This window comes from Magnolia sinica, chromosome 11, assembly GCF_029962835.1.
Source record: "Magnolia sinica isolate HGM2019 chromosome 11, MsV1, whole genome shotgun sequence".
In the NCBI taxonomy this organism is placed as follows: domain Eukaryota; kingdom Viridiplantae; phylum Streptophyta; class Magnoliopsida; order Magnoliales; family Magnoliaceae; genus Magnolia; species Magnolia sinica.
The window spans coordinates 1,885,712-1,957,800 of NC_080583.1; the positions used below are offsets into that span (position 1 = coordinate 1,885,712).

A 72,089-nucleotide genomic window follows, 5' to 3' on the forward strand; every position below is an offset into this window, starting at 1 on the left:
TACAGCTGTGTTGATGTGTTGTGCACGGCGTGCAGCTGTGACGTGCTGTGCACAAAAGTATCATGCATTGCTGTATTGACGTTAGCAAGTTTTGTGGGTCTTATCATGGGTATGTGTTATATCCAAACCATTCATCCATTTGGTGAGCTCATTTTAAGGCTTGAGACAAAAAAATAAGACAGATCTAACTATCAAGTGGACCACACTGAAAAAAGCAGTGAGGATTGAACGTCTGTCATTGAAACCATTTTTGGGGTCACAGTCTCACAGAAGTTTTGGATCAAATTTGTTTTTCCTCTTAATTTAGGTCTTTGTGACCTTATGAACAGATTGGATGGAAAATAAACGTTATGGTGGGCCCTATGAATTGTTTAACAGTGAAAATCATTCTCTGCTGCTATTTGTGGTGCGGTCCAGATGATTTTTGGATATGATTCATTTTTTGGATAATGCTCTATAATGATCTCTAAAAATATATGAACGGTGTAGATATAATAAATACATCACTGTGGGGCCCATATAACTTTGATCTCCTTTGAACCGTTCGTACAACTCGGAGCTCGAGGAGCGTTAGTGCTCGTCTTCGCATGACACGTACCTACAGCTACAGCCTACAACAGCTATATAGCTATGTGTGGTACACCAGCAAATCTTCTTCTTATCGTACTAAGTAAACTCTGTTGGGGCCCACCGTGAATGCATGTGGTTTATCCACGCCGTCCATTCGTTTTTCCAGATCATTTTAGTGGTTGAACCCAAAATTGATGCATATCCAAAGCTCAAGTGGACCATACCACAGGAAAAAGTAGAAGTATTGATAAGAACCACTCCGGATTGGGTCGAATCGGATCGGTCCGGATCCATTCGGATCAGGTTTTCGGATCGAATCGGTTCGGATTGACCACGACCCGATCTCGATCTGAGAAACTGTCAGATCTGAATGACCAGCAAATCTTCTTTCAACTGTTCGTATAACTAGGAGCTCAAGGAGCGTCAATGCTCATCTTCGGATGACACGTACCTACAGCTACAACCTACAGTAGCAATATAGCTGTGTGTGGTACACCAGCAAATCTTCTTTTTATCGTACTGAGTAAACTCTGTTGGGGCACATCGTGAATGCATGTGGTTTATCCATGCTATCCATTTGTTTTTCCAGATCATTTTAGTGGTTGAACCCAAAATTGATGCATATCCAAAGCTCAAGTGGACCATACCACAGGAAAAAGTAGAAGTATTGATAAGAACCACTCTGGATTGGGTCGGATCGGATTGGTCCAAATCCATTTGGATAGGGTTTTCGGATCAGATCAATTCAGATTGACCACGACCCGATCTTGATCTGAAAAACTGTCGAATCTGAATGACCCTACTCGATCCGCACTGATCCAAGTCATCGGTTCGGTTCGGAACGGGTTGAATTGGGTTTGATCGGGTCGAATCCACCGGATTGGGTCGGATATGCCCAGCTTTATTTATATGTCATCCAAACCGTCTATAAGGTCTTTCCCATTGGCATGAACTAGAGCTGCACACAAGCCAAATCGAGTCAATCTTGGCCCAGCTCGACTTGGCTTAGTCAACAGCTTGGGCCAGCTCGAGCCGAGCTTGAGCTCGATCTTTCGAATCGAGTTCTAGTTCGAACCTACAAGCTGAGTTCGAGTTTAGATGTTAGGGTTTTTAATGTATATAATATATAAAATATATTATAATATACAATATATATTATAATAATATATAATATATTTAAGTATAGATATTTACTAACTATTTATATTAAGTGAACCCGATCCGAGTCGAATCGATTTGAACCGAGTCAATTTCTGAGTCCAGTCGAGTCAAGCTTGGTCTACTTCGAACTTTGCTCAAAAAATTTTTTAGCTAAAAAAATTAGCTCAGCTCGGCTCAAACCCAATTCAAGACTAGTCGAATCGAGCTCTTTTTCGAGTCGAGTCGAGCGAGTTAACCAAGCTAACTCGGTTCATGTATAGCTCTACATTGAACTGCAAACACAAAATTCTTAACGAGTCGAGTCCAGCGAGTTAACCTAGCTAACTCGGTTCTTGTACAGCTCGAGTCAAGCGAGTTAACCAGCAAACTTGGTTAATTGGAGCTTCTTTTTTTTCTTTTTCTTTTTTTATCCTTTTGTATATGGTTATGTTATGGGGTCTTGTGTTGAGATCCTATGATAGGCTAGGCCCATTATCTTTGTGATGCCCCGCAAATATTTGTAAAGCAAAATTTGAATTCATCGTGATCAAAGGGATATTTGCGAAGCAAAATTTGAATTCATCGCGATCAAAGGGATGCTGACTGCATTTTGCCTGGTTCCGCTCTAACCATCGAAAGGGCAGATCTATGGGAGGCCCATGGTGTATCTGTTTATCCATGTTATTCATCTATTTTCAAGTATGGCCCAAAAATGAGGTAAATCCAACGCTTCAAGTGAACCACACCAAATAATAAAGCTTGGATTGCATTAAATGCACAAAGCATTAAAGCAAGTTGCACTAAATGCAGAAGCCAATTGTGGTCCACTTGACCATTGGATCTGCCTTATTTCTAGGCTCATAACTTAAAATAATATGATAAAAGGGATGAAAGGCTGGTATAAACATAGACATCACGGTGCCCCCAACAGATCTGCACGTTCGTGGCTAGAGCCGGATGGGTAGGATGCAATCGGCGTCCCACGGGCCCAGATAGAGACGGATGGTCCTACAAGGTCTACTGTAATGTATATGTTTTACCTGGTCTGTCCATCTACTTTCACGAATCATTTTAGGTGATGATTAAATGAGGAAGATCGTGTGCTCAAGTGGACGCTAGGAAACAACAGGAGTTGAATGCCTACCATTACAAGCCTCTTGGGTCACAAAACTAGCTGATATTTATTTTTTTTACCTTTATTCAAACCTACGTGACTATGTGACCTTAGGAGTCCGATTGAATTGCAAATAAGCATCACAGTGAGCCCAAGTAAGGTTTGAACGGTAGGAGTTCATTGTCACCTCTGGTGGATGTGGATTTCCTGCTATAGCCTGTGGTGGGGCTCACCGCCATTTTTGTAGGAAATCTACTCCGCTCATCAGTTTTATGAGCTCATTTTAAGAGATTTGACCAAAAATGGAGTGGATCCAAAACTAAACTGGGCCACACTAGAGGAAACAGTCGGAATTCAGTGAGAACCGTTGAAATATTATTATGGCCATAAAAGTTTTGTTTTAGGCTAAAGTTTTTGTATTTTCACTTCATACCAGTGTTAATGACCTTATAAACTGTTTGGATGGCATATAAACATCAAGGTAGAGCCTAGGAAGGTTTCAACGGTAGGTATTTATTTTCCCTTTTGTGTGGCCGACTTGAGTTTTGGATCCATCTCATTTTTAGTTGTTTGTTTTAAAATGATTGCTTCAGGGGATGAACGGGGTAGATTTTCCAAAAACATGGCGGCGGACCCTAGCCAGCATCCTTGCACAAGAACTTCCTGCTAAAGGCTTTGGTAGGAAATCCGCGTCCATTTGTCACTAGCCAAGTGTGCCTGTTTGTTAACGCCAAATTTTTGCGCTTAACGTGGAATTGGAAAAATGTTTTGTGTTTAGTGGTGTTTGTTAATGAGTCGTTAATGCGGAAGAAGGAAAGCGCTAAGTGCTTTTTCACGGAATGGGTCCTTACTCTTACTCCGGTGGTAGACTCTCAGGAGTTTCAACACCTGGTTAAGGGTTCTGAGTACCCATAGGTGGTGAAATTCCACTATTGCGTGAGTGTGTGGTGGTGTGTGAGTGTGTGTTTAAAAAAAAAAAAACAAGGTTTTTCATGGAATTCTTTCCATGATAGAAGTCTGGCTTAATGGGGAACGCGGAATGCGCTCAGTGAACTTTTCATTAAACAAAAATTTTTGCTTTTCAAATTACTATAGCAATTTTTTCTCTTTAACTCGTTTGTGTAATACAAAATCAACTTTTAACCTGTGAAACTTCATTATGCCCCACCATAATGTATGTGTTTCATCTATTCCATTCATCCATTTTTAAAGATCATTTTAGGGCTTGATACCAAAAATGAGAGGAATATAAATCTCAGGTGGAACATACCACAGGAAAACAATAGTGATTGGATATCCACCATTAAAATTCTCCTAAGGCCCAATGTATTATTTATTTGACATCCAGTCTGTTGATTAGGTCATATAGACCTAGATGAATGGAAAAACAAAGATCAGCTTGATCCAAAATTTTTATGGCCCCCAAAAAGTTTTTAATGGTCAACGTTCATTCAACACTATTTTCCTGTAATGTGGTCCACTTGAGATTGGGATATACCTCATTTTTGGTCTCATATCATAAAATGATCTATAAACATAGATGGACGGCATGCATGGATGAAACACACATCATGGTGGGGCCCACATAGCACCAACCATCAGCCATTAGCTGGTGGCAGGGGAGTAGCCAATCTGTTTCCGCAGACACGGATTGGATACTGACAAGAGTTGAGTAGTGAGACTCACCAAGTTATGTGGGCCCCATCATGATGTATGTTTTGTACTCATGCCGTCCATTCATTTGGAAATATAATTTTAGGTAAAGATCCAAAGAATGAGTCAAATCCAAACCTCCAGTGGACCTCACCACAAAAAACAGTGGGGAGAGTGATACCCACCATTAAAAACTTAAATAGGCTACAAAAGTTTTTGATCAAGCTGATATTTGTTTTTTCCCTTCTTTCATGTCCGTGTTAACTTGTGAACAGGTTGGATTTGGATTTCAAATAAAAATCACGGTGAGCCTTAGGAAGGGTTTCAATGGTAGGCATCAATTTGGCCACTGTTTTTTTGTGGGAGGTCAACTGGATGCGGATTGGTTGGTGTACCTCACACCAGCTATATAGCTGCTGTATTGACATCAGCAAGTTCTGTGGGTCCCATCATGAGGTATGTGTTTTATCCAAACCATTCATCCATTTGGTGAGCTCGTACAAATTACAGCTTGAGACGAAAAATAAGTTGTAAAAAGCGGTGGAGGATTGAACGTCTACCATTGAAATCCTTTTTGGGGTCACAGAAGTGGGATTGAACATCTACCATTGAAACCCTTTTTGGGGTCATAGAAGTTTTAGATCAATTTAGTTTTTTTTTTCCCTCTTCATACAAGTATTTGTGACCTTATGAACATATTGGATGGAAAATAAACTTAAATAGGCCACAGAAGTTTTGGATCAATATGTTTTCACTTCATCCAATTGGGAATGGCCTTATAAACGGTTTGGATAGCATATAAATATAAGGTGGGCTTATTTGAAGGTTTTGTTGCTACTGGTGTTCAATCCTATACAACACATAGTGACAATCTTCCCGCTAAGAGGAATTGAGGGCCTTATGATGATATTTTAGTTTTTTATTAAGTATTTTAATTTATTTAAATTAAATATAATGATTTTATTTTCTTTTAATAAAAAATAATTTCTTTATAATGTAAAACATTTCCAAATGAGATATAGGGACAAATGTGCCAAATTAACATATTTTAAACATTTAAAATGTTTGTTAACAAACAGTTTATTTAAGATTTAGTACTTAATTTTTAGACATCGGCCATAATTATCAAATAAGTTTTTTTTTTACTTCAAATTTCAAATTTAGGCTTTAGATTTCACATTCAAGCTTCAGATTTTAGATTCAGTCTTTAGACTCCAGATTTAACAAACGGGGCCTAAGTCAGCATTCATGTTAGGGCTAAAAGTCAGGCGGATTGGGTCGAGTTGGTGGTCAACCCTAGCCCAACCCAAGGTTTCTGTACCTCAACCCTAACCCAACCCAACCCAACCCAATCTCGGGTTTGAGAATTCTCAACCTAAGCCCAACCCAAGCGGGCTCAGTCGGGTTGGCCGGGTTGGTCAGGTAGATATATGCTCATACTTTCATTATTACATTAGTCTATTATATTTTCAATACATGTTGTATTTTTTGTACCTATAATTTTATTAATTATATATATATAGTTATTTATTGTAAAGAAGTTCATTTTTTTCTAAACAAATAAGTTAAAATATAGGATAATACTCCTTTCAAAGTCGTATTGTGTATCAAGCAATCTATTTGGGAGAGAGAAATCTGGCATACCTTGTTAGCTTGAGTAATCAGAAATGAGTGGAGTAATGAAACACGACGGCATTGGAATTTCACGTGCCTTCAACATAGACGATCTGCACTCAACTATAATTAATTTATAAAGAATTTATATATTCAATGGGTTCGGATTGGATCAGGCAACCCAAGACCTCAACCTGAACCCAACCTAAGTTTTATTGGGTTGGTATTTGTATGGCCCAAGCCCGAGACCAAACCCGATACATCCTGCCCAAGCCCAACCCAATGTCGGGTCGGTCACGGGTTGAACCCGCCCAACTTTCAGCCCTAGCCGATGTGTTAGTACCCAATCAGACACGGATTGGATTGCGTACTGACAGAGTGAGTATCAAGGTGGTTACTCACAATTCTATGTGGGCCGGCCATAATGTCTGTGTCCTATCCACGCTATCCTTTCGTTTTTTCCATGTCATTATAAAGCATGATCTCCAAAATGAGGGTGATCAAAATCTGAAGTACTGGACCACACCATAAGAAAATAGTGGAGATTGAATGGCCACCATTAAAAACTTCCTAGAGCTCGCTGTAATGTTTAGTTGTCATCCGACCTGTTAGGCAACGCACACCTAAATGAAGAGAAAACACAAATATAAGCTTAATCCAAAACTTTCGTAGCCTTAAGAAGTTTTTAATGGTGATTGTTCAATCACCACTTTATCTTGTGGTGTGTTCTATATGAGTTTTGGATCTTCATCGTTTTTAGTTTCATGCCATAATATTGACTGGAAAAATGGATGGATGGCATGGATAGGACACATAAATCATTTGAGACCACAGAAAGCTTTCATTATCCACACTTGTACTACCGAGGACGGTGAAGCACTTCCTATGGGGCTCACTTGATGAATATATTCTATATCCACACTTTCCATGCGTTTTTACATATCAGTTTAAGGCATGAGCCTAAAAATGAAGCAGATCAAATTCTCATGTAGAAACATTTGGTCATTGACAATTAATGGACAATAAAGGTTTGTATCAAGCTGATATTTATTTATTTATTCTTTAATCCATGTTTTTTGACCTTATCAACAGGTTGGATGGAAAATAGAGATTATATAAATATTACGGTGGACATTAGAAAGTTTTTAATGATAAAGAGTTCAATCACCACTGTTTCTTATAATATGGTACACGTGAGATTTGGATTTTCTTAAATTTTTTATTCATGGCATAAGTTATCTGGAAAAACGGATGAACGGAGTGGATATAAAATAAATACATCAAGGTGGGCCCCACTCTAAGGGCCTTACATAATCCGCTCCCATATGGAGAATGAACGTAATCTCAAAAGGTCGTTGTCTCACTGACGCAGTGACGCTGTTAAACAGGGGTGTCAATGGCATGGGCCAGGGTAGGCCCGGTACGGAGGCCCGCAATTGTTGAACTAAAAAGATAACTAGTGTTGAACTAAAAAGAATTGTGTTGACTACGTTGGCGTTAGGCCCTGCGCTCTTCTTTCTACAGTTCTATAGGTTTGGATAAGGTGATAGCCGTGTGTAAAACTCTGTAGGTTCTGCCAGTCGTCTTTCAACTGACAGTGGGTGCAGTCCACTAATCTAAAGACAATCCAGGAAGCTTTGTTAATGGGATTGCATCACTCTCAAGAGGGGAAAAAACAGAACATGTGAAAGAAAAGAAAGGAATAGAAGGAAGAAAAAAAAAGGGACATGTAAAGCAGCTAAAGCGATGCTAGTGTGGGACCTTAATGAAAATTTGATATTAGTTCTGTTAGTAGTAGTGGTGATAATAATAATAATAATAATATGATGATGATGATGATCATAATAATGATGATAATAATAATAATAATAATAGGTGAAGCTCCATGATTCTTATGAAGGTAGATGTTTAGTACCTAATCTGTAGATGTGGCATCAGTGATTGGTTTGTCCATTTCAATGGAAAATAAGATAAGAGATTGGACATGGGAATCTTGTAATTTGGTAGATTTTGGGGCATGATCTACCCATGATGAGAGCCCTCAAATCAACAGCTCGGTTCCCAATCATGGGCTAACATTTCATGGGTTAGTGCAAAAATCACACTGATCAGATGATCAGACCCATCCAGTACTAGTCGGCCTTTTTTTGGTAACCATCCATTTACCAGGCCACAGATAAGATGATTAGTGGACTGACTCAACTAGCAAAACTGTAACCTACATACAGTGGTCAAAGAGCAATGGATCACTCATTGTTCTCACCCAAGTATAGGGTTGTGACGTAGTAATAAACTCGGTAAGACCGAGGTCGAATCCACAAGGACTGTACCTTATATGCAATCTGAAAATAACTTGAACTAGAACTATGAGAAGATGTGATCTAAATCAGGTTAAACTTATAGAGTAATTGTGAATGGATTAATTAAAAGCTAATAAATTAAAGGTGGTAACTAGGGTGCCAAGAATCATTTGTAGCAATTCAACTCGTCGTTCATCTTGCATTTTCTGACGATTCACGTGTGTACATTTGCAAGGGGCCAAAGGGACACTTAGGAGAGGGTCATGCCCCCCCTCTGGACACAATGGACGGTCCTGATCATCGAAATGGATGATGGGTGAGGCCCACTGTCAAAACCTAATCGGAAGTCCATCATTGGACGTTTTGCACGAGAAGGGCGCTATTTGGATGTTTTGTTAAAAAAAATAGGTGAGGCCCACTTCTGATGACATTCTCGGAGATCTATTCCGCTCATCATCTTCTTAGTAACGTGTAAACTAATGGGTCAAAGTATGAAGTAGATCCGAACTCTAGGTGGGCCACACCATCCACCTGTGATAAGGCAATACCCACCATTGAAGCAAACCTCTTCTCTCTTACGTGCATGCATATAGAGTTCCTTATATTTACAGATTTGCCATCATTCTAGCCACCGTCCGAAGTGCGTTATGTTTGAATGCACCATCTGATTTCCTTGAAATTGATCAGGTATTTCTCATTTTTCGTACTCTTTTCATTGGTCAAGTTTGGGCCCTAATCTCTCAAGGATGACTAAGATGCTCTTTTAATGGTTATTGTCTGATCTTACCCATCGGGTCACTTATACATTGATACAAGGGCTAAATTTTGATGTGCATGGTTAATTTATGGTCCTCAGGCCAGATATAAAGTTTCGAGCAGAACGAATGGTAGGAACCCTGTGATCTTACATTCTGAACGACTTTCAAGCTCGTTTAAACCCAATCACTTGATCTTCTTGGATCTTTAACTTGTAAATTTCTCAATCTTGGTCCCCTGGGGTCCGTCCTTTGCCTTGGGGATTTTAGAGCATTAAATCCATGTTTTTAATACCTTTTTCAGTCCAAGCTTTTTAAATTCACATTGCAACCAAAAATACGATTAAAATAAGACATTAAACATTATCATGTTCGTAAAATCGGGTAATAATTGGGGTCTAATATGCAATATTTGACCTTGAACACAACTCCCAACCAGCATTTTCCTAGTCCCGAGCAAAGTATACAAAAAATAAGTTGAGAATTACAGGACAATTCCTACAACTTCGAGTGATTTTTGAAAAACAATTCAGATACTAAAATTCTAAGATTCATGAATGTTGGGCATTGCTTTCTCCTGGACTCAAGCGCATGGTAAACTTCATAATCAAGTTCAAAGTATTAATCCATCAATTAGAAAAATTCTAAACATTGAGTTCCATGGGTGTATAGTGTAATCTCGGCTTATCATCATTAAGAGATCCAATCGTCAATTTCATGATAACATTGATGATCAGAAGGGCATTCAGGATAACCATACCTAAACCAAGACTTGCCTCACAGATCATCCTTTCATTCTACCAACTTTTGATTTTTCCATTAAAAATAACGCCAAGGAGGGGAATTAAATCTTCACCTATAGGTAGTAAACCTATAGTGAAGACCATTCACGTAGCCCTTTCTGAATATCAATCTTGGGGAATCAGACCTTCACCTATAGGGAGCAAACCTATGGTGAAGACCATTCGCCCAATCCTTTCAATTTTCTCTGGTTGGTTCCTTTTATGCTTAGTGATTACCAAGTTAATCCTTTAATATTGAACTGAAACCTCAATGTGTAAGTGAGATGTGACATATGAAATTATGACTCAATCAATGTTTACAACTTCTAATCATGGATTAATAATTTGAACATAACTGTGAAATCTAACAGATAACTAAATCCAAGAGTCGTAAATCACCAACATTCCGTATCTTATACTTCTTAAATCACGACTATCCTTTGAAATCACTTCGAATTCACAAGAAAGTCCAAAAAAATTTTAAAATTTTTCACAATTTTTGCTCAAAACTAAGAAAGCACTGATTGGGTAACCTAATCTCTCATCCCCAACCTAAAATTTACATTGTCCTCAATGTAAATGAATAAGCATGCAATGCATATGGGACAACGAAAGTAAAAGAGAAATGATGGAAAGATAGTACCTAACGAGGAAATTGAACGGCCTTTCTAAAGAGATATCAGCGTGAGAGCGGGTCAGCACAAGAGTGAAACCAACAAAAGCAAACTATCATAATACAACTTAGAAAGCAAACTAACCTAACAGCATAAAGCCGATTATCCTAGAACGACATAAAGAAAACTACCCTAGTCCTATAAAAACAGGGAAAAAGCTACTCAGTCATGTCGCAAGGTTCCTCTTCCGGCCAATATCTAGGTAAATTTCTCAGTAGGTTTCTCAAAAGGATCATCCAAAAGCCCTTTTTCGCAATAGGCTTGGATGCCTTCAAGCAAGAATTTTCAGAGAAACTTATGTACCTCATCAAAGATTTGTCGTTGATTCGCTTGAGGTATCCAAAGTATATATGATTCACCTATGTCAGAAAAAGTTTTAAAGTTAGTATCTCATGGTGAATCAGAGACTACAGGTAGATAAAATTTAAAAAAAATTTCAGGAAGTGATGTAGTTTCAACACATTCCGCAGTTCCAGACTTCAGTTCCATTGTCAGCTCCTCCTCCTTTAATGGTAAACATTCCAGATCTGGGGAAGGAGGGGCTTCAAAATACGGGTTTTCTCAGTCCATGACAACTACCGAGATATTGTCTTGCACGGAATCCACTTTTGCTTTTATCATAGGATCATCGGGATCCGCAAAGTGTGTCAAGCATTCATTCAAAGAGTTAAAAAATTCGGCTGAGAGTGACTTATTTTTCACATTGAAACTTGTGATGATCTACCCAAGGAATCCATTGTCCTTGAAAGTAGATGGACGCATGCTCTCTTGCTCTTGCCCTGCATAGTCAGATTGAAAATAAAAAAGACAAGAATTGATGTGAAGACTCTGGTCATTGAAGCTTCTCAGTGGAGGCATTGAATCGTCTAAAGAGTGTGTAGCTCAGATTGTGGCCTCAACTGGGTGGTTTCAAATTCCAGAGTCATATCGAGCAAATCGTCCATCTCTCGAATCATATCATCATTCAATTCAGGAGAGTGGTCCAAACATGCATCACAAAGGTTGGAAGGGTTAGTTGAAAGTGGTTCATCCTCCATATTTAAATCAGTCATATTAAACAGGTGAAGTAGATCACTATGGTTGGCATATTCCTGCACCTCTTGATCATTAGCAGGGGCCACACTTGAGATTGAATCCCAATACTCATTATCGTCCAATTCAGTGCAGTATGCAATTGGGATGGGATCACATTCCTTACATTCTATACCTAAAATGAGTTGAGGTTCGAATAAACTAACCTCTTCCTCATCATTGAAATCAAGTGTGTCATATGAGTGAATTGTGTCATTATCATTGTATTTAAAAGATACCCACGTCTCATGATTATTCCTTTGGACGATCATCAAGATTGACTTATCGAGAAATTGAACCATATGCTCATTAATGGAATCCAACTCCTCATTCGTAATTTCAATTTCTTCCATAAGTGAGTTATGATCACTTTCTTCACATTGTGCTTCTAAATTGGGATGAGGCTGGGGTAACCTAGCCTCTTCCTTCTCCATAAGGTGTGACTGAATTATTGGAATTGAGGATTTGAGCAATTCACATGATTGTATGACAAATTGATTGAACTGCTCTTGTGCTTTCATGAGTTTCTAAAGTGAATCCTTTTGGATTGTTTCTGATTGGTTTTCAAAGGTAGAAGACCCAAGAGAATTATCATTATGATATATTGTTGGTTCATCTTCCCAACATTGATGTTTCCACTGATTATAGTCATACGGATCATAGGTGGGAGAATCTGATGGTTGGTAATACTTATTATCACTCATAATATAATCACGCATTGTTTTCTTTTTATCGAATGAGTAATAATAATTCTCACTCTCATAGTTATGATAACCCCAACACTTACGTACTGTCCGTGGGGTGTAATTATTTTTCCATATATGATCGGGTAAGGACTTCTTAATCGATGGAGGGCTATACTCTAGTTGGTTCTCGATGATTGTTTCAGGAAAATTCTGAGACATAGGTTGATTTCTATCATAATCATCATACATCCCTTCACACTTTTTCGTATGCTCAAAAGCTATCTCAGCATATTGACGTTCCTACTCATGCATATACATGGTGAGACCCCTAACTTTGAATATAATCCTAAGAAAAATAAAAGAAAAAGTCCTACAGCAGTATGGAAAGTAAGAGGAGGAGAAGTTGGAAGGAAGTTACCAAATTAGAAGTTCCTATATTAAAATCCTGCAAAAGAAAACAAAAAAGATTAATTTCTAAAAGTCTAAAGTCAGAAAGTTCTTAAAATAGAAATAGAAAGTTAGTTTCTAAAAAGGAAAGTTTCCTAAACCTAGAAGCTAATTTAGTTTTTAAAATTAAAAGAAATTCTAGAATTAGAAAATTTCTAAAAATAGAAAATAATAGAAAGATGAGTTAGTTTCTAAAAATAAATTAGAAAAGTTCTAAACCTAGAATTAGAAAGTAATGTTAGTTTCTAAAAAGGAAAAATTTTCTAAAACTAGAAAATAGAAAGTTACTTAAAGGAAGAATCTAAATCTAAAATTAGAAAATAGAAAATTTCTAAAAAAGAAAGCCTAGAATTAGAAAAATTTTAAAACTAAAACCCTAATTCTAAAAATAGAAAAAGTAGAGAAATTAGAAAGAAATTACCGAATTAGAAGTGTATGTCAGGATCCTACAAAATAGGAAAACAGGTTAGTTTGTAAAAATCAAACAGAAAAAATTTTAACTTAAAATTAGAAAAATCCTAATCTTAAACTAATATAAACTAGTTAATTTCAGAAAACGTAACCGTCAATCTCCGGAAACAGTGCCAAGAACTTATTCACACCCCAAGTATAGGGTTGTGATGTAGTAATAAACTCGGTAAGACTGAGGTCGAATCCACTGAGACTGTACCTTGTATGTAATCTGAAAATAACTTGAACTAGAACTAGGCGAAGATGTGATCTAAATCAGGTAAAACTTATAGAGTAATTGTGAATGGATTAATTAAAAACTAATAAATTAAAGGTGGTAACTAGGGTGCCAAGGATCACATGTAGCAATTCAACTCGCCGTCCATCTTGCGCTTTCTAGCAATCCACGTGTATACATTTGCAAAAGGCCAAAGGGACACCTAGGAGCGAGTCATGCCCCCCCTCCCCTCTGGACACAATAGACAGTCCCGATCATCGAAATGGATGATGGGTGGGGCCCACTGTCAAAACCCAATCGGAAGCACGTCCGTCACTGGACGTTTTGAGCAAAAGGGCGCTATTTGGATGTTTTGTTCCAAAACTAGGTGAAGCTTACTTCTGATGACATTCTCAGAGATCTATTCCACTCATCATCTTCTCAATAACATGTAAGCCCATGGGTCAAAGTTTGAAATAGATCCGAACTCTGGGTGGGCCACACCATCCACCTGTGATGAGGCAATACCCACCGTTAAAGCAAACCTCCTATCACTTAAGTGTATGCATATGGACACTTACGTGCATGCATATTGAGTTCCTTATATTTACAGATTTTCCATCATTCTAGCCACCGTCCGAAGTGCGTTATGTTTGAATGCACCATCCGATTTCCTTGATATTGATCAGGTATTCCTCATTTTTTGTGCTCTTTTCATCGGTCAAGTTTGGGCCCCAATCTCTCAAGGATGACTAAGATGCTCTTTTAATAGTTATTATTTGATCTTGTCTATCAGGTCACTTATACACTGATCCAAGGGCTGAATTTTGACGTGTATAGTTAATTTATGGTCTTCAGGCCAGATATAAAGTTTCGAGCTGAATGAATGGTGGGAACCCTGTGATCTTGAATTCTGAATAACTTTCAGGCCTGTTTAAACCCAATCACTTGATCTTCTAGGATCTTTATCGTGTAAATTCCTCTATCTTGGTCCCCTGGGGTCCGTCCCTTGCCTTGGTGATTTTAAAACGTTAAATTCATGCTTTTAATACCTTTTTCAGTCCAAGCTCTTTAAGTTCACCTTGCAACAAAAATACGATTAAAATAGGACATTAAGCATTATCATGTTCATAAAATCGGGTAATAATTCGGGTTTAATATGCAATATTTGACCCTCAACACTCATATCTCATTCTTTTTTACTCAGTGTAAAAGGGGGGACAACCATCTTCTTTCGTTGATAACAAGATAATTTTAAACAAAAAGGTTGGTATGTGTGATGATCTCAACAGTAACAATTTTCTTCACACATCCTGATTACATGTGGTCTACAGTAAGGAGATGTTATCAGCACACCCATCATGCAATTGTCCAATTGTTTTCATATATTCTACACCCGTAAGTAGGGATGATGTATGCATTTTAATTTTTATTTTTAGTCTCCGTGGGCATAGACACGGCTCCCTCATTTCAATCAATAATAATTATAATAACAATATACTATGATATAATAGTGTCATGGTGATGAAAGATGTGTCGCTATTTGGTATGTATTCAAACAAGTTTCAGACATGTTTTGCGTACCCCTCTATTTAACATAGATCTACTGTCCAATCAAATTCCACCGCATCACCGAGACATAGGGTAACTGTCCAATCCAAGTTTAGTGATGCATTGTTCTATGTAGCTTGTCCCACTTGAGTCTTTGGAATCCGAATCTTCTTCTTGTCATAGGGTGGAAAATCCTGCTTTTTTTTTAATAAAAAAAATAGGATTGTTATATTCATATCTGGACAAAATTACAGAGATTTGGGTCTTCCTTGGAAAAAAAGGACCACAAGAAGACCTATCGTAAAGGTCAATCTAAAGAACCACCAGAAAATTACAAAAACTCAGAGGAGATCTTCCTCTCCCTTCTGACTCTGAGCCCCACCTTGTCCAGGAAAAGGACTCCCCTCGCCTGTCTAGGAAGATCTACAGAATTGAAGAAATATAACTAAGATTGGGAAAAGTTGCCCATCCGAGCAAGAGCATCAGTTGTGTCATTCCCCTCCCTAAAGATGTGCATGAAATTCACCGTTGCGAGACCCCGGAGCCTATCTGTAAGGGTTCTCTAACCTTTCCAAACCCAGCCACTCTTGGCCCCATCTTTGAAAACTTTAATCACTAGTTTTGAATCCGACTCCACAATGATTTGGGAGAAACCTCTTTCCAAGCACAAGAGAATTCCGTCGTGAACCACCTTGAACTCAGTGCCAGTGTTCGTCATCGAACTACCATAACCATAAGCGAAACCAAAAATAAAATCCCCCTTGTCGTTTCTGCAAATTTCGTCGGCCCCTGCCAAGCCCGGGTTGCCTCTAGAGGATCCGTCCACATTTACCTTTACCCAGCCTGTAGGTGGTTTCTGCTAGCAGATGACCGCTTGTGTCATTTGCTTTAAACATGTATTTTTAAGCCTGTCCACAGTTGGAGTCATTGGGAGAACCTATTCCTGACAACCTCCTCCCTGGCGCATGACAGCCAGCAGGAGACTTTAGCTATGACTGACCGGTTGTTCATCAATCTGCCATTGAAAAAAGCCCCGTTTTGAGAACACCAGAGTTCCCACAATATAAAAGCTGTGGTGGAAAATCCTGCTTGTCGCAATCTAATTGGACTACATTTTCACACACTGCATTTAGGGCCTGTTTGGCCAGCTGCATTAGGTTGGATTAAGGTGGATGGAATGGTAAAAGTTACGATAAATGCATGTGTATAGTATTGTTTTTGGATTAGGTGTATCTTGTGTTTTCTAATACTATGTTTGGAATGTATGCATTAAAAAATAAATCCCATGATATACTTTCAAATTGCATTTGGATTGAACCTTGATGAAGCAAAAATCCATCATCTATGGGATTAGTAATCCCATCTCACACTTTCTGACACAAGGCTCATTTTCCAAAGCCTACAAAGTTAATTTTAATCCCATCTCACACTCCTTCCAAACATGCCATTCCCAATTTCAAAATGGGATTAGTAATGCAATCCCATTTAATACAACTTGATACCATTGTCCAAATAGGCCCTGAATGTAGCAGTGATGATAAAATCAGTAATGATGCGAACCAATCACAATGTAGGAAAGCAGGATTTTCCTGCTCGTGGCAAGTAGAAGATCTGGATTCAAGTCTTTGATAGGGATAATTATTGGGATGTATGGTGGCCACCAGCACAGTTTGGATGGACAAATGGGCCTCATAAGAGTTGGTTGCCTGATAAATGGGTAGAGTTCATTTTTGCAAAAGGTGATACTCGTGGTGGGCCCAACCTACTGGATGTTGCTAGCCCAAGACATACTGATGGTTATCCATCGGGTGGATTGCAACTTATAGTCCAACTGATTGGACGTGAGCATTTCTCATGTCTGTATGCTATTTATATACTCTTATTTCTTATTTTTATCTTCTTTTATTCCTCTTTCAATAATAAAGACAGAGCAAGGTGCACTACAATGTAATTAAATGTGACAGAAAAAAACCTATCAACACGGTAATGATTAAATGAAATGAATGAAGGAAAATTGTGCCTTTATCATTTCCTTTATCATTTCCTAACAGCTAAGGAATGGTTTTTTCTTTTTCAAATCTTCCACACACAGATACAAGTCAGTAATGCACAAGCTACACATGCTAGCATGATAGACAGAGACAGGTGCAATATCCAAGACATCCATCATGAGGATATAAGATGCTTTTACTCTAAAATAAAGGTAATAGACTAAGTTAGTGTGCCATCATATTACAAATAAATAAATGGGTGAGAAATTTCAGCCATTTTTTGTCAGCCTTGTACTTATTTAGTTGTGAGACATCTGATTAGTGATATGATTCTTTGTATAGGAAATCAACATACTGATAGTCTTCTAATGGATGCCTTGATATTTTACTTCTCTAACACACTGGCACATGTAGCGGGTCCTTCTCGACCACATACTATAATATTGAAAAAAAAAAATGAAAATAGAGAAAATATGCAAACCTCTGCACAAAGATTTACATGGTCCCCATTTGGTATGTTCAAGGATGCAAACAGTACTATATTTAAGAAAAAAAAAATTAATGAAAAAACGGTTCTCACCAAGTGAAAAAGGAAAAAATAAAATGAATTTTGAGGCGGTTGTGGACCGTCTGCAAAATCCCTTAGTTTAAATACAGCTCTTAACCATGTCTAAAATTTGAGATGACTCTTAACCATCTTTAATTCGAAGTAAAATCATCTTATGATTGTTGAACGTTCACAAATCATTTAAGACGGCCAGAATCCGTAAATAACTTCTAAGAAAAGACGGCTATCAACCATCTAGAATTAAAGACGGTCCTTAGCTATCTTATATGCAGTTATCTGAGACAGTCAAAGACTGTCTGCATTTGAGACGGCAGCGATCTTATAGCAGTCATCTGAGACGGTCAAAGACCGTCTGCATTAGATATGGTCATTAGCCGTCTTATTAGTGATCATTTGAGACGGTCAAAGACTGTCTGCATTAGAGACGGTCATTAGCCGTCTTCTAGTGGTCATCTGAGACGGTTAAAGACTGTCTGCATTAGAGACCGTCATTAGTCATCTTATAGTGGTGGGGTTTATCACCACCTTAAATGTTAAGCTTAAACAAATACAAACTTTTATTGGCCAATGGGAGTTATGGTCCTATACTTCATAACTTTTAGGTGCGATGATAACTGCCACTAAAAGTGTGAGGATTGGGAGTGGCTCGAGGACAAACGTCAATTTTGTGTACTCGTGCATGCTTTATATGATAAGCGGGGACCTATTGATTGGTCATCTAGACTGTTGATCTGATGGGCCTACTAGGTGGATGAGCAATAAATCACCTATATTAAAAGATCTTAACCATTTGCTGAATAGAAATGGATTAGTTGCTCCCCCGGCCATTAGACAATGGCCAGTGGTCGATGCTTTGTGGACCTCACCTTGATGTATGTGTTTCATCCATGCAGTCCATCTATTTTTCTAGATACTTTTATGGTATGAGCCAAAAAATGGTATATTCCAATCTCAAGGGGACCACATTACAAGAAACAATGTTGAATGAACGTCGACCGTTAAAAACTTTTTGAGGCTATAAAAGTTTTGGATCAAGCTGATTTTTGTTTTTTCCCTTCATCTAGGTCTGTATGACCTAATCAACAGATTGGATGTCAAATAAACAGTACAGTGGGCCTTTGGAGGATTTTAATGGTGGATATCCAATCAGTATTGTTTTCCTGTGGTGTGGTCCAGCTTAGATTTATATTAGTCTCATTTTTGGTATTAAGCCTTAAAATGATCTAAAAAAATTGATTAACAGCATGGATAAAAGACATACTTCATAGTGTGGCCCACATGACTAATGGCGGGGGAGTAGCTAGTCTGTTTCCCCTCGTGTGTGGTACAGCAGGGACGTGGATTAGCTACTGACAGATTGAGCAGCGAGACTCTCACTGCTGAAGTGATATCACCAAGTTCTGTGGGCCTACCATGATGTATGTTTTGTATCCACACCGTCCATCCATTCGGAGAAATCATATTAGGGGGTGATCCAAAGAATGAGTCAGATCCAAAGCTCGAGAGGACTCCACCAAAGAAAACAGTGGGGGAGAGTGACGCCCGCCATTAAAAAGTTATAAGGGCCACAAAAGTTTTCGATCAAGCTAATACTTGTGTTTCCCTTTCTTTCGTGTCTGCATCAACACATGAACAGGTTGGATATCAAATAAACACTATGGTGGACCTTTGGAAGGTTTCAATGGTGGACGTCACTCTCCCCACTGTTTTCTGTGGTGGGGTCCACTCCAGCCTTGGATCTGCCTCATTCTTTGGACCATGCTCTAAAATGATCTCTCCAAATGTACGGACAGTGTGGTACAACACATACATCATGGTAGGGCCCACGGAACTTGGCGATGTCACTTTAGAGTCTCACTACTCAACCGTCAGTATCCAATCTGCGTCCGATCGGCAGCTAATCCGGAGACGTGGTTTGGCCAGTTACGCTGCCAGGCAGGTGGCTACTGGTCGGTGCTATGTGGACCTACCATGATGTATGTGTTTCATCCATCCGTCCATCCATTTGGAAAGATAATTTTAAGGCTCGATCCCAAAAATGAGGTAGATCTAAATCTCAGGTGGACCATGGAGAAACTGTTTTGATTGAACGTCCACCACTAAAAACCTCATAAGGCCCACTGTAATGGTTATTTGACATCTAACCTATTGATTAGGTCATACACACTTAGATGAAGGGAAAAAATATATATCAGCTTGATTCAAAACTTGTGTGGCCCCCAATAAATTTTTTAATGGTAAGCGTCCAATCAACACTGTGAGGTTCACTTGAGATTTGGATAAACCTCATTTTTGGACTCATACCATAAAATGATATGAAAGAATGGGTGGATGGCATGGATGAAACACACACATCATGGTCACACAGCATCGACCACTAGCCATTCGCTAGAGGGATAGCTAGCAATCTGTTTTCGGGATTTCCTGCCAAAGCCTTCCGCACGAAGTTCCCGTGCTAGAACCTATGTGGGGTCCACCGTGATGTTTGCGAGAAATCCACCCCATCCATCCTTTTTTTTGAGATCATGTTAGGACACGGGGGGCAAAAAATGAGCTGGATTCAATACTCAAGTACACTTAAAACGTGATGATTGAATGTCCACAGTTTAAATATTCGTGGGGCCAGAAGTTTTGAATCAAGATAATATTTGTGGTTTTATTTCATCTCGGTAGGAATGATGTTATGAATGGAGTGGATGGCATGTAAACATTATTGTCGACCCTAGGGAGGTTTCAACGGTAGGAATTTCCCTACCCACCTTTTCCCTTAGTGTGGCCCACTTGAGTCTTGGATCCTTTTTATTTTGGTCTCAAGTCCCAAAATTAGCTCACGAAATGGATGGAAGGGGAAGATTTCTCCCAAATATAACGATGGCCCCACCTAGATTTCGGGCGTAGGAACTTCATGCAAAAGGCTTACACGGGAAATCCGCTTCGAGCTAATCCACTCCTCCTTTTAATGTGGCGGAATTCGAAAGGACTCGAATTGCATCCAACTGGCCGTATCCAGCTAGTAATGGCACCAATCGTTGAGTGGCCACCATGAAGTATGGGTCTTATCCACGCTTTCCATCCATTTTTTCCTATAATTTTAGGATACAAGACCAAAAATGAGGCAAATCCAAGGATCAAGTGGACCACACCATAAGAAGCAGCGGTGATAACGATTCTCATCGTTGAAACTTTCGTAGGGCCCACCGTCATGTTTATTTTCCATCCAACGTGTTCATAAAGTTACGTAGACTTGTATGAAGAGAAAACACAAATACCAGCTCCATCCAAAACTTGTATTTTTGCTTCCTTTCCTTTACGATTTTTGGAGCTATTAGGGTTTAATCGATTTCAATTCTCCTTTTCTTTTTCGGTAATTTGTCTTTATTTTAATCTTAGAATCATATTCCAATCTCTTTGATCGAATACACATCTGAATTTATTTCACAATTCCCCCTTTCATCATTTCTGTTGTTGAATTTCAATTCACTAGATTTGGTTTGAGAAATTGCTGATATTTTCTTCTTCTTCTTCTTCTTCTTTTTTAAAGAATCTTTTCGGTGATTTTTGGCTTTCAAAGCCCTCAATCTCTTTCGAGATCTGATTTTGGGGGGATTCTTTTCAGAGATGTTGGAGCAATTGATGATATTTACACGGGGTGGTTTGATCCTCTGGACATGCAAGGCGCTCAAAAACACCCTTGAAGGGTCCTCGATCGACACCTTGATCCGGTCTTGCCTCTTGGAGGAGCGATCCGACGACATGTCGTACAATTACGATGCCCTCGATGCTGCGTACACTCTCAAATGGACCTTCCATAACGATCTCAGCCTCATCTTCGTCGTCGTTTATCAAAGGATACTCCATCTCCTCTATGTCGACAATCTTCTCTCCATGGTGAAGCATGAGTTTTCACAGATCTACAATCTGAAGAGTACAGCTAATGATGATTTCGATGACGTCTTCCGACAGTTGCAGAAGGAGGCAGAGGCTAGGGCGGAAGAGATGAAGAAGTCAAAGCAGGCGGCAAGGCCCGCGAAGCAGATCGCAGTCAAGAAGGCCGGATCATAGGGCAATGCGAAACAAAAGAGCAGTGGTGGATCCAGCAAGGACGGCTCAGATGATGATTCGACAAAAGGTTGTGGATTAGAGAACAGTAATTATTCTAACGGACATGAAGCCGGGATCAAAGGATCTCGTGCAGCTGATGTTGTTAAGAGTAAAGAGAATAACAGCTCAGAGGTCGGGGCTTTTGATGTAAGTAAGCTTCAAAAGTTGTGGTCAAAAGCAGGGAAGAAAATAGATACAATAGTTAGTAAGGCTCCCTCCAAGGTGGAGTCGAAGAAAAAGTTAACAAAGAAAAATAGAGTTTGGGATGATTCGCCACAAGAGTCGAAACTGACATTCCTTTTACTCGATGCTATCATAATTATGTTGTTATTCTTATTTCAAATATTACTTAAAAGACATAAAAATCTAGAACTTCATATTTGCGTATGAGAAAATCCTACTAAGTCATTATACTCGCGTTAATTTAAACCGTACAGGTTCCTAGTTAGAATAGTTCAAGCAAGCATGTCTTTATTATTAGTTGCATTCAGTTTAATTTGAAATTTCAATGTTAATGTAATAAATTAAGTTACTTAATTTAAATAGTTGTTTAAGTTGTGGATGGTATGAGACAATGTTGTTTAATTAAGTTTAGAAATTAGTAGTTGTCCTCCTTTATTTTGTATGTACATAGCTTTGCAGGATTGAGTATTTACTTGTATATTATGATAATATACAAATTTTATCTCATGTGCTTGGGATTTAGGTATTGAGTAGCCCTACTCGGGTACCCAAATTTTGGGGCGTGGCAACGGTAATTGCTGCTATGCCTATGATCACTTTTACCTTTACAAAATACCTTAGTCAAGCCTTACTTAACTGAACCCTAGTTGGAGATAGATAACCTAACTCAACTTGGGATCCTAAAGATATTGAGGGATTACAGAAGCAAATCTCGAATTTGAATCATACGACAATAAGCAAACACAAACAAAATATGCACAAATACACGATTTTTACGTGGAGAAACTCTCATGGAAAAAAAACCACAACGCAAGTGACGACGATCATTATGAAAATAAAAAGTATAAAAAATTGATGCACTTACAATTTAGAAAAGTCTCATTTTCTCATCTCCAAATCCTAAAAATGTTTTAGCTTCGATTGGTATAACCTAATCTCGTAATAATACTCATGTATATAGCATATCACTCAGAATAGAAAACAAATCATGCAATTGTACAAATTTGCCCACATCGTCGATCTAAGCATCTGTTGATTGATATGACTTGAGCACTCATCGATCGAGCTCTCATGTTCAATCAATCGAACATAGCCTAAATTGTCTAAACAATTTATAAGTATTTTTCAAATATTATTGATCAATCGATTAAACAGATCGATTAATTAAAACTGTTCAAAATTGTCCAGATACCAATCAGTATAATTCATGACTCATTCAATTGATCAACTATGGTGGTCGATTGATCGAGCCCTAGTTTCACGTACATATTGAAGACATTTGACAACAATCTCCACAATGACTTTAATCATTATGAACCATTGCTCAAAGCTCCATATCTAATTGCATCCAACATAGCTTCCACCATCGTCATCACTTTTCACGCACACTCCGTCTTCATCATAACATTAGTCATATTCAGAAAAAGTAGAACAAAATGGGAACTTCTCTGCGGGAACCACCTTTGTAAGCATCCACCGGATTCTACGCTCATGTGGATCTTCTCGATAGTAAGACCGCCTTCTTCGAGCATTTGTCAGATAAAAATGATGACAAGCATTGATATACTTAGTTCTAAAATGGTAAATCGAATTCTTCGCCAAATTGATGGCGCTTTTGTTGACATAATTAACAAGCATGGTCTCATGTTAAAGCACAAATTCATTTATCATTCATCTCAACTAAATACCTTTTTTGAATGCTTTCGTTACTAACAGATATTCAACTTCTTTGTAGAAAGAACAACCATAAATTAAAGTTTTGACATCCAATTGATCACTCTACCTGTTAATACAAATGAGTAACTGAAAGTTGATTTTATCTTATCCATATTTTTTGAAAAATTTGAATCCACGTAACTTACAAGCTTTCCCTCTAATTTCTAAAATGTCAAGATGTGGTCCGTTGTACCTCATAAATTATAAAGCACCAATTTCACTACCTCTTAATGTAGTTTGTTGGGGTTTAACTTATATTATATCAACATTGCTCATTCATTTTATGAGATCATTTTAAGACATCATGGAAACAAAAATGAGGCAAACCACAACTAAAGTGGATCACAAACATAAAAGAAAATAAAATAGTAGTAATTAAATGGCTACCATTGAAAACTTATTAAGGTCATGTAAGTTTTGGATCAAGTTGATATTTGTGTTTTCCCTTCGTTCAAGTATGACATGGTAAACATGTTGGATGGCAAACAAACACATAGTGGGCCGTAGTAAGGTTTCAATGGTGGATGTCATTGTCCCAGTCCTTTCTTTGGTGTGGTCCAGATAAGATTTGGATCTACCACATTTTTAGAACCATGCCATATAATGATTTGAAAAATTGGATGGACGGTGAGGATATAACACATATATCGTGGTGGGGCCACAAAACTTGGTGACGTCCACACACCACTGATGTCGGTGGAGTGTGGCACACCAAGCAATTTGCGTCCACCAACCATGACCATCCGTAGAGCTGGTCGCAATGCGCATCTAGTCGTATTCAGTGAAGACAATTTCTCTCTCTCCCCTAATATATATATATATATATATATATATATATATATATATATATATATATATATATATATATATATATATATATATATATAGATGATCTTTCTTTGATTTTGATTTTGATTTTGACTTTTTAGTTTCTCAGCGTTGGAGAAAGACTGGTATTTTCGCTTCATTTCCTTTATGATTTTTGGAGCTATTAGGGTTTGATCGATTTCAATTCTCCTCTTCTTTTCCAGTAATTCGTCTTTATTTTAATCTTAGGTTGTGTTTGGATGCATATAAGTTTTTTAAGTTGTAAGTTACAAGTAACTTACTTACACGTGAAAGAAAGTTATAGGTAATTCTATTTGGGTGTAAGTTGTAACTAACTTACAAGTAACTTAGTTTCTGTATTTGGATAACCTGTAAGTTAGTTACAGGTAAGATATTTTATATTCACTGCAACCGGAGTTTAGAGTATAGAATTGTTAAAGAATTAAATTGTCACGTAGAAAAGTTTGGATAAAAGTATGTAATTTTATTGAGCCCATTTAGATAACTAGTTGGACTGATTTTAAAGTTAAACTAGTCATTATGTGAGAAACATTATTTTTATTATAGACCATAAATCTAAACAAAAGCTTTTATACATGCTGGGTCTTATATACTTAGGTGTTTTACGCTATACTTAGAGGATTTGGGTGTATGCGTATGTATATGTATATGTGTGTGTGTGTATATATATGTATGTATGTATGTATATGTATATTTATATGTATATGTGTATAAGTATATTTATATATATATATATATATGTGCGTGTGTGTGTGTGTTTATTTATATGTATATGTGTGTATGTATATGTGTATATATATATGTATGTATACATGTATACATGTATATATGTATATATGTATATGTATATGTATGTGTATGTCTATATGCATGTATACATATACACTCATACTACATATGCACACACATAGACATGAACACACACACACACACACACACACACACACACACATATATATATGCAAACATATACATATACGACGAAGTAGATTTCACACTCCATACATCAGTTTCTTTAGATTATTTTAGGATGTCAATCCAAATACGACGCAGATTCCAAATTCGAGTCAAGGCGAGTCAATTTTTTTCGTGTCGAATCGAGCGAGCTGACCGAGCTAACTCTACTTGTGTACATGTAATGCCTCAACTTTTCAGGACCCGAGTATATAACTCGTTTCCCAAAAATCCAAGTGTTAACCTTAAAAGATGGTCAAATTCAAGTATATTTTTTTCTTTTATCAGAGTAAACAAATGAGCATAGAATGGACAAGTAACCATAAAGAAAAATTTCAATTTCATTTAGAATATATAAGAGGTTGCCCATAATGACTTATACAAACCAATGTCATCATTCTTACAATACAAAATGAAATAACATTACATGTGAAACAAAGTAAATTACAACAAGCTTGAGTTGTGAAATCCTGTAGAAGCCCTTAGCAAATACAATCATGCATCCTTGTCAACCAAAGCCTGCTCCCCATTAACATGAATGTGAATATCATCCGAGCCGCTTGTACTACCTGTACGGTTATATATTTGATAGATGAGTGACCAACTCAGTGTGAACTCCCCTCAAGATTACACACCGCCACATTAGGTAAGCATAGTTATAAATCAAAACATACAAAATAATATATAATGCAAGTCTTATTGGATGCATGGATGCATAAAGTATGCAATCATCGCTCCAGGAATGCTCATCCGTGCGGACAGTGGGCTCGTCACCCATGCAATCATCGAACCTGAGAAACATCATCCAGTCGAAACAATACGTACATCACGTGCGATAACAATAGATGCTGGTCTGTGCCATGTATGCATGATTAGCCAAACCATTATTAATCCATTTACAACCAGCATGTTTAATAAGCTCAAAGGTCACTACAGGGAGCTCAGAGCCCAGCGTAGGCTGACAGCTCAGGCATAGTGTCCCATGACCACCATCCCCGGCTCATGAGACTACCACCTTATGATGTTTAATGGAAACCCGTCAACTAATGACCAATCATATTACAGTATATAGGGCTTACCATCGCATGATCGTATAGAAATGGTACGTCGAGCCACATAGGGCAAATACCAAAACTGAGCCACATAGGGCAAATGTCAAAATAGGCCACATAGGGCGAGTATCCAAACCATGCGATAAAGACCATTCTTGAAAACCACTTAACACAGCAACCCTAGATGGTAGGCCTACATCAATGGTCGATTTAAACTAATCATTCAATAACCACTAAGTCGAATGTCCATTATAATCACAACCAGTCGGGTTACATCCCAAGTATGAGTGTACATTATAAGTGGCGGTTTCCCACTAATGTACCCGTTTAAATCGCAGAAGCAATCCACAAGTAATCCAATAGCATGAATAAATATGCAAGATAATATTTAGCATGTAATGTAGCAATTCAATTCCAACAATTAACACATATGATTATAAAATGGAGATATCAATTATAAATTGAAATAAAAACTATAAGTTAAGCTAATGGGAAAATGAAAAGCTCAAGGGGAAGAATCATCATCTTATAGTTTGCTTCGCCTACCAGCATTGCTAGGAAATGCACGTCCCCTTAAAATCAAATCCTACCATAAATTAGGATGTACAATTAGATCCGAGTCCTACATACCACCTAGGGTTTAAGATCATATCTTAGGGTGATCTTTTAGGGTTTTAGGGTTTTATCTTAGGGTCTAGCCCCATACTTAGATTTTAGGATTTGAATCCTAACTTATTATTATTAATGTTATTATCATTATTATTATTATTGTACAATGGGTCAAATAATATTCATAGTAAGAGTATCAATCCATCCGTATAAATGATGAAGGTGCACAAGTTCATATATAAACATACCGATATTATCCGTTATTCTTGTAACGATTAATAGGGCAAGTAATAAGATTTCCTTACCAACACCAATATAATAAGGATTTATACTTATAATCATATCAACAAGGATTATACTAATCCGACAAGGAGAACGATAAATATTTTCTAATGATAATACTAATAATAATAGTTATCCATAATGGATTTAGTCACAGTAATAGATATTATGATCTACCATTAAGAATGATGTTTAAGAGAGTTACATGAAATCTTACTAAAACTTGTTTATGATAACTAGGTTGAGCACAAATACTTTACCAATGGTTAATCGTACCTAAGGTTATCAATCCTCATAGAATAGTGGTAAACTAATAATAGATTGTGTGATCTATTATAAATGGAATTGTTTAGGAATAAATACTAATATTTAACATCCAACCGTTGTAGTTTTATAGTAACTAGTACTAGCACAAATAACCTTCTAGTGGCTAATCACATTTAATAACCGCAATAGTTGTAATAACACCAATGATAATAGTGAATTAAATAATTTAGGCTAGGAGAGAAAGTTGACCCATGTAAGTTGACTCAACGGCGAGTCGACTCAGTTAGAGTCGAGTGGGTTGGTTTTCCTCCTTTCTCGAGTAAGTTCTTCTCATTAAACGAGTATGTTGTTTTCTCCATTTCCTTGAGTATAAAACTGAGGACCCATGCTCGACTCGGCCCATATAACTCGATCCCAAACCGGGTTGATTCAGCTCAACCCACACTTCTTCCTTCTTTCTCTTTTCTTTCTTTTCTTTCTCTTTTCTTCCTTCCTCTTTCTCTCACCCTATCTTCCTTTAAAATCTGAGGTCCAGCAAGCTGGCTGGGTTAAACCAGACCCAACCCAACTGAAATGGCCCACTCAGGCCAAACTCGACCTAGTTGACTCGGTAACGAGTCAGCCCAAAACTCAGGCCCGTCTCACCCTCTCTCTCCTCCTCCCACTTCTTCTCTCTTTCCTTCTCTTATCTTCCTTCTTCTGCCGCTCTGCTGGAATCCAGCAGGGCCTCTAGCCCGAACCAGTCCTGCAACTCGACTGGGTCGAATCAGTGAGTCGACGACTCGATTCGAGCAACGCACCCATCCCTTCCTTATCTATTTCCCCTCTTTTCTCATTTCCCCCTTTCTTTTCCTCTCTCTTACTGCTGCAAGAACCCGAGCCCATTGCTGGCCTGGACTGGACCCATCTTAGTCCGAAATCGGCCCGAGTCCGAACTCTCACTCTCTCTTCTCTCTTATTTCTTTCCTCTCTTTCCTCCCTGCATCTCTCTGCTTACTATCTTTTAGTTGCTGTAGATCCAACGGAACCGTTTGGACGGTTGGATTTGTCCTAACTTGAGCCGAACTCAGCACAGTTTGGCTGAGGAAGACGATCGACGTCCATGGCAGACTCCCACACACTGCCTCCTTCTTCAATCCGACCACATGCGACGATTCATATGGGCTCTAGGAAGCTTAAGGATAAGCTTTTTCAAAGCTTTAGGATAGCTTGGGCGGTGGGTTTGGAATGAGAAGAGAACGGTCGTTTTTTGAGTCACGGCTGCCAGAATGGAGGGCGAGCTCCTGTTGCTCGATCCAACTTCTATTATTCACTAACCCTAGCCTCACAGAGCCGTTCGTTTAATAGTAAACGAACCAGATCTGATTTGGTGGAAACCGTCCCTCAAAACAGTGGGTAGGGATTGAAAACCGGCCTTGGTTTCAGTTGGAACGCCCTAAGAAAATCGGACGGCCGTGATCTCTCCTAAATGAAAGGCTGGGATTGGAGAATCCCACCTCACACGGATCTCCTAGCTGGTGGTGAGAAATGTTTCCATTTTCGGAAGTTATGTGCTTTCGGGTCCTACTTGTGCCGGTTGTTGTGTGAACACACATGTGCAGGGGATTGCACGAGTGTATGGTTCTGGTCAGGCCCATGCTGCGCGCACAATGGATGGTCTGGATCATCAAGGTGGGTCCCCATTTGTCGGCCATGATGGGTTGAAAACGGACACTGTCCGTCAGCTGTCTCGAACGAAGAGAGAGAGAGAACTTCTCTTCTTAAGGAAATTTTCAGTCAAAGGAGCTCTAACCTCTCCTGTTGGTACGGTGCACATCCAACACATTGGCTAAGGTGCACACGCACCCTTTGTGTGGGGTCCATCATGATGTTGCGACCAATCAACACCATCCATTCACTCTAGGAGGCCCTAATCAGGTCCTCTGACTGGAATTCAGGCAGTTCCAGATCCTAGGTGGGCCGTGCTAACTGAATCAAGGCCCTTGGGTGCCGATTTTATCTATCCGATGGTCGAATCGATCCCAATCTGACCATAAACGGTCAGAAGGTTCCAATGGACCTTTTGTATGTCCTACCATCCACATATTAATTTTATTTTATTTCATTATTACTACATTGTATATTTATATATAAATATGTGTGTGTGTGTGTGTGTGTGTGTTTATGTAAATTCGTGTTGTGGGTCACTCTATAGGTTATTAGGATTATCATCTCCTGGTTTTATTAAATGTTCAATTACTAGCATTGTTATTATCTTTATTATTTTTCTAAGTTATTTATCGTGGTCTGCATCTCGACCAACGCCTTTTATTTACTGTAGGGTTTAATAAGAAAGATTAGATTATTTTTAAATATGTAAGTGGGCCACACAGATTATTTTCACGATCTATGAAGATTTGGCGGATGCTATTTGTGTTCCCACATACGTTCATGCTAAGTTAGTTTTAACGGTAATACCCGAGCATTACAAAATACGGGGTGTTACAGTACAACTTTAGGTGGAGCCAAATGAGGCCGCGTCTACAATAGTGCTCTTCCAAAGGTATTGCTCATCTGCATGACTGGTCTTTGGATCCAATTGATCTAGCCAACCAAAAAAAAAAAGGTAAAAAAGATAACCACCACGTCTTACCACATTGGATGCCTCAAAACCCAACTGGTTCTGAAAGGGCGAAAGAAACGAGTAGATCTGATCAACCAATCATAATGACAAGATGTGGAGGCTTCAAACAATCACATCTTCGCATCTAAGCAAACTTGATTACACGAAGTATCAATGTTCTGATATCATGTAAAAGGTCCCAATGGACATTAGGATCAGCGTGTGGTGCATAGAAGAGAAGCAAGAAGAACGAGAGAAAGAAGAGGAGAATGATAGAAGAGAGGGGAGAAGGTGGATACATGAGTTAGAGAGAGAATGGGAGGAAACAAACTTAGGGTTTTGCCTCTTCCATATTGCTTTTATTAAAAGGATAATTACAATGCAAACTAAGTTCCATAAACACTCCAGAACAACAACACAACTACACATGCGTATAATAGAATAGGCCTATACATGAGAATGACCCACGTGGATTTCTACAATCTTAATTTACATTGTGCCGGGTGTTGACGTAGATTCGAACTCGGATATAAAAACTGATTTTGCATTGAATTGTACAAATTATACTTGGGCAAATTTTGTTTAGACTGTGATTAAAGGACTAGATTTATGGGGACATTTGGATGAGAATTCACGTAAACCTTATCAATGGAAGCAGATTGAGTACTGAGTAAACTCTTTAAGGCTCACCATGATTTATGTAGTATATCCAATCCGTCCATCCATTTTATCATATAATTTTAAATCTTGATCCCAAAAATGAAGAATATCCTAAAATCAAATGAACCACACCACTAGAAGCAGTGTGAATTGAACTTCTACCGTTGAAAAATTCTTGGGGGCCACAAAAGTTTTGGATCAAGCTTATATTTGATTTTTCCTTTCATCCATGTTTGTATGATCTTATGAAGATGTTGGATGACAAATAAACATCACTGTGGGGCCTAGCAAAGTTTCGATAGTGGAAATCATTATTCCCATTATTTCCTGTGGCATGATCCACTTGAGCTCAGGATTTACTTAAATTTTGGTCTTAACCCTTTAAATAAGTTGGAAATATGAATGGACGAAATGGATAAATAATATACATTCATCATGGGCCCAATTGAGTTTACTTAATATGATAAGAGATCTTATTTCGTTGTCCATATGTTGGATGGGACATCAGATTGCATATTGAGTTACTCAGTATGCTCTTATCATGCTGAGTAAACTCAATTAGGCTCACCTTGAATGTATGTGGTCTATCCACACCATCCATCCATTTTTCCATCTAATTTAATCGGGTTGAGCCCAAAATTGAAGCATATACAAAGAGGAAGTGGATCATACCACAGGACAGTTAGGATAATGATTTCCACCGGTGAAACCTTTCTAGGCTCCACAATAATGTTTATTTGTCATCCAACCTGTTTATAAGATTATACAGACATGGATGAACAGAAAACAAAAATATAAGCTTGATCCAAAACTTGTGTGGCCCTGAGAAATTTTCAATGGTAGAAGTTCAAGTCAACTGTTTCGTGTGGTGTGGTCCATTTGAAAATTGTATATGATTCATTTTTGGGCTCAACCCCTAAAATTATCCTGGAAAATGGATGGACGGAGTGGATAAAATATATGAATCATGGTTGACCTCATAGAGTTTACTTAGAAGGCTAAGCCTAGTGAGTGCATCCGTGATGTTTTTAATAGTAGGAATTTAGTTAAGATTGTTTCCTGTGGTGTGGCCCACTTGATATTTAGATCAGCTTCATTATTTGGACCATAACCTAAAATGAGCTTTCAATACGGATGGACGGTGTGGATGTAAGGAAAGTACATCGCTGTCGCCCCAGAGTTAGGCATCCGAAACCGCCCCCGCCAGACAGCCCCGTTCCGCAAGCTACTGACAGATTGAGGTGACTTCAGCAAGTTCGGTGGGCCTACCATGATGTATGTTTTGTATCTACACCTTCCATCGATTTGGAGAGATTAGGGCAATATCCAAAGAACCAGTTAAATCCAAAGCTCCAGTGGACCCAGCACAGAAAACAGTGGGACTGTGACGCCCACTAGATATTTGTGTTTTCCCTTATTTCATGTCTTTTTTTACTTTTGAACAGTTTGAATTTCAATTAAACATTAAGATGGGCCTTAGGATAGTTTCAACGGTGGAAATCACTCTCCCCACTGTTCTCTTTAGTGGGGTCCATTATATCTAAAAATGGATGGACGGTGTGGATATAACACATACATCATAGTGGGGCCCACAGAACTTGGTGACGTCACTTCGGTAGCCAACTCGCTAAGTGTCTGATCCGCGTCCGTTCCGCACTTACGCAAAAGAAAAAAAATGAAGGAGAGTAAAAAAGAAAAAAAGAAAAACAGTAAGGGTTAGGGCTTCCCTTGCCAGAGCAGAGAGACGGAAGGAGACGCTGAGAGAGAGAGAGAGGGAAGGAGACGCTGGGAGAGGAAGAAGGAGACGTTGGGTCAGAGCAGGTAGGTGCACTTTCAATGCAGCTGCGTTTCCACCACCCTCTCCCAAATTCGAAATGGATAGCCGTTGCCTGTAACAAAGTAACCTGTGACTTGAAAAACACCTAATTCCTCTGTTACATTTATTGCAATCTTACCTGATAGAAAGTTACAGGTTGAGACTTTGTTACCTGTAACATTTCTCCCCCAAACACAAACTGTAAGAAAGTCACCTGTTACTCTCTTACATTTTACACAAGTAACAGGTTGAGCCGGTCCCACATGTTACAGGCACCAAGCAATTCGCGTCCACCAACCATGACCATCCGTAGAGCCGGTCGCAATGAGCGTCTAGTCGTATTCAGCGAAGACAATTTCTCTCTCTCCCCTTATATATCTATATATATATATATATATATATATATATATATATATATATATATATATATATATATATATATATATTTGATATCTTTTCATTTCAGTAGACTAGTTGTGGTTGTGTTCCATGTTCCAGGTAATTCTAAGTTTTTCGCTTCCTTTCCTTTACGATTTTTGGAGCTATTAGGGTTTGATCGATTTCAATTCTCCTTTTCTTTTCCGGTAATTCGTCTTTATTTTAATCTTAGAATCGTATTCCAATCTCTTTGATTGAATACGCATCTGAATCTATTTTGCAATTCCCCCTTTCATCATTGCTGTTGTTGAATTTCAATTCACTGGATTTGGTTTGAGAAATTGCTGATATTTTCTTCTTTTTCTTCTTCTTCTTCTTCTTTTATATATATATATATATATATATATATTAAGAATCTTTTCGGTGATTTTTGGCTTTCAAAGCCCTCAATCTCTTTCGAGATCTGATTTTGGGGGGATTCTTTTCAGAGATGTTGGAGCAATTGCTGATATTTACGCGGGGTGGTTTGATCCTTTGGACATGCAAGGCGCTCGGAAATGCCCTTAAAGGGTCCCCGATCGACACCTTGATCCGGTCCTGCCTCTTGGAGGAGCGATCCGGCAACACTTCGTACAATTACGACGCCCCCGGTGCTGCGTACACTCTCAAATGGACCTTCCACAACAATCTCGGTCTCATCTTCGTCGCCGTTTATCAAAGGATACTCCATCTCCTCTATGTCGACGATCTTCTCTCCATGGTGAAGCATGAGTTTTCACAGATCTACGATCCGAAGCGTACGGCTTATGATGATTTCGATGACGTCTTCCGGCAGTTGCAGAAGGAGGCAGAGGCTAGGGCGGAAGAGATGAGGAAGTCAAAGCAGGCGGCAAGGCCCGTGAAGCAGATCGCAGTCAAGAAGGCCGGATCACAGGGCGGTGTGAAGCAAAAGAGCAGTGGTGGATCCGGCAAGGACGGCTCAGATGACGATTCAGCAAAGGGCCATGGATTAGAGAATGGTAATTATTCTAACGGACATGAAGCCAGGATCAAAGGATCTCGTGCGGCTGATGTTGTTAAGAGTAAAGAGAATGGTAGCTCAGAGGTCGGGGCTTTTGATGTAAGTAAGCTTCAGAAGTTGCGGTCGAAAGCGGGGAAGAAAACAGATACAACAGTTAGTAAGGCTCCCGCCAAGGTGGAGCCAAAGAAAAAGCTAACAAAGAAAAATAGAGTTTGGGATGATTCGCCACAAGAGTCGAAACTGGATTTTACAGATCCTGTAGATGAGAAAGGAGATGAGAATGTAGCAATTGTGGCAGCTGATCAAGGAGAAAGCATGATGGATAGGGAAGAGGTCATTAGCAGTGAAAGTGAGAGCGATGAAGAGGAGGAAGTGGAGAAGAACACCAAGCCTGATGCAAAGAAGAAAGGATGGTTCTCATCGATGTTCCAGAGGTAAATAAATTCCTCCCATGGAACTTTTTGCATACATTCATTCAAAGTTTACTGCCTTGTCACCTGACTTGCAGAATTTCTGAAATGCTGGTACCTTTGGGTCTGTGATTGGGAGAAAAATTTTCAATGGTAGAATTTGAGGTGCCAAAACTAACTGAATTATATCCAAATAGTCAAAGACTGGCTTAGATAACACTCCGGAGCAAGTATATGTTTAAGTGTTTGTCAGCCAGTTTCTCTATTGATCTTCCTATATCCAGCTTGACGAATATTGTATATGCATCTTTCTATTTCGAAAAACATGTTTTTCGATAGGTTAATCAGGTAGCCGATTATCTTGCAAGATAAATAGTGCAAGAGGGTCACTCATTGATCTGCTACCTCTCCCTTTCCTATGTATCCTATTGCTCTTCTAAAATTTTGTTATTCATAAAGAGCTATTTTGTCTCCAACAAGATAAAAAAGGTCACTCATCACTGGCAATTTGTTACCTCTCCCTTTCCTATGTACCCTATTGCTTTTCTGAAATTCTATTAAGAAAAGGTTTCCTGATCAGATAACAATGTCGCTCATCACTGGCAATTTGCTACCTCTACTTCCCTATGTTGCATTTTGCTCATTTTGTTAATAAAATTCTGTTATTTGGCAAAAGCTATTTCAATGCCTAACAGATGAACTCAGATTGCGTAGTGCTTTGGGCTGCACCAATGTTGGTACTGTTTGCTACTGTGGGCCCCACCATGATGTATGTATTTTATCCATGCCATCCATCCATTTTGCCAGCTCATTTTATGGCATGATGTATGTCACTCATCACTGGCAATTTGTTACCTCTCCCTTTCCTATGTACCCTATTGCTTTTCTGAAATTCTATTAAGAAAAGGTTTCCTGATCAGATAACAAGGTCGCTCATCACTGGCAATTTGCTACCTCTACTTCCCTATGTTGCATTTTGCTCATTTTGTTAATAAAATTCTGTTATTCGGCAAAAGCTATTTCAATGCCTAACAGATGAACTCAGATTGCATAGTGCTTTGGGCTGCACCAATGTTGGTACTGTTTGCTACTGTGGGCCCCACCATGATGTATGTATTTTATCCACGCCGTCCATCCATTTTGCCAGCTCATTTTATGGCATGATCCCAAAAGTGAGGCACATCATACTCTCAGATGGACCGCACCACAGGAAACAGTGGTGATTGAATGGCCACCATTAAAAATTCCCAGGGCCCACTGTAATGTTTATTTGCCATCCAACCTGTTGATTAGGTCATACAAACCTGGATGAAGGGAAGATACACATATAAGCTTGATCCAAAACTTTTGTAGCCCCCAAGAAGTTTAATGGTGGGAGTTCAATCACCACTGTTCCCTATGGGGTGGTCCACCGAGATTTGGATCTGCCTCAGTTTTGGGCTCATGCGCTAAAATGAGCTGGCAAAATGGAAGGACGGTGTGGATAAACACATACATCATGGTGGGGCCTACAAAGCTTTTCCAGTAGCACACAGCACCAACGACGGTGCTGTGTGCTACACTACGCAATCTGAGTCCCTAACACACATGAAAAAGAAAAGAAAAGAAAATCTTAGGAGAACCTTTATTCTGACTAGGAAACTAACCACAATGAGAAACTACCTTAAAATTAAATATTAACTTTAGCTTGGCTTGAGTAGATATCAGAGGACTACTCTTGCATGATTTTATTCTCTCTCTCTCTCTCTCTCTCTCTCTCTCTCTCTCATCTTGTCAAGGTAATATAAGATGCATTAAGAAACTAGTAAAGGGGGAGTAAAACTCCCAGAACAAAGAGAGGTATGAGATACCCCTGCCTCAGGCAACTCATCAGCGGAGCAGTTATCATCTCTAGCAATATGGGAAAAACAAAATCTTTAGCCCAATTCCAAGAGATCTCACTTCATAAAAAAACAAAACTTTAGCCCCAAGGCTCAGGCTTGACCCCTTTGTTCTATTAGTCACACGAATGGAGTCCCCTTCAACTCTTGTGCGAAATTGGATACTGAATCATGAATTCCCTACCTTCTGATTGCAACAATGTTCTTCTTTAGGTTGGAAAGATACTAGGCTTTGACGAGTTCTATGATCTTCTTCCTACTGAAACAAGTTGGTCTTCACCTTCTGTTCCACCAGGACATGTTCTTTTCCTTTCACTTGATTTGGCTTTAACTGGAACTCTTCCTCTCACTCGGTACTTTGTTTGACCTCAGATAATCTTTCTAGCAATCCTTGTCAGTAGTTTCTTTTAGAATCCCATCATTCTTATCATTCTTGATGAATTGTTGTGTTGAATCTTTCAAATCAAGAACTTTCTCTGGTTTCGGAACTCGCATCATCATCTCAATCGTAAAACGTCGAGACCTCCTTCTGGTACCTTCTTCATTCAATAAAACTTCTCCATCTTGTACTGACTTGTTGCACAAAAGGAGTATGTTGTTACAAGTCAGTCCATGTTCCAATATTTCTTATTGATCCATGGCCCAACAATTCATAGCTGTAAGGTCTTCCGAGAGAAAGCCTTATAATATGGCCTTAGATTAGCTCTCAGGGGTTATCTTAAATGCTCTGCTATTAACTGATGTTAGAAAAAAATTCAAAAAGAAACAAACACAAGCATTTCATGCAAAGATGCTGGAGGAAATTGAATTCCCTTCAAATAATAATAGACTCTGGATAATTCCCAAATGAAAGTGCCTGCAGAATTATGGAAACCTTAATAACTAGGAAACTATTCATCTCAGCCCACTCACATCTATTTTGGGGTTGGATTAATGGAACCTAGTTCTCTTGATTTCTTGGCCAAAATGTTACAACCTGCTTGCCACCTGACATTACCCTCTTATACCCTAGGCTTGGGACCAGCCTTGCTTCATATCAAGGCATAGTAATATCAGATGATATAATCTTTCAAAAAAAAAAAAAAAAAAGTAATATCAGATGATATAAATAGCTATACTTAAATTACAAAAATAAAAATGAAGTCAAATTAAACTACCCACCCAAAATAAGTAACCAAATTTTCCTTTATAACTTCATCAAAACATAACTAGACTTGGATACATATCGGAGAATTACTGTGTGAAAATTGTAGACCCAAACTTAAAGTTGCAGCTATATAATTCATCGCTTGCTTCCTCCAGTAGTTTTTTTTTTTCTTTCTTTTTGAGGGAGAGAACAATAATTTTATAAACAAAGTGTTGAAGACCCAAGAGCTATACAGCAGGGGTAACCAGCCACCCAAGAATAAAAAAAACAAACAAATCACCCTTTGCAAAATCACAAAAAATTACAATCAATGTCTCCACACATATATGAAGCATCAATTCAAAGCCCCAATCAATAACCAGACCCTTTGCATGCATTATAACCCAACCCGAGACATGATTTGGGTTCCTAAAACATTAACATTTCTTACTTCATTAGTTGTTATTTTGATGAATATAATAGTTGCAAGTTATGCCTACGGCGTATGTTATATGTTTGAAATGATTATATCACCATGGACGTTGATCTTTTCTCTGGAGGATTTAGGGCATGTACAGAATAATGAGAGTCCTGACTCCTGAGTTTCTTCTGAATCGTATTGCCTTTTATTTTTCCCTCTGCAAAGTGAAGGCTCCCTGGCTCCCAGTTGATTTCCCCAGCTGACAACATATCAACAGCAATACACACTTCTTAAAGAAAGATGAGCTTGTTTAGTATAGGAGCCACTAATATGGGAATTTTTTGTCTTTCTGTTGCTTATTTCTTTTGCATCGTCATGGTTCTCCACCTAAGTTAGGTGTTTGCAAGACAGGAATTCAAAGGCTGCTCAAAGCTGGAGCTTTTGGGCAATTGGGATGTTATGCAATAAATTATTGTCTGCTTCTGTCAACTGTGTAATACAGGATTTTGTAAATTTCTTTTTGTCTAAATTTGGCTAGATTCTTGAGTGATGAGAGGGTCACATGTATTTGGGTCCAATCTTTTTGTGTCGTTTTATAATATATACTAATGAATTGTCAATTACCAGCAATTTGGTACATCTTTAAATGGTGGATTGGCAAAAGTTTTATGAGTAGCTGCCCACCTGACTTCAACCTTCCTCTTTTATGTTTTACCTGATCTTTGAAATTGGCCATGGCTGAAACTCAAAAATGGTTAAAAAACAGTAGGACAAAGCACCAAGTCAAAAGAGAGTAAATGCTAGCAAACAACTCATGTCGTGCTTTATGGTTACCCTTCCATTGCACAATAAATTATCATGTGTTAAGTTGCATTTTGACTCATGGAGAACCTATTTGTTCTAGGCAGTCCACTACGTCTTGCCCACACTTCATGGTCCACCACTTAAAGATCTTGTTGATCCAATGGTAATATCCATCCAAAAGTTGGATGTCTTCTACTGAGCACGGATGGGATGGTTAAGATTATTTCATCAAGGTGATTCTAAAAAATCAAAAGCAAGTCAGCCTGGGGGCCACCAAATGGACAGCTCATATTGATGGACATAATTTCTATAAATGATATTGACCATCCATTTTGTAGGACATTGATGGGATGATTAGAATAATCAGATGGAATGATTCTGCTCAGTGGCCTACAAAGTGTGGCCCAACTCGATTTGTTGGACTATCCAAGTGTCCATTGCAACTCAGAGAACCGTAACTAACAAATATAATTAGGATAACATAAAACATGGGTCCATGGACAAGATCATCTTCCCTGTATAGGTCTTCATATCTTTGGTGAATGGTGGCATAATTGGAAAGGATAGTGTGGGGAGGGATAGGGTTCCATTTGAGAGATGGGAGAGACAAGGTTTTGGGAAGATATTTGCATGGGGGGACCAAAAGCTAATTGACATCTTTCCACAATTAGCGGGAATTGCATTGGACAGGGGATTGAGCGTTGACAGATGTTTCTCAATGCATGGGGAGCAGGTCATTTGGGCCCCACCATGTAGGAGGCATTTGGAGAATGAAGAGATAAATGAACTTTCTTAGATTGCTTCAGCTATTATCCAAAGTGCAGCCATCACTTTCAGAAAAAGGCTCCATGAATTGGTTTTACGAAAAGTCAGGAAAATTTTCAGTGAAATCTCTTTATTAGGTTTTGAGTGGAGGAATCTTTTGAGAAGAGAAAAGTTTGACAGCTCCTATTGGCGATATGGTGCCCATCCTAAGGTGGCGGCATTTGCATGGTTAGTGGGTTGCAAGAAGCTTCTAACGGTGGATAACCAACCTTCAAAAAGAAAAAGATGATCCTTTCGAATGTGTGTATTATGTGCTATCAAAGCTGCGGGATCGATGGACCATCTTTTCCTTCATTGCTCCTTTGCAAAAAGTATGTCAGATGGCTTCTTTAAATTGTTCGGAGTTGATTGGGTGGTTCCGAGCTCGATTGGTAGTTTCTTTGTGTGGGAAAAGGAAAGGTTGGGAAATATGTTTGGCGCATGTCCCTATTAGCAGGTCTCTGGTGACTCTGGTTAGAAAGGAATGATCGCTACTTTAAAAGTCAGCAAATGAATGTTTTGGTGATCTTTCAAAAAGCGAAATCTATTATTAAGGAGTGGGTGTATGCATCAAAGATGATTGAGCAGTTCCCCAATAATTGGGCCCAGTTGTAACTTTCCTTTTTAGATTTTGTATTCTGTAATTTTGGTTGTGGCCTTTTAATAAATTCATCATCGTTTTTTAAAAAAAAAAAACATAGAATATGGGTCCAAACATGCAAACACCCGTGTGCATGTTTATGCAGATCACTTTGAGCATTCTACATTTTCCATGCATTTTGATGGTGTGATGCTTGTAGTAACAGCAAGCTTCTTGCAATTTTTCAGCATTGCAGGGAATGCAATTTTGGAGAAGTCAGACCTAGAACCTGCTCTAAAAGCTCTAAAGGATAGGCTTATGACAAAAAATGTGGTATGTTTATGCATCCACTATATAAATATTCATTTTAGCATATCTAGCATGTTAAGCATTTCATCACTGTATTCACAGGCCGAGGAAATAGCTGAGAAGCTTTGTGAGTCGGTAGCAGCTAGTCTTGAAGGTAAAAAGTTGGGTTCTTTCACAAGGATTTCTTCAACAGTTCAGGTTTGTGAACTTGTTTCTTTATAAGAAATTTTCTTGCCATTTTGCAAATATTGGCTGCTTGAGTTTCCTTTCTTATTACCATTTTGGAAAGCTTCGTTAACACGTAAAGACTGCAGACGGCAATGGAGGAGGCTTTACTTCGTATTTTAACTCCAAGACGATCTATTGACATCTTGAGGGATGTCCATGCTGCTAAGGAGCAAGGAAAACCATATGTCGTTGTCTTTGTTGGTGTCAATGGAGTTGGAAAGTCCACCAATCTAGCCAAGGTTATGATCGTTTTCTTTCAGTTGTGTTTATGTATTTGAAGGCATGTGTGATGATAATATCGTTCTGATCAAGTGGAACTGCACTCACACTCTGGAAACTAATTTTATTTATCAAATACCACCCTGCAGGTTGCATACTGGCTTTTGCAGCATAATATCAGTGTTATGATGGCTGCTTGTGATACATTTCGGTCAGGTGCAGTAGAGCAGCTCCGAACTCATGCACGCAGGCTCCAGGTATGATGTGCCAGTTGTAGCTCATTCCTCGTGAGGTTGTAGGGCTGTTTCTGGAGAGGCCCTCCACCCAGAGTTTGGGCATCTCAAAGCCATGAGTTAGGATTCAATGCATTAGGCTTCTAAGTTTTCCTTGCAAGATCCTGATTGTAGGGAAAAGAGATCTCCATTCTGGTTATAATTGACCAACAGGGATAGCAGTTTTCCATTCCTTGCTATTTTCTTATATTTTGCTTTGGTGAAGCTTTTTACCAAAAAAGTAATTGGATGTTGTTCTTGGTCGTTAAAAAGAAATAAAGAAAGAAATAATAATAAAATAAAATAAAATAAAATAAAAATGCTGTTTGCTGCATCCACCCTGTTCAGCTGAAAGGAATATAAACAGTCTTTGAAGAACTGCAATATGCTTTCCAGGAATGAGTGGGCCCTAAGGTCCTTTTTATTCAATGATATAGAATTCAAAATGGATTTTTGGTGCAGGGACATGTGATGACCTAATCCTAGATGCATGTATAATCAGGTTAAAGAATGTTCAAATAAATGCACCAATTAACTAACCCTTTCTAATCAAAGGGATTAGGTAAACTTCAAAAACAAAGATGAGGTCATTTCGTCAGGATCATGCCCCTTAGCATAAAATCGCGTAAACAGTAAAAATGGAGGACCTAGGGATATGAGAATATCCCAGATCTAGCATAAGTCAGTCCACAGTCAAGTTTGGATCTGATTCTACTGACTAACTATCCCTCTTTTCCGTTCAAACTAGAAAGGGGATATCCAGAGAGGAACGAAAGGGGTAAGGAATGAAGGGTTCAAGATGAAGAAAGTATAGGTCCTTTTGTCGTCAAAAGAAAAGAATGATGATGATTCTTACCTTTTCCTGCACCTCGAAGATCTAGAAAGAAGGAAACCCGAAATCGGGGTGAAATCCTCAACGCCCAAGGGTCAATCGTGAAACCCTAATCTCTTGAATAAAGAGGAAGAAAAGAGATAAATTTCTATTCATTCAATAATAATGAAAATAGAGTTTCTTACAACATATATTTAAGCTATGGAAACAGTAAAAGTGCACTAAAGCCCCTAAAAATAAGAAAAATAATTAAAAAAAGACGAAAAGTAAAGAAAGTGCAATAAAGCCTCTGAAATAAGGAAAAGAACAAAAATGCCTAAAACTAAGGGCCAAACGGCCGGACGAATTCCATGGGATTAGGAGGGATGGGACGGATTTTAAGGTAATGATAGTAGTGTTAGTGGATAGGTTTAAGATCCAAGGGATTGCTATATCCCGGAACAAGTTCACCGAGTTTGTTTAGCACGCCCGGGATTTTACCTTCCAATCCCTTCCAATCCGTCCAACCAAACACGCCCCAGGCACGATTGGACGGGATTAGGAGGGATGGAATCAATTTTAAGGTAATGATGGTGATGTCAGTGGATTGGTAAAAGATCCATGGGTTTGCTATATCCCAGGACAAGTTCACTGGGTCTGTTTGGCTCGTTTGGCATATCCTGGGATTTTACCATCCCATCCCTCCTAATCCCATGGGATCCGTCCGGCCAAACTTGCCCTAAAACACCTGTGTGGTAGGGTATGAAATCCAACCCATGGATTTATGGTTAAGGTGCGGTCATGCCGCTCTTGCATTGGTAGCGCGTCAGAAAATGGGTCCGATGGACCTAATGTCCATTCACATCAACTCCTCCATTTCGATACTCTGTTGGCAACACCTCCTCCTTTGGTGCACTCTAAATGGTGCACCACTGATGTCCGCATCAATTTTACAGTCTGCTTGTAGTTGCTGGTGTGCTGTTCATAGGCATGCGATAGCTTGTTTGTTTGTTTTTTTAAATTTTTTAACTCTTCGTCTCATTTCTGTAAAATAGGAGAGAGCCGGTTACATGATTGTTCTCGAATCATATCAAGCCTTTAAATGAATAGAAAAAGTGATGTTTCTCTGAGCTGATCAACTGTTGTTGAAACTACTTTTCAGATTCCTATATTTGAGAAAGGGTACGAAAAAGATCCAGCAATTGTAGCAAAGGAAGCTATCCAAGAGGCTACTCGCAATAAATCAGATGTTGTTCTTGTAGATACAGCTGGGCGGATGCAGGTAACTGTTATCTAATATATCTTTGGGGTTAATTTGTTTTCCTTCTCTTTTGCTCTTTTGGTAGTTGGAGTATCTTCCATCAGTCTTTCATTTCTTCACTAGTGTGCATTTGTATACTCAGTTGCGTAATTGAATGTTACATTTCAGGACAATGAACCACTGATGAGAGCACTTTCCAAGCTCATTTATATGAACAACCCAGATCTGGTTCTTTTTGTTGGAGAGGCGCTGGTGGGAAATGATGCTGTGGATCAATTATCAAAGTTTGATCAGGTTTAGTATTTGCTGCAAGTTTCTTGTACTTGTGTGTGCATCTTGTCGATTTGACTTAGATCATGTTTCAGATTGATGAGATTTTTCCCCTCACTGTTCTTTTTAATGATTTCTTTAGCTAACATGTGTGGATTGAGCAATTTTCTTACCTTGTACAGAAATTAGCGGACCTGTCAAATTCACCTAATGCTAGATTGATCGATGGCATCTTGCTCACAAAGTTTGATACTATTGATGACAAGGTATTTCATTGTAGGTTTTAAGAGCTTTGCTTAACATCAGATGCATTTTCAGTCCACTGGATGTTTACTGAACTCTTTTACAGGTTGGGGCCGCACTTTCCATGGTATACATTTCTGGAGCACCTGTAATGTTCGTTGGCTGTGGGCAGTCTTACACGGACCTCAAGAAGCTTAATGTCAAATCCATTGTTAAGACCCTCCTGAAATGAAAATGTTATGGCCTGTTTTTCACTGCTACTGTGTGATAATAATAATATATGATGATAATGATAATAATAATAATAATAATAGGTGAAGCTCGATGATCCTTATGAAGGTACTAATCTGTAGATGTGGCATCTGTGATTGGTTTGTGCAATTCAATGGAGAATAAGATCAGAGATTGAACATGGGGATCTTCTAATTTGGTAGATTTTGGGGCATGATCTATCCATGATGGGAGCCCTCAAATCAACAGCTCGGTTCCCAATCATGGGCTTACATTTCATGGGTTAGAATGCAAAAATCACACTGATCAGATGATCAGACCCATCCACTAGCCGGCCTTTTTTTGGTAACCATCCATTTACAAGGCCACAGATAAGATGATTAGTCAGAAAAATAAATTCTTTAAAAACAATGAACGATCCATGAAGGGCCCAATAAACGATCTTGACTGTTTATCCCATAGACAATTGATCAAACTGTTAGAATCGTACAATGGATGTGATTTTTATAATGTGGCCCACTAACTCTGTGCTGGATCTGTTGGACAGCCAAGATTGGATGATTGGATTGACCAAGTGGTCTGACTCAACTAGCAAAACTGTAACCTATATTGGTCAAAGAGCAATGGATCACTCGTATCTCATTCTTTTTAACTCAATGTGAAAGGGTGGACAACTATCTTCTTTCGTTGATGACAAGATAATTTTAAACAAAAAGGTTGGTATGTATGATGATCTCAACAGCAACAATTTTCTTCACACATTCTGATAACGTGTGGTCTACGGTAAGGAGATGCTGTCAGTACACCCATCATGCAATTGTCCAGTTGCTTTCACTACACCCATAAGTAGGGATGATGTATGCATTTTTATTTTTATTTTTAGTCTCAATGGGTGTAGACACGGCTCCCTCATTTAAATTAATAATAAATAAAATATTGTTTAATAACAATATTCTATGATGTAATAGTGTCATGGTGATGAAGATGTATATTTCTGTTAATGATAGCGTATTGATGTAGAGTGGGTCAGGACACTTTCATGGCCAAGATGGACCAGAGAAGGTCCGATCAAAGGCGGAGGTGATCAAGACTGTTATAACCTTAAAACAATTATATCTTGCAAACCGGAATGAGTTTTTCAACATATCATATATGATTTTGGGTAGGAAAGCCACTTTAGCCAACCAACCTTGCTATGTCGGGTTGCCCAGGATTTGCGAGATTTCATCAAATGGATGGTTGAAAGTCTATTTTCTTTCCGTTTTTATACTATAAATAATAAATTTAAATTTGATCATAACTTTTGATCCTTTGAGCTCTAGGGGTTTGCTCTACATGAAAATGGCTTCAAAAAATTAGGAGAATAATGTAGTTAGGCCAAATTGGACACTTATTATTTCTGGCTGAAAACCAAGAAGTCTAGTAGGAATCATGACTCGTCTATAAATATTAAGTTTACTATGTTTTAGGGAGTTTGAGTTGGAGTCCTAGGTTTGAGTTAACTATTTAAAGGATTGTAACTTTGTTTATTTATTTATTTATCTCATATTATTAAAAATTATTTCTATTTTTATCTCTCGTGGATTTGAAGAATCTCTGTAAAGAGTCTAAAGAAGCTCCGTAATTCGGAGTAGTTATCCCTAAGGAAGACGATGATCAGCCTCATCACGTCCTTCATCACGTATGTTCCAACCTATGGTAATTACCATAAATTCAAGGTGTGTAGGGTCCACCATGATGTGCAAGTGTCATTTAACCCATCCATTATACCCAAAACCCATCCCAATCTATCACTCAGGTGTGCCACACTAAAGGGAACAATGGAAAACATGGGAGAGGAGACCACCCACCATGGAAACTTATGGATGGAATCTGGGGTCCACCATGTGATGTATATGTCATCCAGACAGCAATCAGGTTCACCCCCACTAGAATAAAGGGACAGACCTGAACTCGAGCGATTCCAAAATTTGTGGGGCAAAAAAGGTGAATATATATAGTTTTCAGGGAAGTAGTGCATTGCTCTCTGTGACCTGTCCCACCTGAGTCCTTCAAAGGGATGATACTTGCGATGTGCAGTGACCAGAAGCACAGTGTGAATTCCATGTGTACATCACGAATGGGCCCACAAGTGTCATTCGCTTGATAAACGGTCAGGGTTAATTTTTGCAGGTGGGCCCAACATACTCAACGTCACCAGCACAAAATATATATATTGATAATTATCTACTGAGTGGATGGTAACTTATCATCATCCAACTGATTGGACGTGAGCATTTCTCATGTCCGTACTCCTTTATCCGTATACAACCCTTTATTTTCTTCTTTTATCTTTTCTTTTATCTTCTTTATTCCTCCTAATTTGATAATAAAGTGATAGAAAGTTGTACCACAATATAATCAAGTGGGAGAAAAATAAAGATTCATTAAAGGTATTAATGGTTAAGTGAAAGCAATGAGAGTGGATTATGGCTCTGTCATATACTAACCAACGGAAGAATCGTCTTTCTTTTCTAGAGCTTCGGAACGCAATGCGTGTGTACAATTCAGTTAATGCACAAGCTACCACATATGTTAAGAGTGACAGATGGGTGCAATCCAAACCATCCATCATGAGGTTATAACCATGTAGCTACCTGTGCCAAAAATTAAAGGTGGTTAACTAAGTAGGTGTGCACGATGATGGAAATAAGTGAATGAGTGAGAAATTTTGGCCAATTTTAATCAACCTTGTCATTTGTTGGCCACCTGACTAGTGATATATATAATTCTTGGGATAGGAAATCGATGAAGTGGTAGCTTTCTGATGATGCCTTGGATATTTCACCTGTCTGACGCATTGGCACATGTGATGGCCAGTGCATTAGTTGAGGTGCCGCATGCCTGGCTAAGCAAAGTTCTTTTTTTTTTTTTTTTTTGAATATATATATATTCTCACCAGATATGAATATCTGTACTGTATTTGAAGTTGGAAATTGTCATGTCTTTGGGCTTTCGAGAGATAGTGGAGAGATAAACTTTGTGTTAGTTATGTGCTATTTTGATGTACAGTGGGTCACGGACACCTTCTTGGCAAAGTTGGACCAAAGAAGGCTTCATGGATGCGAAAGTGATTAGGACTCAAAACCCTAAAACAAACATATTTCACAACCTGGAATGATTTATCTAACGTGTTATATATGATTTTAGGATAGGAGAAGCTACTTTAGCCAACCAACCTGCTATGCTGGGTTGCCCATGCTGGATTTATGAGATTTCATCAGATCCACGGTTGAAAGTTGATTTTTATTTCATTTTTACTATTTATAGTAAGTTTTAGTTCTGTCATAACTTTTGATCCTTCGAGTCTTAGGAATCATGCACAACATGAAATTGACTTAGAAAAATTAAGAGAATAACATGGTTAGGTCAAATTGAACACTTTCTATTTTTGGCCAAAAACCATGAAGTCCAATAGAAATCATGATTATCTATAAATAATAAGTTTACTATTTATAGTAGGTCACATTTTTAGTGCGTTTGAGTTGGAGTTTGATTATGCAAATTCTTTCTAAGTTTGATATCACTATTTAAAGGATTGTAAATTTGTTTTTATCATAATCGGTTTATTTTTGAATTTATTAAAATTTATTTCTATTTTTCTATTTTTCCTTGTGAACCGGAGGAATCTCATTGAGTACTGCAGAGAAGCTCCACGTCCATCCCTTGTCATATTTTAAATATGGTGATGAGCCTTGAACCATACACAGCATGATTAAGTCAGTCTAGACATTCCAATTCTTTAACCCAATGGTGCTTGGGATAAAATTGAAAATTTGTAACATCTGATCGTATCCCTTCAAATTTGGACCGCTCCCTGTTTTACTTTTCACCGTCCATTTGAAAACATTTAATTGAATGGTTAAACTTAGGATTGCTAGGGATATGATATCCATTCACAATTGAGCATACAATTTGGATAGTCTGAGTAGAATTTTCCTTGATAGAAACAACTTTAGGGCTTGCTAAAGTGCCACTATATTTTTATTTATTCAATTTCCCCCCTTGACCCAGCAATCAGTTGGACGGTTATGATTGCTAGATGCTGTAATTTTAGCAATATTCTCCTCCCACAAAGGGACCTACAACTTAGATGGTCTTACTAGGACTGCCCTTAATAAACTGCCTTCAGCACTTGTTTGGGCGCTATTGTATTTTAACTTATTTTATTTTCTCCCAAATTTTAGGTGGCCACAACAAGTGAATATAGAAGTTTTAAGCATGATTGTGCATTGCTTTTATGGTGTTGCACCTAAGTTTTTGATAGGAATGATTCTTAGATTCATGTTTTAGATTTGAAATATACATCATGCATAGTCTCCACACAGCTTAGCATTAGTTCAAGTACATGTGTGCATTCTGTCATGCAATTAATGAAAAAGAACCATGTACGCATTGTTAATGTGGGACATACAATCTTCTTTCCTAAGAGATGTTCTTAGATGAAAAATGAAAGAAATCTTCTACAATCACGACTAAAAGTAGATTAATATTATTTTTCAAATAGGATGACTTACAATGCACATGACAATAGGCAACGCATGCCAGAACCCTATAGGATTTAGATTGATTTTTTTTTTTCTCAAAAAATAAAATATTTGTTAAAAATAATAAAAATCACATAGATTTTAAAATAAATGTACTGACATAAGTAACAACATACAATAATTATACAACTTACTAAAAATAGAAAGTTCTAACTTTGAATGTAAACTACAATCACGACTAAAAGTAGATTATTATTATTTTTCAAATAGAATGACTTACAATGCACATATGACAATAGGCAACGCATGCCAGAACCCTAATGGAATTAGATTGATTTATATTTTTTTCAAAAAATAAAATATTTGTTAAAAATAATAAAAATCAGATGGATTTTAAAATAAATGTACTGACATAAGTAACGACATACAATAATTATACAACTTACTAAAAGTAGAAAGTTCTAACTTTGAATGTAAATTTAATCTACTCAATTGTATTTTTTTTATTCCGCAAAATCAGTTAACAGTAGTGGAGAGCTCACCGGATCTTTCCAAAGATATAATCAGAGATTGTAGTGAAGAGTTTCACCTGTAGGAACAAGTAGTTGGCACTAAGCCATTTTTCCCTAGCTTTTTGACCCTCCTTCCGAGCCAGACTGTCCATGTTGCTGCCTGTTTTACCTCAAAAGGTTTCATTGTGGGTCAGTGTCTGCCATGTGCACATGACACTTTTTTAATTCGCGACACTTCGTTGCTCTATGAAGTCGGCATGCTTATCCTTTCCACCCACTATGGTTGATTGGTAAGCCCTTTCCTTTCTGAGGCTGCAACTTGGGTTCCATTTGACCTAACCTGAGTTTGTTGGGTTTTGTCAGTTTGTCAAGGCCCTCAGGTTGGGTTCTTGCTGGTAGATACCAACCTGATTTGAGTTCAGGTTGAGTTCGGATTGAGCAAATTTGGATTGGATTAGGTCGGGTTGAGAATAATAAGAAATACCTGGGTCACATTGGGTTGGATTGTGTTGGATTGAGTATAGAAGACTTCAGGTTGGGTTTGGTTGGAATCAAGGCCGTGTCAAGTTACAGGTTGGGTCCCCTCAGGTCAAGTGAGGCTCGGGTCAACCGCTAACCTGGCTAACCCCGCTGAAGTTGCAACCCTACTTCTTGCTACATTTTGATAACACAAGAGTAGAAATGTTCACTTGAAGTCGACTTCAAGTGATCAATCAGGACAGTTGGCCGTCCCGTCATAAGATCCCTGAGGTCTACTAGGTCTAGCATATATTTTATTTTGTGGGCCACCTTAAAAACATCACACCCTTCAGACCATTCAATCAATGAGACCTATGAATTGGATGGTCAAGACCGTTTATATAGAAGCACCCTGTCAAAATTTTGATACTTTGTTCATCAGTCCCCATCATGGATTGCCTATGGTCCCAAGCATCATTTTCACCGGCCCATCTATGTTTTGTAAATGAATGGTTTTGGAAAAAGAATAAGAAAAAGTAGCCATCTTAAGGATGAATTTGATAATCTGACCAATGTGACTTTTTCTCGGTAGACAGTCTAGATAGGTTGATCAGATGATGAGCTAACCCCCTCTTGGTTAGCATGCATCCTTTTCTTCTTTAATTAAAACAGTGATAGAAAGTTGTACTCCAAAATCATCAAATGTCGGAATAAAATGGTGCATTCCCAAGTGGATTCTTACTTTGGCATGTGCCAACCCATAAAAGTTGGGCTTTCTTTCCGCACCCAAAAAGAAATATTTGCAGGTCTTTTGAAAGTTAACCTTGTTATGTTTTCAGGGCCTAAAAATGAAGGGTTACACTCTTTATCTTATTTTAACATCATTTAAGAGGGAGTGGATTAGGTGTGGCTTGGCCTCACCCAAGATGTTGTGGCCTTACCATGGGCCCACCTTAAATCATATATTCTATATCCACGTCATCCATCCATTTTGCCTGATTATTTTAGAGCATGATCCAAAAATGAAGTAGATCCAATTCTCAAGTGGACTATACCATAGGAAATGGTGATGATTGAACACCTTAAAAACTTCTTAGGGCCTACTGTAATGTTTCCGTGATGTTTATATGCCATCCAACTGTTTAAAGACACATAAATGTTCACTCCCCAAGTATAGGGTTGTGATGTAGTAATAAACTCGGTAAGACCGAGGTCGAATCCACAGGGACTGAAACTTGTACGTTATCTGAAACCAAGTAGAACTAGAACTAGACTAAGATGTGATCTAACCAAATAGAATTTTAAGGAATAATTGTGGAATAATTATCTAAAACTTTAAGGAATTCAGAGGAAAGAAACTAGAGATTCAGAGGATCCACTTGTAGAGATCAGGGAGAAATTATGCCTGCATTAAGATTTATGGAAATCAAACTGAACATATTTGATCTGGTTTTCAAGAGATGAAAGGTATATGAATTAGAATGGATTCCATCATCTAACTATGCCCAGGAGACAAAGCAAATAACAGGATTAAACTAATTACCAACCAATCAAAAATACATGAAAGTTAGGAAGAGTACTATCATCCAACCATGCCCAGGAGACGATGGTGAACAACAGGGCCTCCTGACGTCATAAACATCAAAAGAGAAAAAGAAATATTCAAAGCCATTGCAAACCCATTGTAATTTCAGTCACAACAGATCATTAAAGACTGAGAAAATATTCTTTTAATAATCAACTCAAAACCAAGTTCAGTTCATAAATTTAAATGAAAAGCAGGAAATAGTGTCTCCCATCTCGCTACAGGCTTCACCTCTTAGCCCTATCTAAGAGGTTTAGCCTAGCGTGTTCATGCTAGAATCAGAGAAAAAAAACATCAAAGGAAAGAAATAAATAAAAGGAAAAGGAAAAGGAAACAAAGACCGGATGTCTCTTGCTCTTGCAATCGTCAGTCACATCCCTGCCACGAATTTCTTCTTCCTCCCTCTTGTTTTCCTCCCCACGTTCAAGCCTTCAAAATTGAGCCCCTCGTGCTCACGTCCAAAAAAACTCTCTTTCAATGCTTTCTCCCTCCTGTTTTATAGAAGACCCCCTGTACAACTTCAGTCCAAGTTTTCCTTCCGCACCACGAAAGCTTCCGCAATTTGTTTACGCAACTAAGTTCGTATGCGCAGCAAAAGCGCAAAACGACTTGCGTTTGGAGAGAATTTACGGCGTGATATCGACCTACCTGACAATTATGAAATCTTGGCTAGGATATTGGCCTCCCTGTAGACATATTAGACGGTCTGGATCACTCAAAATGTTAATGATCGTGACCCACTACCTCCTGCAAATCTCGGATTCCCCGAACGTGCGTAAGGCGTATGCAGAGGCGCTGATGTGTTCGGTGGGCCCCACAGAGGTATTTTCGGAGAAATCCACCCCATCCATTGGATTCAGGACGAAATTTCGGTCAAGAATGGGTGGTTTTGAACGTCCATTCATGAGGCCCAAAGAAGAAATCATGCCAAAATTCATTTTGAACGTTGCAGGAGTGCCTGTTTGTGGCCTCTGTATCGTGCACATGTGCACGCTTGGGTGTAAAATTTTAGCAAGGGTTTATAGTATTTGAGGCCCTCTGCACGATGGATGGCTTGGATCATCCGAAAAATTCCACTGTGGGGCCCACTACCGTCCGCAAAACGGACGTCGTCTGTTCATTACGCAGCGCGAAACGGCTGCTGCCGTGTTTGGGAAGGAGACGCGGGTCAGCGCTGCTGACCCGCGTCTGTTGGCTCGGTGCGGCTCGGGTCTACGTGTGTTGTGCACACACACATCACATACGGGCCCCACTCTGATGTGTTTCAACAATTTGATCCATCCATTCATTTTCCCATCTTATTTAAACCGTCGAGACCAAAGTTGAGACAGTTCCAGATATCAGGTGGGCCCAGAATCAACGGTTTATGGGCTAATCTGTCAGTTGGGGTACTTCCATAGTGATTCGAGGGCTGAAATTTGATATGTACGGTTAATTTATGGCCCTTAGGCCATGTATGAAGTTTTGAGCCAATCAGATGGCAAGAACTATGTGATCTTGCATTTTTCACCAATTTCGGGCCTCTTTAACGTGAATGGCCTGCTTTCCTCGGATCCTTGATGCATAATTCCATCGATCTTCGTCTCCTGGAGTCCGTCCCTTGCCTTGGGTGTCATCAGAGCGTTAAATCCATGGTTTAAGCACCCTTTTTCAGTTCATGCTTGTAAATACACTCTGCATCACAAATACAATTAAATCAGGCTATTAAACGGTATCATGCTTGTAAATCCATGCAATAAATGGGTCTGATATGCAATATTTGACCCTCAACACAACCCCCAACTAGCATTTTGCTAGTCCCGAGCAAAGTATGCAAAAAATAAGTTAAGAATTACAGAACAATTTATAAACTCGAGTGATTTTTTGCAGAGTAATCCAGATATGAGAATTTTTAGATTCATGACTGTTGGATATTACTTTCTCCTAGACTCCAGCGCACGGTAAACTTCATAATCAAGTTCAAAGTATTATTCCATTAATTAGAAAAATTCTAACCATTGAGATCTATGAATGTATAATCTAATCTCGACTTGTCAATATTAAGATTCACCTCGATATTTAAGGATATCATTGGTAACAACTAAGAGAAATCACGATAACTCAACTTGGCTTACACATTATCCTTTTATTCTTTTAATTTTTGATTTTTTCATTAGAAGTAACGCCAAGAAGAGGGATCAGATCCTCACCTATACGGAGCAAACCTATGGTAAAGACTGTACACCCAACTTTTTTCACATATCATTCATGGGGAATCGAATCCTCACCTATAGGGAGCAAACCTATGGTAAAGACTGTTCGCCTTATCTATTCAATTTCTCAAGTTGGTTCTTTTCATGTTTTAGTGATTACCAAGTTAATCCTGAAAAAAAATATCGAACTGAAACCTTAATATGTAAGCGAGATATGTCCTGCGAATTCATGACTCCATCACTGTTTACAATTTCTAGTAATGGATTAACGATTCAAACTTAGCTGTGAAATTTGATAGATAACTGAATCCAAGAGTCATAAAGTACCAACATCACGCATCTTGTAGTTCTAAATCCAAGATGACCGTCAAAATCGCTTCGAATTCATACGAAATTCTAAAAAATTTTCACAATTTCTGCTCAAGACTAAGAAAATACTGATTAGGAAACCTAATCTCCCACCCCCAACCTAAAATCTACATTGTCCTCAATGTAAAAGAAATAAGCATGTAATGCACATGGGACAAAATAAGTAAATGAGAAGTGATGGAAAGATAATACCTGGATGAAATAATCAAGAGGCTTTCCAAAGATACCCACGTAAGAGCGGGTCGGCACAAGAGAGAAACCAACAGAAGAAAAATGAAATCCTACCTACACCACTTTCGTAGGTACTCTCGATTGCATTTAGCGTATGCAATAAGTCTTTAAACCCCTAGGTTACCCCTAGAGGACGAGTTGTAGTCTCGTGAGGGTTTTGCAGTAATGTTACCCACAAACATTGAACTAACTAATAATAAAAACGAAATGAAATGAAGAGCTGGGTTGCCTCCCAGGAGCGCTAAGTTTACCGTCTTCAGCCAGATAAATAAAGCAACTACCCTAGTCCTCTGAAAGCAGGGAAAAACTACTCGATCATGTCGCAAGGTTCTTCTTCTGGCCAGTATCGTGATAAGTTTCTCAGTAAGTTTCTCAACAGGATCATCCAAAAGCCCTTTTTACAATAAGCTTGGATGCCCTGGAGCTTGACTTTTCAGAGAAACTTATGTACCTCATTAAAATTTTGCTGTTGATTCGCTTGAGGTATCCAAAGTATATATGATTCACCTGTGTCAGAAAAAGTTGCAAAGTTAGTATCCCATGGTGAATCAGAGACTACAGGTAGATCAAATTGAGAAAATTTTTCAGGAAGTGGTGTAGTCTCAACACATTCCAAAGTAGCAAACTTCAGTTTAATTTTCAGCTCCTCCTCCCCTAATGGTAAACATTCAGGGTCTGTGGAAGAAGGAGCTTCAGAGTAAGGGTTCACTCGGTCAGTGATGACTACCGAGATGTCGTCTTGCAAGGCATTCACTATGTCTCTTATCATGGGATCATTTGAATCTGTAAAGTGTGCCAAACAATCATCAAAAGAGTTGGGACATTCAGCTGAGGGTGACTCATTTTCCACATTAAAGCTTGTGATGATCTGCCCAAGGAATCCATTGTCTTTAAAGGTAAACGGAGGTGTGCTCTCTTGCTCCAGCCCTATACAGATAGATTGAAAATCAATAGGGGAAGCATCGATGTGATCACTTTGTTCATTGAAACTACTCAATCGAGGTGTTGAATTGTCAAATGTGTACAGCTCAGATGGTGGCCTCAACTTAGTGGTTTCAATTTCCAAGGTCGTAGCGAGCAACTCGTCCTTCTCCCGAATCATATCATCATTTAATTCAGAGGAGTGGTCCAAACATGTTTCACAAGAGTTAGAAGGGTCGATTGTAAGGGGCTCATCCTCTACCTTAAAATCAGACATGTCAGGTGAGGGGAGTGGCTCATTATGACCGACCACTTCATGTACATCTTGATCATTGACCTGGACCAAACTTGAGATTGATTCTAGGGGACCTTGGGCTGTATATTCATGATCATCATCCCAATAAGCATCATCGTCTAATTCCGTGTAGTACACACTTGGGATGGGGTCGCTCTCCTCACATTCTACACCTAAGTTCGGTTGAGGTTTGAAAAAACTAACCTCTACGTCATCATTGAGGTCCTGTGTGTCATGTGAGGAAAGTGTGTCATCATCACTGTATTTGAAAGATACCCACGCATCTTGACCACTCTTTTGAACAGTCATTGAGATCGACTCATCGGGAAATTGAACCATATGCTCATTGATAGAATCCAACTCCTCATTTATAATTCCAGAGTCCTTCCAAAACGAGTTAGGATCACTTTTCTCGCATTGTATTTCTGGAATGAATTGTGGTTGAGATAACCGAGCCTCCTCTATCTTATCAAGGCGCGAATTAAGCGCTTCCAACGATTTTCTCATTTCCGTGAGATAGGCCAGGCTACGCTGAGCTAAATCCTCTTGGATTGTTTCTGGTTGGATATCAATGGTAGGGTATCCAAGAGGATAATCATTATAACATATAGCTGGTTCATCTTCCAAATTTTGATGTTTCCCCTGGTAATAGTCATACTGATCATACATGGGAGAATATGATGGTTGATAATAATCCTCGTTTCCATAATTACGATCATATACGGCCCTATTAACAGATGGAACATAACGTTTTAGTCGGTTCTCAATGTCTGTTCTTGATGGAGAAAAATTCTGAGGTATGCGTTGAATTCCACAACCCTCAGGCATTCCTCAATATCTCTTATCCATCTCGGCATATGTACGTACCCACGCTTCCATGGTAGAACCCTAATTCTGAGTCTAATCCTAAAAGAAAGAAAAATCCTACAGCAATACATAAAGTAAGAAGAAAATAAAAGAGATTAGTTTCTAAAATAAAAAGTCTAAAGTTAGAAAGTTCCTACAACTGAAATAGAAAGTTAGTTTATAAAAAAGAAAGTTCCCTAAACCTAGAAGCTAAGTTAGTTTCTAAAAAGAAGACCTAGAATTAGAAAGTTTCTAAAATAGAAAATCGAAGCCTAAAAATGAAAGATGAGTTAGTTTCTAAAATTAGAAAGAATTTCTAAAAAGGGAAATAATTAACCTAGTTTCTAAAATCAAAAGATGAAAGTTTTAAAAATAAACTAGTTCCTAAAAATAGAAAAATACTAGAAAATAGAAAAATTTTAAAACTCAAATCCTAATTCTAAAAATAGAAAAAGTAGAGGAATTAGAAAGGGATTACCAGTTTAGAAGTTATTTCAGGATCCTACAAAACAGGAAAACAGGTTAGTTTTTAAAAATAAAACAGGATAGTTCCTAAAAATAAAATAAAAAAAATCTTTAACCTAAAGTTGGTAAAATCCTAATCCTAACCTAATTCTAAAACTAATTAATTTCAGAAAAACGTAACCGTCAGTCCCCGGCAACGGCGCCAAAAACTTGTTCACTCCCCAAGTATAGGGTTGTGATGTAGTAATAAACTCGGTAAGACCGAGGTCGAATCCACAGGGACTGAAACTTGTACGTTATCTGAAACCAAGTAGAACTAGAACTAGACTAAGATGTGATCTAACCAAATAGAATTTTAAGGAATAATTGTGGAATAATTATCTAAAACTTTAAGGAATTCAGATGAAAGAAACTAGGGATTCAGAGGATCCACTTGTAGAGATCAGGGAGAAATTATGCCTGCATTAAGATTTATGGAAATCAAACTGAACATATTTGATCTGGTTTTCAAGAGATGAAAGGTATATGAATTAGAATGGATTCCATCATCTAACCATGCCCAGGAGACAAAGCAAATAACAGGATTAAACTAATTACCAACCAATCAAAAATACATGAAAGTTAGGAAGAGTACTATCATCCAACTATGCCCAGGAAACGATGGTGAACAACAGGGCCTCTTGACGTCATAAACATCAAAAGAGAAAAAGAGATATTCAAAGCCCTTACAAACCCATTGTAATTTCAGTCACAACAGACCATTAAAGACTGAGAAAATATTCTTTTAATAATCAACTCAAAACCAAGTTCAGTTCATAAATTTAAATGAAAAGTAGGAAATAGTGTCTCCCATCTCGCTACAGGCTTCACCTCTTAGCCCTAGCTAAGAGGTTTAGCCTAGCGTGATCATGCTAGAATCAGAGAAAAAAAATATCAAAGGAAAGAAATAAATAAAAGGAAAAGGAAAAGGAAACAAAGACCGGATGTCTCTTGCTCTTGCAATCGTCAGTCACATCCCTGCCACGAATTTCTTCTTCCTCCCTCTTGTTTTCCTCCCCACGTTCAAGCCTTCAAAATTGAGCCCCTCGTGCTCACGTCCAAAAAAACTCTCTTTCAATGCTTTCTCCCTCCTGTTTTATAGAAGACCCCCTGTACAACTTCAGTCCAAGTTTTCCTTCCGCACCACGAAAGCTTCCGCAATTTGTTTACGCAACTAAGTTCGTATGCGCAGCAAAAGCGCAAAACGACTTGCGTTTGGAGAGAATTTGCGGCGTGATATCGACCTACCTGACAATTCTGAAATCTTGGCTAGGATATTGGCCTTCCTGTAGACACATTAGACGGTCTGGATCACTCAAAATGTTAATGATCGTGACCCACTACCTCCCGCAAATCCCAGATTCCCCGAACGCGCGTAAGGCGTATGCAGAGGCGCTGACGTGTTCGGTGGGCCCCACAGAGGTATTTTCGGAGAAATCCACCCCGTCCATTGGATTTAGGATGAAATTTCGGTCAAGAATGGGTGGTTTTGAACGTCCATTCATGAGGCCCAAAGAAGAAATCATGCCAAAATTCATTTTGAACGTTGCAGGAGTGCCTGTTTGTGGCCTCTGTATCGTGCACATGTGCACACTTGGGTGTAAAATTTTAGCAAGGGTTTATAGTATTTGAGGCCCTCTACACGATGGATGGCTTGGATCATCCGAAAAATTCCACTGTGGGGCCCACTACCGTCCGCAAAACGGACGTCGTCCGTTCGTTACGCAGCGCGAAATGGCTGCTGCCGTGTTTGGGAAGGAGACGCGGGTCAGCGCTGCTGACCCGCGTCTGTTGGCTCGGTGCTGCTCGGGTCTACGTGTGTTGTGCACACACACATCACATACGGGCCCCACTGTGATGTGTTTCAACAATCTGATCCATCCATTCATTTTTGCATCTTATTTAAACCGTCGAGACCAAAGTTGAGATAGTTCCAGATATCAGGTGGGCCCAGAATCAACGGTTTATGGGCTGATCTGTTAGTTGGGGTACTTCCATAGTGATCCGAGGGCTAAAATTTGATATGTATGGTTAATTTATGGCCCTCAGGCCATGTATGAAGTTTTGAGCCAATCAGATGGCAAGAACTATGTGATCTTGCATTTTTCACCAATTTCGGGCCTCTTTAACGTGAATGGCCTGCTTTCCTCGGATCCTTGATGCATAATTCCATCAATCTTCGTCTCCTGGAGTCCGTCCCTTGCCTTGGGTGTCATCAGAGCGTTAAATCCATGGTTTAAGCACCCTTTTTCAGTTCATGCTTGTAAATACACTCTGCATCACAAATACAATTAAATCAGGCTATTAAACGGTATCATGCTTGTAAATCCATGCAATAAATGGGTCTGATATGCAATATTTGACCCTCAACAATAAACCTGGATGAAGGGGAAAAAATCACCTTGATCTAAAACTTTTGTGGCCCATTAATGGTCAATCACCACTGTTTTCTATTGTACTGTCAACCTGAGAATTGGAACTGCTTCGTTTTTTGGATCATACTCTAAAATGATCTAGCAAAACAGATCGTAGATATAAAATATATGTATCAAGGTAGTCCACAAGGTAAGGGGTGCACCGTCATGGGTGATGCCGGGCTGGGAGAGGGAGATAGGAAGGAAAACGCAGAGTGAATGCGCAACACAGTTAGGAAAGCTGCAGCCTTTTCACAGGGAAAGATAGGGTGAAAAGGTTACCAAGCGTATAAGCAGTAAAAATGTTTGAGCTGGTAAAATCTAAGCCGTTTGAGGCTTCCGTGGGTGAAATCTAAATGGTGGGATGCGGCCATTAGTTCTCGAAATTACCAAAATACCTTTATCTTAATTGGAATGCCTTCCTATATCTTTTAATCAAAAGTTTCCTACGCCTGCAGAAGCTACGTGGGTAATCTTTACTGATTTACTGTTGTACGTAAAAAAAAAAAAAAAAACCTTATTTGGTGGTATCCAAACGGTTCCTTATAGATTCGATCGTCTATTAACCGTCCAAGAGCTAGCCAATTGAAGAACAGACAACATTAGCCTTCACAAGTACATATTTTGGTATGGGTGCCTAGTCAACTCAGTCTTTCAAAATACTATTGTAAGTGAGGCGCATATTCCACCCACATAAGCCCTTGATACACTGAATAATGGGAGTTATTTGATATTTTAGCGTTGTATGACGTGAAACCATCTAAAACGTGAAATCCACTTTCAATAAAGTAAGGTCCAAAACTCTATTTGAATGATCCTAACCACTGATTTGCAGACGCTTGGTTGTTGAAATAAGACAATTGAACGTTTTTCATTGTTAACCGTCCATTAAATGTCCACCAATATTATGATAATGAGAAAATCAAATAAGCGTAATTTTTTCTGTAATATATCCAAATCCATTTGAAAGTCTAACTTGAATTACTTGTCTAATAGACTAGAAATTTGTAAGTGCCCGTATATCATTCACCATGCTCTGCCAGACTATTGAACTTTATTAGGAATATTGGAAATATTACAAAAGATCTTATCTAGAAAGAGTACCGTCCCCCATTGCTGTTTCTGGAATAAAATTAATAATTTGAGAGATTGAAATTTGCTTGCACTCTCCTCTTGTCAAGGACATCAAAAGTTCTAAAAGATGATTTATGACAGGTGGGCCCATCGGGAAAATTCAATCTTAGAGAGCTGTGCATCGTTGATTTGCTTGGGTGGCTTAGAAAAGGATTTTGCCATTTTCCTCAAGAGTAAACAATTCGATTATGACCATGGTCATTATTTGACTTGTCAGATGAACGGACTCAATCTAATCCACGTATCTCCACATGTCCCACATCAGGATGCGGATTGCCCAAGGGACTTGGGTCCAGGCAGGGCCGTCGTGGGTGAAACTCTATTAAGTGGGTCTTATGGTGGAATTCGTGTCCCACTTACGAATCCAGACCCTCAGTTCATTTTGAGCTCTTTTTTTTTTCTTTTTTTTTTTTTTAAATTTTTTTTAAAATTATTATAATAAAAACTAGTTGTATATTGATCAGGAAAAGGCCTGTACAACTCACCCACCATTCGGGCTTGGCCAGGGAGAAAAAAACCCCGGCTAAGCCTATCGTAAGCTATGTACGTGTATACCACCATCCACTCCCACTGGATTGCCTGAATGGACCTGCCTAATGGTCCCCAGCCTGACCCTATCAAGGAACAAACAACCCCTAATCGAAACTGGAAGATCGACTACATTACTGGTACAAACGCAGCCTTAGGCTTGGCCCATCATCGAATGGCTAAAATTGGATCTTCTACCACTTTGAATACGTGAACCTATCTGCTGCCGGCTGTAAAAATGTCCAACACAATCAATGTACGAGATTGCACATCAGTGCCAATGGACTGGATGAAAGTTTTGATGGGTTTGCCCTCATTAAATCACTAGTATCACCTTTGGTATGGGGCCAAGGGTTGCATAATGTCCCTTTTGGGCTTTTGGTTGTTCACTGATCTTAACTGTTGATTTACTCCATGAATGGCCCATTTGCCATTGAGAATATCTTATAGAGGAATCCACACCTTCAATGGGTCGCCAAGGAATAGACGGCTAAGAAAGAAAATAGAGCAAAGGTTCGCATTCAATCAACATGGCTAGTTATATCCCTTTCTAGCACATAATATGTTGTTAGAAAGAGGCCAGTGGCCTCGAACGATTTTTTAAAATAAAGATTGTTTTACCGCTACTTTTGAGATTAAGTTAAAATTTTTTATTTTTAATAAATTATTAATTTTTCTTATTTAGGATATTTATAAGATAGTTTTAAAATAGCTTAAAACTCCCGTTTGAGTTTATAAGTTACTTATTATTTTTAGAAATTTTGAAAAGTTTACTATTTTCAAAAAGTTATTGTTTATATTTGTTTTGGCACATCCACGTGGACCCATGAGACGTTGCCATGTGTCGGCACTATGTACTAATGACAAATAAAACCTTATTAAAGCAAAACAGCTTAAAGCCATACGCATGCTTACAAACAAGATACTGCAATAAAAGACGCATAACTCTCGCATGAGTGGTATGTGTAGTCGAAGAAGCACACTCAACAAACTTATAAAAACCAGCTAAGATAGGAAGTCCATCACAACTAGATATGCTCGACAAGGCTGTTTCACACAATATTATCAAAATTGAAAACCTCCCCAATAACAATCGGTGTTTTCACAATGACTACAAAGATTCGAAAAAACTGATTTATCTTAAACGGAGGGAAACTAAAGGACTCGATCAAGAATTTGAGTTCGACTAAGATACAGACTGATACTATACTATTCAAGGAGCTATGTAGCCAAGTTGGTATGGAAATTTCAAAATAGTTTGATCCCATAACCTTCGAGGATGTCAGATCAGCAAGGGAAAAATACTAAGGGTTGTCTCCTTCAGAGATATACAAGAAGCACTCAATAAAGAGCTCGAGGCCTGTGTCAAAAACAGCTTCTCTACAAAGCATAATGCTACTTATCTTAGTTTTATATTTAGATTCTTCCACTTTTGTCCAATTCGGTTATAAAACATCTGAAGTTTATGATATCCTAGATCACTGTTGTCCAATGCCATTACTATTGTATTCTTAGGAGTAGTATAAATATTCACAACTCACCATTGTCGAATTCTTGATTGACTCAGTCTTTACTTGAGAGAACACACTCTGATTATATTTTACTGACCATTCACCTTAACTGTTTGTTTATACAAATGATCACAAATATTTATATTTTATTTATTTCTCTGCATATTTTATTTGCACACTGTGTTCACTCCCCAAGTATAGGGTTGTGATGTAGTAATAAACTCGGTAAGACCGAGGTCGAATCCACAGGGACTGAACTTTGTACGTTTCCTGAAACTAGGTAGAAATAGAACTAGCCTAAGATGCAATCTAAATCAAATATAAATTGATGAATAATGGTGAAAGATTAATGTAAAACTTTAAGGAATTTAGAGGTAGGAAACTAGGGATTTAGAGGATCCACTTGTAGAGATCAGGGAGATCTTATGCCTGTTTCAAGAACTCAACTGGACTTAGAGTCTCATCTTCATCCAGTTGAAGGGTGTAACCATGAAAATCAACTGAACTTCTTTTGATATAGTTTTTAAGAGATGAAAGGTGTATGAATTAGAATGAAATCTATCACCAAACCATGCCCAGGAGACAAAGTAAACAACAGAATTAAACTAATTACCAACCAATCAACAATGTATGAAGGTTAGGAAGGGTACCGTCATCCAACCATGCCCAGGAGACGATGGTGAACAACAGGGCTTCCTAACGTCATAAACATATAAGGAAAGGAACATGCTCAAAGCTATCACAGACCCATTGTAATTTTAGTCACAACAGACCATTAAAAACTAAAAACATTCCCTTAATTAAACTAAAATCAGTATCAGTTCAGTCTAAACAAAAGGCATAAGCTAAGAGTCTCCCATCACGCTACAAGCTTCACCTCTTAGCCCTAGCTAAGAGGTTTAGCCCATCATAGACATGGTGGGACTAAAAGACTCTCTAAAGGAAAGAAATAAATAAAAAAAATAGAAAAGGAAGAAAAAACACTCTTAATGTCGGCCTGTTCCACGCCTCCATGGTTGCTCACGTCCCCCCTTGGAATTGAATACCCACTCTCTCTCTCCTTGTTCTCCCTTTTATAAGTGTTGCAATCGGTGGCTGGAGTCGGTGGAGAGTCTTTACGCATCACCGTGCGCATGCAGAAGAACAACGCAAATCAGCTTGCGTTTGGCTTGAATTTCTGGACAGTGGACGTCCCATCTTTGGTTCTGACTGCATGGCCATGGTCTTGGCCACCTGATGCAACGTGTGGACGGTCTGGATCAGAGATCCGACCGTGATCTCGTTCACAAAATGATTGCCAAAACCAGACAGCGTCCGGACGCGCGTATTGCGTAAGAAGTGCGAAATTTCGGATTTCCGGCGTCAGTGGGGCCCACGATTGATGTTATAGGAGAGATCCGATCCGTCCATTGAATTTCTCTCAGAATTTCAGTCGGGAAGGTATATTTTTGACCTTCTTTTGATGTGGCCCACAGGATCTTTTATTCCGCCGTCCATCCTGCGTTTAACGGCTAGGATCTTTCAATCACTTGAATGATGTCAAAAGGAGAGCTAGGCGAGACTTACACGTCCCCTCTGGACACAATAGACGGTCTAGATCCTTCAACTGACTGATGTGTGGGGCCCACTATCTTCCGCAAGACGGACAGAGTCCGTCCGTTATACAGACGCTGGCGAGTTCCGTTTTAAGAAGAAAGGTCGGTCAAACCGACTTTGACCAGCCTGGCTGGTCCGGTGCACAGCTAGTGTACATATGCACTTTACACATGTCGCTCAAGGTGGGACTCACTGTGATACTTGTGGGAGATCTGATCCGTCCATCCCTTCCATCATATCATTTAAACCGTTGAGGACAATTTAAAAGAATATCCAGATTGTAGGTGGGCCTAAAATTGGAGATTAATGGGCTGATCTGTCCGTTAAGACACTTCCCAAGTGATCCAATGGCTGAAATTTAATATGTACGGTTAATTTATGGTCCCCATCACATGTATGAAGCTTTGAGTCAATCGGATGGCAGGAACCCTGTAATCTTGCATTCTGGACCATTTTCGGGCCTCTTTAACATGAATGGTTTGATTTTCTCGGATACTTGGCATGTAAATCCATTGATCTCAGTCCTCTGGAGTCCCCTCCAATGCCTTTGGTGTCATCAGAGCGTTAAATCTATGCTTTATCATCCTTTTTTAATCTAAGCTCGCAAGTACACTCTGCATCACAAACATGATTAAATCAGCCATTAAACGGTATTATGTTTGTAGATCCAAGTAATAACTGGGGTCTAATATGCAATATTTGACCCTCAACACACTGATTGTGCTGATCTTTAATTATAAATCAATAAAATCAATGTTTTAGCCTTTAATTTTTAATTTTATCCATTCTTCGTTGCATTACTAAGAAACTTAGACCCGCAATCACCATGTAAAAAAAAGTCATTGACTCAAGGTAAAAATCTCCTGTACAGAAAGACTAACCTTCTCCTTTAAAATCGCTTGATCGCTATAACATTTATGGCTAAACAGTCAAGTTAACCTTTAGAGGTCTGATCTTTCAACTAGTTTGACACGGTCATAAGTGTTAGATTAACTCGAGTCAAGTGCCACTATATATAGCATGTTTGTCATTAGTACATTGTGCCGATACGTGCCTCATGTTTGACTAAATAGTAACAATTACAAATTTAAGATTTAAAATTTATATAAGTCATGTGAAATAGCTTTGTAAATAAAGTTTATAAATAGCATTAATTTTTATCTCTCATTTCTCTCCTTTCATGGATTCTAAGGAATATTCTTGTGGTGATATTTTTTCCTTCTCTATGCCTTGCTATATAATTATAATAAACGGCCCACATGTGCGGCTGGGTCGAGCAGGGATGAGTTCCGGTGTATATCAACGGTTAGGATCAACGAAGGCCCCACTTTTACGAATTGAAACACCAGCCAACTACACGTATTTTCAGGTCGAGCGATGTAACTTGCATTGATTAAAAGAGGCAGGACCATGGTTTCATGACTGTGACTCGGTCCTCCAGTCCTGAGTCAACTCAAAATGGATGAGTTGGGTCTGACTCGGCGTGTAGCCCATGCCCCCATCGACTCAGCCGAGTTGGACCAAGTTGAACCTAGTCACTCAGATTTTGGGAATCATGGTGTCGAACCAGCTCGGTTCGTACTAAGTCCGAGTCGACTCACATGACTCATCCGAGTGAGACACCCATTTTTCCAATAAACGGTCCAGATTAATCTATCCATATGGTTGAAAACTTGCATCAATTTCAATCAAACGTGGTTTTGATTCATATTCCATGTTAAGAAAGGTGATCTATGACGATTCCAACAGATGGGCCCAGATTGGTCGGCAGAGTTGCTACTTCCAACGGATGAGGAGTTGCCACGTCACGTCAATCATTGGGAAGGCTTTTATGCTTTAGAAGAGTTCAAAGGTTTCACGCATCTGCCCCACATTGGATCCTGGGGGCTTCCATGTCTGAATGGGGCCCAGAGCGGTTATGTGTGGTTGTCATCGTCCATTTTGAAACCTCATGAAAGAGATTAAGTGGGATTGATTGAAAGGCTTATATCGTGCGTGTGGCCCACCAGATGTACCGTCCTTTATTTTTGGACTTGTTTATTATAAGGTTTGATTTGCCTTTTTAATCTTTTGAACGGTGGAGAAAGGTTCCACATTTGTCCCAGCAGAATTATTCGTTTTAGAGAAGTGGGTGAAGTCGGACTTCACCCGCACGGATTGGCTGATGTGATCGCTGATCTGAGCCGTCACTTAGAAGGACCACTTATCTAATGGACCATTGCACAAAACTTTGATTGATTGGAAGGGGCAAACATGCAATATATAGCCTAAATATACATCAATTTGACAGTCATTACAATTTCAGTGCTTAATTAATCCTATTGACCGTCCATTTGATGGATGATGAAAGCTACCAAAGGTGGCCATTGCAATCTAGATTTTAGGTAATGGTATATCCAGGAAGTGGTCCTTCTAATGGATGGCTCAGATCAATGGGCTTCTAAGGTTTTTATTTATTTATTTATTTATAAATTTTTTAATTTTTTAATTTTTTTTACTATTAGATATTAACACGAGGAAAATATGAGGATATTATCATGCAAGAGGACACATTGGGACCCATGAATTGTAACAGAACATTGGGACTGTATCAGTCGGATCAGAGTATTTTTTGGCCCCCCAGATGAACTATACAATACGTCTCACCACATAAAAAAAATATATGTTAAGATTACTGCACAAATAAACTTAAAATATTCGATAGAAAGGAATCTGTGCTAAGGGACCCACGTGATAGAGAATAGCCAAAAAATTTTTATATTCAAGTATATTTCAACCCCTTGATTATTAAAACCCTAAGGAGATAGTCCACGTTACAAGAGTCGAATGATCAAAGGGTAGAAGTATTCCAATCTAATAGTTTTTCTTTTGTTTGTTTGTTAGTTTGTCTTTCTTACTCTTTATTATTATTATTATTATTATTATTATTATTTTTTGAATTTCTTTCTTCTAATCCCATGTAAGATATGACCCATCTTAGAAACGGTTTCGATCATTAAGAGACCCAAGAAACGGATAAGATAATCCTTTGGTAACAAATATAAAAAGTGGATGTGATACAGCCATTAAGCTATCTAGCAGCTTTACAGAGCCTTCATTTCTTGGTCGCTCTAACTAGACACGTCAACATGTAGAATAGGAGGAGGTTTTTTTAACCGGAAAATAAGAAAGAAGAGGTTGATACAAGCTATCGCATGTCGAAAGAAATGAAACGTAAGTAGGTGCAATCTATGTCGTCATTTGTGGGATGAAATCCAAATCGCTACTGCTGTTATATTTAGTTGAGAGAGAGGGAGAGAGATGCCTGCACCCATCTTAATCTTATTCATTAATGCTAAGTGAAGTCTTTGGTGGCATTTCTTAGCCATGAATTTCATGGGTATCCTAAAAAAGCGAGGTGGGCTCACATCAATTGACTAAACCATAAAATCTTTCTATGGTTGATTGCATGGATGACTTTTGGATTCATGTGCATGTCACGATATTGATTGGGATTCTTTTTCTACTCTGGTTGTCTGGGAGTGCGGTGGTCCACTAATGTAAAGATTATCCAGGAAGATTTCCTAATGGGATTGCATCACCTGTGAGGAAAAAAAATAAAAAAATAAAAAAAATAAAAAGAACATGTGAAGCAAAAGAAAAGAAAAGAAAAGGACATGTAATGCAACTAAATCACAGTATGTGATGGGCACGGGACGACTCATCTCGGCAAATTCGACTTGTCCATTTCTGACCCGATCCGAACCAAGTGGGTGAGTCGATCCGAATCAAGTTGACTTCATCCAATCCGAACTCAAACCAAGTTGAGTTTGAATCACCCGGTAACTCGACCCGAAACCCAACTCGGTAATGACTCGAGTCCATCCAAAACTTGACTTCATCCAATCCGAACTCAAACCAAGAAGGCCTTAAAACAATTGATCCTACGATCGAAAACATAAGAGAGAGTGTGAAGTATATAAGGGGGTCACCTTTACGATTACATGCATGGAATGAGATCGTGAAGCGGTTGAATTTGTTAACTCAGAGAACGATGAAGTTGGATGTCACGACACGTTGGAATTCAACTTTTGAAATGTTGGATTCAGCGATAGATTTGAGACCTGCCTTCTCTCACTATGCGGAGCGTAATAGTGCGTATATTTGGCTGCCTTCTGAAGATGATTGGTCAAGCACTGAATCAGTTCGTAAGTTCCTTTCTATTTTTTACAACAGCACGAAGAAATTTTTGAGCTGCAAGTATCCAACAACAAATATATTTCTATCTGAACTTTGGAAGGTAAAAGATGCCTTGCGCAAAAATAGTAGTGGACAAGACTTTTTATACTTCATGACCATGGGTATGCAGGTAAAGTTTGATAAGTATTGGTCTGAGTATAGTCTGATAATGGGTATTACGGTTGTTCTTCATCCCCGGTACAAAATGTTTATGGTTAGCTTCATATGTAATAAGTTGTATGGTGTGATGGGTGTTGCTGAGGCTGAAAAGATTTCTGGTGCAGCCAGTGAATTGTACAATTTGTATGCATGTGCCACAAAAGAACAATCTTCTCATGTGGATTCTAGTTCTGCTGTTGATGAATCACAAGAAGACATGACAGATGATTTCATGTCTTACTATAAACAGCTGAAAGGGACTCAAGTACAGATGCATAGATCAGAACTTGAAGAGTATCTCAAGGAGGATATTCTAGTTCTAAACAGAGGCGATGATCTTGACGTTTTGGAGTGTTAGAGGACGAGATCTGGTAAGTTGCAGTACCCTGTGCTCTCGTTAATGGCACACAACATATTATCAATTCCAATTTCAATGTGGTGTCAGAATCCACTTTCAGTACGGGGTGTAGGGTCGTAAGCAAGTATAAAAGCTCACTTACACCTGAATCGGTTGAAGCGCTCATTTGTACTCAGGATTGGCTGCGTCCGATGTGGGGGAAAGAGACCTCTATTGATGAGGAGTTCGATGAAGAGGAGAGTGACAAGATTGAAGAGACAGTGCCTGCAACTACAACATGATTTTGATGCCTTCTAATTTTGTTATATCATGTTATTTATAATTTTGTTAAAACAGTCACATTAAAGTTTTATGGTTATGTTTTATGGGTGGATGAATATTTCTCCTCTTTCATTAGTATTATGCAATTAGATAATGTTGTTTAAATCTCTTATTATATTGTTAGGCAATTGCGTTCATTCATAACTTTAATTTTTTTTTATTTGGTTGTTCTAAGCTAACCAGATATACACAAGATATGTCATCAGAAGATGATGCATCGGCGGATATTTAGGATTATGGAGTCCAAACCTACTCTCAGGATGGAATGATAAAGTTGAAATGTAAGTTGTGTGGAAAATAGTTTGTCAACAAAATAAATCGACTCAAATTACATTTGGCTTGTCGGGGAGGAGACGCCATACCTTATAGCAAAGCTTCTCAAGAGGTCCGAGATTTATTTGGAGCCATCCTTGATTCTAATACAAAGACTTCCCACACCTCTCACCCTGCAACTACAATCAATATAACTAACCAAAGAATATATAGAAGTAGGCCTGTTATAAATGAAGAATGGTTTAGTAGAGGAACTGCAACTGCCTCTAGTTTTAGTTCCAGGCCTTCCACAACCACAATTAGTAGAGAAGAAGAACAAGAGAGAATTTTAAGGGAGCAAGAAGAACGGGATTTTAAAGAGGCCGTTAAAAAAAGCATGCAAATAACATATACATCAAGGAGTACTAGACAACAACATCCACCTCTGAGACAACATGATGCTGAAGCAGGCACAAGTAAACCATTAAAGTTTGTTAAAAGTTTTGCAGCATTTTATAGGCTATTGGGAATCCCACACAAATCGGATCATAAAAATCGTCTGAAAAAAGTTCTTGCATTTGTGAATGAGGACGATGGGAAGGGATCCCCACCATCCAATTTAGTAGAGGTGAACGATCATTTTTTGGACACATCCAGCTCGGAGTTGCCCAAGAGTTCTCCTGCAGTTGAATCTGTAAAAAGAGAACCGAAGGATGAATCTGGCGATGAAGGTGGAGGTGGAGGTGGAGGTGGAGGAGGGGGTTGCTATTATGGATAAGGTTCAATTAGTTATATGCCACAAAGGCATTCATCATATAGAGGGTATTGAATATATGAAAGTTTTACCTAATCTATATGTCAGTATGTGCATGTTAGGTTTTTTTTACTTTTGATTTTGGACATGGTTTATTTACTTTCGAAGTGAAGAATGTTCTTTCGTTTGGATGCTATTTTGCTTTTCTGACCTAATCTTTTTCTTTTTCTTTTTCTTTCTTTATTATTTTTTAAATTTTAGCTTAAAGTGTGTTTGGTACCAAATTTCTTGAAAATCTGCACCAAATTAGACTGATTAGTCATGAAATTTCATGGTATTTGCCGCCACCATACAATTTTTTTTATCCATACAACTTCTTAACATATTGGTTGCACTAAATATCATGTCTAATGTGACACAATATATCATGATATTTTCATGAAATATCATGTCTAATCTTTAGCAACATCTAAACAGAACCAACATTGTCATTTTAACAATCGTACTAGCAATGTCATTTTAGAGATAATGGGCCATTAACAAGTGAAGAAAATGACATTTTCTTTGGCCATGTATCTCTATAATCTATTCGTGCATGCCTAACCTACCCATGAATTTCTTTCCCAGTCTTCTGACATTCTCTATCTTTTGTTTTCTTTGATTCATGTGTATGACTAATTGCATTTGGAAAGCTAGAAAAGTATTCCAAAATTTGGTACATGCAATCCTACTTGTTTAGTTCCTAAAACCAGGCATAATTCTAGCTTCATATTGCATTAAGACAACTTAAAGAACATGCAATTCTCATTTGAAGAGACAAGGCATGGCTACCTGTCAGTTGCATACCATTGCAGGGTCTTGAAAAATACTAATTAAGATGAGATAAATGATCAAAAAGTGTGCATGAAACATACCCTGACACAAGGGTACGTGCAAGAACAGACTCATGATTTTTTAACAATGCCCTTCATCAACAACCATATAGTACCAATGAATTTTCTTTAAAAAATCTTTGTCATGCATAATAAGGTCACAGTGTGTAATCATCACATTGAATTTTCCCTCCCCAGAATACTCTTCTGATCAGAATCATTATATGGCCCCACCATGTACAAGCTCTGCCCAAAGACTGGGCCTGTCCTGTTCTTTGATGGTCGTAGAAACAAACGGATCACTATATAGATTTCCCTTTTAGTCATCCTTTGGTTCGTGCAATGCGACCCACAAAAAGGGTTGGACCAGCCTGATTTTTGGGACATTGTCATCAACAAGATGGGGAAAACCTGCTGGATGGATCATACATATCCCACGTGCCATCGGACCCATGTTGAGGGACTGAGCTACAATAAGTAAATAGATGTCCTTTAGATAATCTCTTGTGCAGATTAGAAGTCTTCTAATGGTTAGACTAGTTTCCATTGATTCATTTTTCTTTTACTGACAAGAAAACAAATATTGCAGTGTAAGCAGGGGAAGTGTGAGTAGAAATGGTTTTTTGAACTGTGGGGCATCCACATTGCTGCTCACTCGATGAATGGTCCAGCCACCTTACGGTCTGGTCCATGTAGGCAGTTCCCATATGGTGGATGTGATGTATGAGTTGGTTCCACCACATTCAACTATAACATCATCTCAGCCTTATCCCAGTTTATTGGGTTGGCCATGCTCTACCACAATACCGTGGTATAATGCTTCCTGGCAATGCATGGATCATGGTTGCAGAAAGCCTTTGGGGCTGAGCAATTGTTTGCCGAAAGCAATTTCAAAAGGTGGGTTTTGTGGTGAAGGTTATGGCTGATGAAGAGGTGAAATTTTAAGCTTAAATGATGTTTTTTCTTTGTGGGTGTAGTTTTGATGGCTACTTGTTGATCAATATATGATTTGATGGTTTCTTATGTTTCATGATGCATAGGTTTTGGAAGATCAGGAACTTATGCGGGAGAAAGTACAACATCTAAGTGGTAGTGCTGGCATTGAACAGATCGAATGTGCTCTCTCGGATACGCGGTCCAAATACTTTGAAGAAAAGGAGAATGGTAGCCCGACAGTGCCACCAATTGCTCATATTTCATCTTCGACACCCAGTTCTTCAGCTGAGCCTTTTGTTCCAGTCTTAGAGCAAAGGAGTCCTGTTGAAGGCATTTAGAGCTCACACCGTGTAGTTCGCTCCTTGTTTAAGGATGCCCCATCCTCATCCAAAGTCGCTTCAGCTGCTTCCAAAACTTCAGATGCTCGGCCGAGTTCTTCTATGAGTGAGAATTTAGTCACTGAGAATGAACTGCTTGTTAATGAAATTCTCCATGTTGGTCCTTGTGCATTTGCTGATATATAGCTTTGTCGTCAACAATGAAGATCAGACTGTTATCCAGGTTAGTGAGTAAATTTGATGTTTCATTTTTGCCAGGCATAAGAAAACATCTTGATCTTGTTTTCCCTTTTCTTCTCTATGGGAAAATCATCTG

The 72,089-nt window shown here is 38.6% G+C and overlaps 2 protein-coding genes across 5 annotated transcripts; both read left to right on the plus strand.

The window, feature by feature from the left end:
* The first annotated feature begins 2,117 nt into the window (after window positions 1-2,117).
* On the plus strand, window positions 2,118-21,969 carry LOC131218543 (uncharacterized). Of its 3 annotated transcripts, none has more exons than XM_058213143.1 (2): window positions 2,118-2,147; window positions 21,125-21,969. In XM_058213143.1, exon 2 carries the CDS (start codon window positions 21,202-21,204, stop codon window positions 21,643-21,645), a length of 444 nt encoding a protein of 147 aa, XP_058069126.1. In that variant the 5' UTR covers window positions 2,118-2,147; window positions 21,125-21,201; the 3' UTR covers window positions 21,646-21,969. The 3 variants fall into 3 exon arrangements, with proteins under 3 accessions (XP_058069126.1, XP_058069127.1, XP_058069128.1); XM_058213144.1 differs by lacking the exon at window positions 2,118-2,147 and adding an exon at window positions 20,864-20,947; XM_058213145.1 differs by lacking the exon at window positions 2,118-2,147 and adding an exon at window positions 20,864-20,947 and having other exon boundaries at window positions 21,200-21,969.
* Window positions 21,970-32,523: 10,554 nt separating this feature from the next.
* On the plus strand, window positions 32,524-44,053 carry LOC131218545 (uncharacterized). Of its 2 annotated transcripts, none has more exons than XM_058213146.1 (10): window positions 32,524-32,679; window positions 33,541-34,507; window positions 40,347-40,431; window positions 40,510-40,605; window positions 40,722-40,874; window positions 41,004-41,111; window positions 43,100-43,219; window positions 43,367-43,492; window positions 43,651-43,734; window positions 43,818-44,053. In XM_058213146.1, exons 2-10 carry the CDS (start codon window positions 33,543-33,545, stop codon window positions 43,941-43,943), a joined length of 1,863 nt encoding a protein of 620 aa, XP_058069129.1. In that variant the 5' UTR covers window positions 32,524-32,679; window positions 33,541-33,542; the 3' UTR covers window positions 43,944-44,053. The 2 variants fall into 2 exon arrangements, with proteins under 2 accessions (XP_058069129.1, XP_058069130.1); XM_058213147.1 differs by lacking the exon at window positions 32,524-32,679 and adding an exon at window positions 33,179-33,258.
* Window positions 44,054-72,089: the final 28,036 nt, after the last annotated feature.

Excerpts from the sequence above, each read along its gene's own strand:
- LOC131218543 (XM_058213143.1), top strand. The coding sequence starts at position 21,202 with ATGTTGGAGCAATTGATGATATTTACACGGGGTGGTTTGATCCTCTGG.
- LOC131218545 (XM_058213146.1), top strand. The coding sequence starts at position 33,543 with ATGTTGGAGCAATTGCTGATATTTACGCGGGGTGGTTTGATCCTTTGG. Across the intron at positions 43,493-43,650 it reads AATTATCAAAGTTTGATCAG|AAATTAGCGGACCTGTCAAA; the intron begins GTTTAGTATTTG and ends TACCTTGTACAG. Across the intron at positions 43,735-43,817 it reads TTGATACTATTGATGACAAG|GTTGGGGCCGCACTTTCCAT; the intron begins GTATTTCATTGT and ends ACTCTTTTACAG.